The sequence below is a fragment of the Pollachius pollachius genome, assembly GCF_949987615.1.
Source record: "Pollachius pollachius genome assembly, chromosome: 18".
Lineage (NCBI taxonomy): Eukaryota > Metazoa > Chordata > Actinopteri > Gadiformes > Gadidae > Pollachius > Pollachius pollachius.
In genome coordinates, this window is record NC_136951.1 from 6,524,204 (window position 1) to 6,596,292 (window position 72,089).

General features: G+C 43.7%; 1 protein-coding gene across 1 annotated transcript; it reads right to left on the reverse strand.

Moving 5' to 3' along the window:
* Positions 1 to 4,584: 4,584 nt before the first annotated feature.
* On the reverse strand, positions 4,585 to 59,242 carry LOC307089552 (leucine-rich repeat transmembrane neuronal protein 4-like; the record flags this gene model as incomplete). The annotated part of the gene is made up of 4 exons (XM_079755899.1): positions 4,585 to 4,653; positions 36,691 to 38,390; positions 57,907 to 58,048; positions 59,195 to 59,242. The coding sequence occupies 4 exons, from the start codon at positions 59,240 to 59,242 to the stop codon at positions 4,585 to 4,587; spliced, it is 1,959 nt and encodes a 652-aa protein (XP_079612025.1).
* Positions 59,243 to 72,089: the final 12,847 nt, after the last annotated feature.

Consider the following 72,089-nt stretch of genomic DNA (forward strand, 5'->3'; position numbering starts at 1 on the left):
ATTTCACCGTGGCCTTGCTTGTCGTACGCTCCCGCGAGTTGGCAGAATTAATTGAGCACCGTTGCCTGGCAACTGATAAGGGAGGGATTCCAAATTGTGAACGCTAAGCTCATATGCCCACTGCCAAGAGGGAGGGAGCACCTGGGGGGGTAAGACAGCTGTCGTCAATTAGATATCCCTCATTGCAATAACGGCAGCCATTACAACGAGACAAGACGCCGGGTGACAGCTAGCAGGGGCTGCTAATACTGCTCTCTTATTCATACATGGTGATCAAGACAAGCGAACATGGGCTACGGGAAGTTCTGTTAAAAACACAGCAGAGTGTGTCTGGGATCTATTGAGCTCAGATCCTTACAGTGGCCGTACACGTAATTGATTATTGATTGTTCAACATTGTTGAACAGAGGGTGGGTTTCTTATCAACTTGTGCCTGCCTTGCTTTTATGACCTCTGAAACTGACTGACTCTTTTGTGTGTGTTTACTTCTATCTATGAGGCAGATAAGATGATGGTTGTTAACAAACTAACACCTTTGTTTCAACCTGTGTTATTACGGCTGACATACGCGCCTCTTCACAGAGATGATGATGAACAAATCATTTTTCACCTCAGTTCCTCCACTCCTCACCTCCTTCTGTGGCCTCCTGCCTCCTTCCAAGACAACACTTCACTTCATATTCATGTGTTTAAAGACTACACTGTCATCTGTGAATGAATAGGAGTATACGGTGGCCTGCAGCCTTTTGTGCGGCCAACCGTACTTCTGGAACCGTGCATGTCTGTTTTTAAATTAAACTGGTTGTAGGATGAAATGTATTATCTTTGGTATTGCTGACATCCCCGATGTACCGATTATAAACGTGTGTCTATGTTCCCAGCCCACTGCTATCCCCTATGGGGGGGGGGCACCTTTTAATGGAAGCCATCGTGGTGTCTTGCCTGAGATCGGTGAAAGGCTCCGTCCATCGGAAGCTCACTAACGAGGAGAAATGCGGTGACGCTGTCAAGAGCTGTCAGAAACCGTCTGCTAAATCCGGACTAGCTATTATCAGTGAGGGAGAAGAAAAATGCTTAAAGGCTTTTGAAGATAAAAGAGCTGCATTTGAGAGCAGGAAACGCCAGTGTTGACGAAGATGAAAGTCTTCAACGTTAAAAAAACTCATGTTTTGGGGGCAGGATCATAGACGTGTAATATACCAGATCACAGCATCTAGCACAGTTAGGGAACGCGGTTGACTCTGTACTTGCCATGCTGTTCACAAAACGATTAGGAAACTGTTGCTGTTGTCCTTGTTAAAGAAGGGCCTGTTAGTACCTATGATTGTCAGTAAAACCTTTTAGTATGCCTGTAATCAGTAATACAAACATATCATTTACTGTGAATAGCATTCAACTTTCGGGATCCTTTTCAGTCAATTTCACTTTTCACTGTAGTTTTAGGTTGGTAGGCTGCAATGTCTGGGTTCAGGGATATACCATCCTACTCCATTCTCCAGCGGTCCGAGCAGACAGCCCGGAAGAGGGTGTGTGCTTGTGAGTGACCATTCAACCTCCATTCAAAATAATGATCAGATATAGAAAAAATATTTGTATTCTCCAAATGATTTCCCTACGTGCTCTTTTCAGCTGACCACCACAAAACCAGTGGGACTCCAATGTAATATATTATAATATCATAAAATGAGTGGGCCATAACCACAATGGCGGTGCGTGAAGGGGAGCCCCAGGGAGCTCGGTGAAAGTGCAGGTGACGGAGATAAGAAACGGAACCGGGATTCACAGATATGGAACCGGACAGCGATGGCTGAAAAGAGGGAGCGAGAGACACGTAGCGTCGCAAACCGCAGGGATCTGAAATGAAACCGGTGTTATGCAACAGGGCATAGTGGTTGCTATGTGGTGAAAGCACTGGCGGGTTGGGGTAACGCCCAGATATGTTCACAGGGCTGCCACGCAGGGACAGGGGAGGTAATGGAGCGAATGATGTCGACATCAACCGACCAGGACCCTGTGTTGGCAGGAGGGGGCGGAGGGATGTCAGGGATGCGTTCAAAGGCGAGAGGAACGCGGGAGAGAGGAGACGGACGGATGCATGGAGGGAGCGGGGAGGAGGAGGTGATGTGAGCAGTGCACCGCGGGGGGTGTCCCGGGCCATCTGGACCTGTGCCTCAGCCGACAGCTCGATGCGTCGGGAGCGAGTGGCGTGTGGGCCCCAGGCCGGCCCCCTGACTGCTTGGATGTGTGAGGGCTTTCACCCGCAGGAAGAACGCTTCAGGGGGGGCCTCGCGGCGAAGGAGGTGGAGGTGGACGGGGAACGAAGTGGAAGAGATCGATGCTCTGGGCTCTGAGCTAATGAGGCTAATGTTGATGTGACAGCTTGGTCACGGGCGATCTGTGGGGAATAACACGGACTTTGACGGCGCCAGCGCAGTGGCGAGGAGTGTTCACGCTTATTAAATTAGCGGCGATGGCAGCGGGCTGTCACCCCGAGCCCCACCCCCCTAGTGTGAGGATTGACACCAGAGCGCCGGGACGCTGATGCTTCAGGTCCTGTCAGTGGGCGAGCAGCAGCAGCAACAGCAGAGAGAGAGAGAGAGAGAGAGAGAGAGAGAGAGAGAGAGAGAGACAGGCAGGAGAAGTGATCAATGGAATACTATTTAATTTGATTGATTTCTTTCATATTGCTCACCAATAAAGTCATTATTTGCGTTATAAAACAGACCATTTAAAGTGACCAAATGATACAGATGATTATTAAACATCAATTTGTTTTAAGGGGAGAAAAGGCAAGAGATTTACAATAGAAAATTACCCTTGTTCAGTGTAGAAATCCAATAGCAGTGATGGACGATGAGAGAAATAATTCAACATTTGATAATAAGAAATTGGATGACAAAGCACACCAGTCCATGGAGCGAATCAGTTTCCCTGTTTATCGGATCCCTGTTTTACCACCAGGTGTGAACTAACAAGCCATAAAATCAACCCAATTTTGAAATCACAACTTGGGAGTGTCCACCCAGATGTATGATGGAGATACCCCTCGATTACCCTACCAGTTGATACAGTCCACTGGGTAGGTTGGAAGGTTTATCTATCCGTCCATCATACGTCTTGCTGCAGACAATCCCCTCACTTCCGATGTCACAAACGGGTCAATTTTTAAATGGCTTGTAACGGCCAACATCACACCTGTTGCTACAGCAGGGACCCACACACGCAGATGGAATGACGTCAGAGTCTAAAACATGTATAAAACATAAGTTAAGAAGATCTGAGCGGCCCCTTGCCACATTCTCACTGATAAAAATCTGTTCCCGGTTATCGTCCGCTTGTCATCGCCCAGACCCTGTTTACACACAATATACACAAACACATGAAGTCTCACTTAACAACATCCCCGTGTCTGACCCACAGGAGACGCTTGGGGGGATCCAAACGCATTCTTTTTCTTTTTTTGTTACGAAAGTGTCTCAATGTGTTGAGAATGGTGACGCCTCGAATCATTCTCCACGGATCGGTTGCATCAGAGAGCAGCTGCGGCAGCCAGGACCTGCACAGGCTTTCTTTGTATTCACTTTTGGCAATGGTAAAACATGGTCATAAAATACTAAGATATTAACAACTTTATAATTTCCCCAAAGAATTACAATTCATGAAGAAACCCGAACCGCCCTCCCCCTCCCCCGCCCTCTCCCAATAATTTTAAATCATGTCCGTTTCCCCCGTTCCAACTCAAGATAGGTAGTAGATGTTTGACAGTAACAACAGAAGATGCGTCCTCCTTCCGGTGCAATGTCTTGGTGAACTTCAGAAGATTGTTTCTCAGACCTCGCTGATCCTCCAGCTTATGAACTTGATCCATTCGGGAAAAAACTCAGCTCCTCGGAAGTTACTCAGGGTGACGTTAACCGCCTCTGTGCCCTTCGATGTGTCCTCCTCCGTTTACAAAATAGATGAGGTGGGAGAGGGAGGGAAAGGATAACTCCTCCCGGGGAATTAAAATGTGTCAACTCTGTTTCTTTCTTAATTGCGCTCGACTTTATTGGAGCCACGTACTCATCCGTGATTCATTGGCGCCAATTACGGCCTCGTTAACGTTTGCGGTTAAACAAAGCCACCCGAGCTACCGGTTTTATGACAAACAAAACACAGATGTCACTTTCGTCCTTAGCCCGCAGTGTGTGCGACAGAGTGTTTGTCGATTGCACCCAGAACCCCCTGGTCTTGCGCTCTTCTAGTCTACCTTATTTTCTATTGGTTTCTGCCATTACTTCGTCACTGAGGCGGTGTGTTTTGCGATAACGACCGACACTTAGGGAAACAACATCAGAGATCCACAGAGCTAGGGCGAAAATGTGAGACGAGAAACCCTTTTTTATTTATTTTTTAACGGCCCTTATGGTCGCTGGCTTATCCTTAGAGGTGCGCAGTTATTCACACAAGTGTGTCCTTCTGGTTTTGTGTTCCTGTGAAAAAGGGGCAGATGGTGGATCCAGGGAATCCTGGTTCCCTGCGCTGCCCGTGTGTCGCCCGGTCCTCCCCGCCCTGTCCCATCAGGACCGTCTGTTCCTCGTCTGGCTAGTGGATCAGGGAAGGCACATCTCCCATCCATGAGCCAGGCAGCGGGCGTGGGCAGGTGTACTCGTTCTGCAAGAGCGGAGAGGGGGGAGAGGGTAAGGTGACAGCATGAGCAGGGTTCAGATGTTCCAGTATGGCTGGTTGGAGTTACATTGGGAAAACGCTAAACGGCCCAGATTCTACCCAGATGTGTCATGTTTAGTAGCCGTTACAAGCCATTTCAAAGTCTATCCATTTGTGACGACACATCGCGGGACTGTCCAATTTGAGAGGTATATTCAAATTATTAGGCTGAATGATGTGTCTATCCTATATATCTGATCCCAGTTGTGATTTCCGTAACGGGTCGATTTTGAAAGGGCTCTCAGAATGTCTTGTGAATCTCACACACCCGGTGGTAAAAAAGGGGGTGCGCTGGGATGCGATCACAGACCAGTATGGGACGTGACAACATGCACAAAGCAAATGAAGCAGAACAATTCAACATGCAGAGCAGCCTTATTCCATTAGAAGGCTTCATGAGTTTAGGATCAGTGGTGTTGGCGACAAGGGAAATGAAAAACCAACCACGAAGGCTACCTATCGATCAACAGGTTAGGATGCTTTATTCAAAATGCCATTCAAACAACATGGGATTGAAATAGTTTGCAAGAATTCTTCATTTACAAGAATGCCATAATTTGCCGGCGGTGGTAATTATGTTGAGCGATGACAGCAGTCAGCAGTGATGTTATCTTAACCGTCACATTCATGGTAGAAAGCCGGAGAAATAATATAAAGCTCCTGTCAAGAAGCCTCATTAAACGTTCATTAAAAGACGAGGACAGGTTAATCTCTGAACGCGTTGAGAGCATACAAATAAAAATAATACATAGTAATGATAGAAATTATGAGTTTTATTAATAATAATAAAAAATATATTATTATTATTCATAATGTAGATGTTTCTGAATATATCTAAACCTGAAACTTGAAACCTTGATTCCCAGAAATAGTAATATCATGCACCATAAAGTACGTCTTAAGATGATTCAAATATGAAAATATGTTCTACATTCAGACCCAATTAATGTGGCCACAGCTCAGCCTTCCTTTTTGTGGATGTGACAACTTGTCTGCACAGGGCTAGCATTTCAACGGCTGACATCCCAGCATGTTTTTCCCTCTGGCTCAGATCAAGGCTGCCATGAGCGACCTCACAGCTAGCCTGTTTTGTCACTTTTCCACAGTCCAATCAAAACCCATTCCACCTAAAGGTTTCCGGTGCCAATTACCCGCTATTATTAGTAAATGTGTTGGACCGTGTTACAAGAAACCATGTCACATTGTCTTCTTTCAAGATAGAAGGACCAGGGTTTTAGCAATAATATACAACCAAGCTCCAGTATAAAGAACATCAACAGATCTAACCCCATTTGTTAACCTAACCCCAAATAATTGTCAGTCCATGAATTTCTCATCATTTGACTCATCATACAAGTTGACTAACAGCCTTCACCGGGAGGCCAATCGACAAGCTCTGAAAAGACGTGGGTTTGAATGAGGAATGCAACGTAATCTTGATTCATCTGTTCCTACTGCCGCATCCCCCATCTCCCCCCCATTCCCTGAAGCCTAAAACATAGCTGTTCCCTCCCCCTGCTACTCCCGGGTATTGTTTGGGTAACAAACGGCAGATGGGGCTTCACTTCCGCTGCCAGAAGACTTCCATTGTTGTCTAAAAACATGAAAAGCAGCTGCAGAGCAGTCCTGTCGGATTGGTCAGCGCAATCCTTCCTTTCACCATTTATTCAACTGTCATATTTGTTCATGAAACAATTGGAAGTTGAATGCAAAAGTGGCTCCCGGTCGCCTCGAAGGATCTGCACCTGCGCATTGGGGCCTTGTCTCATTCCTCTGCCAAGTTGACAGGCGTCGGATATGTTTCAGGAAGAGAAATACGCCACCCGAATTTAATCGCAAAGAATGGGTTTTGGTGAGCAAGGAGACTGCGTGACTTATTGTAATGCGGTTAAATAGAGGATCCGTGGGTAGCCAGACAAAGAAAGAAAATCAGACATTGCTACTTTGGGTTGGTAAACCGGGGATTTGGGTAATGAAATGAAGCGTGGGATGATGTTGGTTTACTGTCTAGTACATACAGATTAGTAGCATCTTAAAGTACTAATGCAATACTTATTTACATTGTTGGTTAGGGAGTGGAGTGGTGGTTGGGGTGCTCGACACCCAGCCGGAAGGTTTTGGGTTTGATCCCCAACGCGTGTTGCGGGCATACTAGAGCTCCATGCACCTACCAGCACCATGGAGAGTATCTGAATTCATTGCAAGCCTCTCTGGATTACAGCATCTACTAAATGACGAGCTAGTCACTAGTAATTCAAAGCATTTTTCAAATAAGAAAAGTTTCCAGCTGCTGTTTTATTTCACTCCCTAGGCTAACTATTTAAAACTTTTTCTGTAAGACAAAAAATCCCAGATGGGGTTAAAATAAAAACGTTTTTTCTTCTCCATGTTGTTCTAGAGGCAGCAGAATCCACAGCTCAAACTCTCTCAGCAGAGCAGCCTCCCTTTAATATTGATCCAGAGCTCCTCAGATCCCTCCAGGTTCTCCCGTTCGCTGCAGTCTGTCCTGGGACTGCAGCAGTGTTTTAATGGATGAGCCAGAGCAGAAGGATGGGCAGAAGAGGCGGACAGGTCTATTACTTAGTGTTGTGCTAGTCCCAGCCGAAAGGTTCTGGGTTCAGACCCCAATGTCTTGCGGTCTTACTCATAGGCCTTCTTGAGCGAGATTCCCCTCAGCCATTTATCAAACAAATGGCCCGGGTGCCAATTCAGGCGTTCGGCCAAATTTGAGTTTTCAATTAATAAATTGGCCAGCAGCTCTAGCTCCCACAACACCTAGAACTACAAGTCCCTGCAAGCACTGCAAAGTTGTTCCTGTGTTTGGGGGTTTCGTTCTGGATTGATGCACCTTCCTCCCCTAATGGCCTCACAGAAGCCTACGCAGTCTAAGCTCTTCCTGATCCAAGGATGCATACTGAGAATATCAGGAGAACTATCTGTTTCAGCAGCAGTAGCACATACTTTGTATTAGGCACGGCCAACTTCTATTTTGGCACATTGAGTTGGACTTCTGGTTTTCCATCAGAACATGTTGGAAACTCAAGCAGCAACTAGAGAGGCAGCCACACGATTCCTCGAAAATTGCCATGCAAACAACTATTTGAAAAAATGACGGGGAAATATACCTCAGTCTGTAATATGGCAAATGGAGTGGTGGTATATTGAAATATTGCTATGTAGTTTATAAAAAGGCTGTTTAACTTTGCCCTTTTAAAGGTGGTAATTTATTTATTGTTAAATAGCCATTGATTTTTATTGATTGGATCTACTTTGCTGTACAACATCAATAATGACATGTAGCCAATCTAAATGAAGCCGATGTGGCTTATATAAAGCATCAGTTTATTCAGAACCTGAACGACTGTTGCAAAACCCATTTTGTATTGTCGCATGAATCACTTAGTTTAAGTACAAATAAACGTCAGATATTGGCTTCGAGCAACATGAGTTCAGACCTTTCTGTCACACATTTCTGAAAAGCAGGAAATAGTGTTTCAAATCAATTGCAGTCGATGTTGCAGCATCTTCAGAGATGGTCCTTCATTTTCAGTTAAGAAAAATAAATAAAAAACCTAAAGACATATTTAACGTCTGGAAACGTCCTCCAGTCCAGATGGGCTTTGATGGAAATTCCTGACAGGAAGGTTGAGGAGTGCTGGCAAGCCAAACAGCTTATGAACGCACGTTTCTTTATCCTTCAACCCCACACACCACAACCACAACTTCCCCTTCAGGCCCTCTGATTTAACCTTTCAAAAAGGACTCTGGGCTATGCTTGGGGTAAATCCACATTTAACTTTTTAAAAGGTTCTACTTACAAAATCAGGCCTGGCCACTGACGGCGTGCTAGTGTCAGCAGTTTTCCTAGTCTTTTGAATTCACAGCCTTTAAAAAAAAAAGAAGCTATCTTTTTATTCTTTTAAGATGGCTCCTGGTTGATTGGCAGCAGCGCGTTCTTTAATATCGGACTCCTCCAACGTGGCCCCTGAGAGACGAATCAAATGCACCGCTACACTTCTCGTTCCGACGGGGGTCTGTCCTTCAGACGCAGTGAGGAGGGGTGCGACTGCAAAACCTTTTCGACAGTCTCAACAAGAAACATCAGACACCATAAAAGATCGCCGGGGAAAAAGTGGGAGTGAAAATGTCACTGTGCGACGGCGGGCTGAACAAACAAGGGCGCGATATTACTAAGCCCCCGCTTGCTCTCGGAGATAAAAACCATGTCGGGGCTGTCGGTGGCAACGGTCCGAAGGCCCGGCCTTTCACAGGGCTGAATCATTAACACCTTCGACCCGTGTTGCTTCATTATATTAGATCGTTATCCATGTACAAATAACTAAATAGCCCCCGTGCGGTTTCCCTCTCCGAGGTCACGCGGCAATCATCAACATCTCGTGGCCGAGGGTCCGGCGTTATGTGATGAGCATATGAGGGGGTAGGGCCTACAACGTTGCTGTGGTACAGAAGGCTTGATGCTCTGTAGCTGATTGAAAGAAAAGGCAGCAGAGCCCAGAAAAGGCAGACGAAATTACGTTTATATATGCGTAGGGCAAAAACAAATGTATACTGTGTATATATATGAAGGTGACCAGCATCTAGAGGAGAAACCAAAGACATTGGGCATGAAGAGAGCCTTTATATGAGACAACAGGCTGCACACACACGCCCCTCCTGCCTCCATCTCTTCACCAATCTCAGTGGGGATTTTAATTAAGATACTAATTAGCATCGGGCAAACACAGTGTAATTAGTTTGCTCTTTGTCAGGCGGGGGACGGGGAGGGGGCCTCTTCCCTTCACAGATCGGTTCCACTTGGCACTGCACTCCCACGCACACGCACCACACACACACCCACGCACACAGGTTTCACGGCTGATTTCAGCGCTGATCAACGTGTGTGCAGAGTGGAGGAGGAGGGGAAATGGAACGCTGGGCTCATCTGTTTGGGTTCAGACCGTTTTGTTACACTTGCACACATGTGAGGCTTGCTGCGTGTGTGTTTGTGTGTGTTGTTATATGTTTGTGTGTATTACACACACCCACATTGGTTTTGCTTCTTGTTTTTTGCGAGTGTTTGTAACAGGGTGATGTTAATTCTGTTTGTTAGTGTGTGCGACCTTATGTACATAAGCACATGAATGCGTGTGTTAGAAAGCCATGTTGACAGACGTTTCAATCAACAAAATAAGGTAAATATTTGTACCAGTACAAAATAATGGCCTGAGCTATTTATAGAAGGAGATGGAGGTATAACTGATTGTTATTATCATTAATTTGATACGTGTGTGTGTGTGTGTCTGTGTGTGTGTGTGTCTGTGTGTGTGTGTGTGTGTGTGTGTGTGTGTGTGTGTGTGTGTGTGTGTGTGTGTGTGTTGGTGCAGTCTAGTAGCTCTGCTTAGCAACACAGATGATGCTGCACTGCAATACGCACACACACACACACACAAATGCTCTTTGCAAATACAAACGCACAAACTCTGCCCATACACTCACATGATCTGCAAACACACTCTCTGCACACACACACATACTCTGCACACAAACACTTACGCTAGCACATGCGAGAGCACCTCCCAGTCAATCATTTTTGTTTCATCAGCACTCAATCTCTACGGAGAGGTTTGTGTTTTGGTTTGATATAAAAATCGCGGTTGGGGTCTGGAATTTGGAGGCAAAACATGTTCTTTGAAATAAAGAGGGTTGTGACTAATTGTCTGTCCAGAGACCATGACGTTAAAGTCTTGTTATTAAACAGCACAACACTAGTTGGGCAGGCTTTTCATCAGAGTTCAACGCATGATGCAACAAATCGTTCTTTTACTTGTCTTGTTTCTGCTTTCATGTAATTTCCACGGAGGTCATATCTATCTTTGAGCAAAACATAAGTCGCTCCTGAAATGTTATGCCATTAGTTAATGACACAGAAGAAAGGACAGTTTCAGTTATTTCGCAGTATTCTTTCTACAACGATAATATTCATGCAAACTTTTTTTTAAAGGATCTTAAAGCAATAGGAGGAATAGGAGGAAACCTCTCAAATAATAAACTTGAGTGTTTTATTCTGACCTGAGAAACTGTTGCTTTTTCTTTATATTTGATTACTTTATATATCTCCCTGAACATATACTGCTGCTGCCCGACCTTGACAACAGAAAAGTGTGACTAGGGTAAGAGAAACACCTTGAAGTTCTCATGGAGTTTTCTACTAGACAACTATCAGCCCTCATACCTGCTTGTTCTACCCTTCTCTGAACTCTGACTGTTTTGTACGTTTCCTTGGTTTTCTTTAAAACAAAGAACCACACATTTATTCATCAAATTCACCAAATGAAGGACCTGCTTTGTGTACCTAGACATGGGTGCCTTTGTGTACGTAGCAATGGGTACCTGCCAGAATATGCAAAACTGAACAAGTGGATGATTATAGTTGAAGAACAAATGAGACCCTGGCCTCAAGTCTATTTAGATTGGAGACAGATTTGAGACACGGCCGAGGGAACTGGCTGTCATTTACTCATGGCCACACGTGTTCAATCTTGGTTCTTGGTTCTTAAACGGTGAATGTGTAATCCAGCCCCCAGCTAACACAAGAATTAAGTATGTAAAATGTTACAACCCAGGGAGTTGTACTCGGGTTATTCTTGAAGCACATGTGATACTGTATTGTTTGAGGTGTTCGTTTATTGACTTGGGGATGCATACACTCACAGAAAATAGTGTTCAGTAGAAGACAATGATACCACGGCAAAGCAACGGCGGAGGAATACCATTGGCTGATAGGGAAACGTGGTTGTTTTGTGAAGTCTTTGACATAAATATATATGTAACAGATTAAGAATAATTCTTTGAGTAATGCTTTGACAATAGCAATGCGCTGGTGTTAATCTAGTGTAAATGCATGGCCTGAATAATACCAAACCTGTCATCTACGCGTATGCCTGCTTATATTTGTGCGACATTTGGGCCTCTGGCATCAATTCACATCACCAAAACGGGGGAGGTAAAAACCGTAAACACTATGGTAATTCACATAATGCAATCTATCGTGCGGGCCTACCTACAGTTTGCCTTTATATAACAGCGAGTTAAGGACCCATGCATAGCCAGCACAGCTGACACATGTAGCATAGCGCAGCTAACAGACCCATTCAGAGTCTCTTTGTGCAGTTGATGTAAATAGCTGCAGGTGGTGTGTGTGTGTGTGTGCTGAGGGTGGGGGGGGGGGGGGGGGGGGGGGTGTTCGCAAGCAGAAAATAACCTGAATCCCTGATGTCAAGGTGGAACTGGGGGGGCATCCCTTGGGAAATCTTGTAGTGTGTGTGTGTGTGTGTGTGTGTGTGTACATGTGTGTGTGTGTGTGTGTGTGTGTGTGTGTACATGCGTGTGTGTGTGTGTGTGTGTACGTGTGTGTGTGTGAGAATGTGTGTTTGAGTGTGAATGCATGGGTGTGTGTGTGTGTGTGTGTATGCATGTTATGATTTATGAAGATCTTTATTTAAGCCGGTGATCGACGACCACATTAGGGAAGCCCCTGTGTTCAGTCCTTTTCTGTACTTTCTTCCTCCGCTTCATTGCATGGTCTACCTTTCTCCGTCCTTCTGTAAGTGGTTCACTTTGATGGTTCTGTCCTTCTCTCATTGGTTATTTCTGTACCTTCATTGGCTCTTTCTTTCTTCCTTAACTAATGTTAGTCCTAATGCCTGAAACATATTGTTTTATTTGACATTCTCACATATTCACATGGTCTATTACGGTGTGTGTGTGTGTGTGTGTGTGTGTGTGTGTGCGTGCTTTAATGTCCTATTCCAAACTCTTTGTAAAGGGTAACTCTGTCAGCTGCTCACCACGGCCTAATGTAGATGAAGCACTACCTTCAGCTCACCTTCGATGGAGGACATTTCATGTACAGAAAAGTTATTGAAGGATAGGTTACAAAGCGGCAAAACCAGTTTCGTCTTTTGACGATGTGATGCTTTTGACGTTTTGAGATAGAAGAAAAATTGGAGCAACGGAAAGACTTTGTTTTGTTTTTGAAAGCGCCCAAATCTAAACCTTGTGGAGCGGTAGAGAGGAGGGTCAGCCATGGCAGGGAGCCTACCTCAGGCAGACTTTCTCTTCTTCCGCCCTATGATCGGGGGGGTTTTTGTTAAGTGGCCCCTCCTTGTCACTCTCTGCTTGCAATAAACAGTGTGCCTGCCGGGCACCATTAAAATGCACCAACTCCTATGAAAGCCTCCCTTTGGATAATTCAAGCGCAGACAAAATACGGCCCAGAGTCTTCTCAGACATTTTAAAGGAATTTCACAGGAAGGAAAATATTGCAGGTTCAGGGAGCATGGCCAGACAATGTTTCTCGGGGGTTTTTCTCTTGAGATGAGAACGGATCAGATCCATGAAATGTAATAATTGACTGCACTCCTGAGCAGTACAGAAAGACGTTTTCTAATAGATGTGTAACTCGAGCCCAAGGCAGCATGTACAAAACACTTAACTGGTAACTTGAGGATTGTAGTATTGCTTTTTTAGCTGATTTCATCCCAAACACCTGAATTCTAGATTGTATGATATCTATCTGGTTGGATAGGCGTTCAAACTCAGGACCCTCCTGCTGGGACACCCTAACACCACTAGATCCTGCCACCCCCGGATTTAAGTACTGATCGAATATCAATCACAGTCAGAGACGCTTTTCAGATCCAAAAGGTTGTTAAAAAAAAATACGTTTTTGTTAGTGCTTCCTCGTGTCAACAAACAACAAATCTAAATCATGGTGGAAAACATTCCCTCAGAATACCTCAGAAATGATTCCCGCTCTCGAATATAACTAGATAAACCCCCCGCTGCTAGCATAGCCAGCGTCACTAACACTTTGAACTAAAAGCTCACACAACAGTGACGAGTTCTGGAACATTTCAAACTCTTAAATCTTCAATCATTGTGAGTCAAATTATATTTATTTTTTACTTGTTTTCTCCGTGCGCAAATTGGAAGCATACATTTTGGAAGTGCTGTTGATTTCCTTCTCACTGTGGGTCTAATTGCACATTTCACATCGATCATCAGCAAGGTCCTGTAGTCGCGGCTTCTCACCCCTAATTCTGTGCCTTTTCTCTGTTGGATGTTTCCCACCACATATTATTTCCGATCTCGTTTGGCCCATTCCCTGCTGTGATAAAACGGGCTGCCGACCAACAGCTAAAAGAAGACGTATTGAGCGAGGAGGAAAAAAAGCCTCAAGGTTTAATAAAACATATTGCTTTCTACACAGCCATGCCAGGCTCCATGTGCTTTTTCGCCGATATTAAAGAATCGCGTCTGCTTTACGACCTCACAAATTCTCACTCCCTCACTTCTTGTCGGTACAGAAAACAAATTGATGGAAAGGTGTAGGTCGGATTTTTACATCAGAATGACAAATGTGCTGTTATTTTTACTATTTATCCCTTGAACAGATGCTTTTATCAAAAGTGACTTGCAGGGAATTCATCTGCATTAAAGGGTACCTAATTTATAGTTTGACGTTGATTAGCCCTTACAAGAATGTCAAAATCCACCCTCTGGGGACATCACAAGTGGGACGACGGACCAAGAAGACAATGATGTGTAGCCCAGCCTACCAGTTAGAACAGTCCAGTGGGCAGGCTGGTAGTCTGATCTATTTATCATACATCTGTTTGGACACCCCCACTTGTGACCTCTATAGATCATAAGATCATTAGACCGCAGACATCAGGGATTGAACCCCAGGGTCTCCACATACCCTTACACAGCTAGACTTTCCTGCTGCAATCTAGTTGAACCAACTGTTACCTACAGCTTGGGCCTAAATGGCAACGGACAGGCTGGAGTTTTGCGTCAGAGCTACAGTTTAAAAGGAGGCAGAATAAAAGCATATAAGAGGGTGAATTATGGATGTGTTTTTGTGGATTTTGATGGACGGCAGGGGGGCTCCAGAAGCTACAGTATCTGTACGGGGAGGATTGCATGGTCGAACCATTACTGAGTTCACTGAAGCAGGAGAGGTTATATTTTATTACCTATTTTATACGTGTCGTGTGCAAGGAGGGTCCACAAGGAGATAAGCCGGGGACAGCACACACACGCAGAGTCAAACAAGCACGTCATCTGTGATCAGGACATGTTTATGTACTTACTTGCATGCATTAAACACACACACGCACGCATGCACACACACACACACACATACACACACACACACACACAAACATTAGGGAAGGGTTGTTTGATTTTGTCCTGGACTATCTTTTCTCCTCTAAGAGTGGGGATCATGAAGTCATTTTAAAACAACTTGGACTTGACGGAAGGGAAGGAGAATTGAAGTGACAACACATGGGTTTAGGAACAGTAGAGGAAGAAAGCGCTGTTGAAAGTCTGATGCAACACCACAGCGTCTTCATGATAACCATGGTACAGCATTTGTCCATTATGCAGCACAAAAACATAAGCTGAGGGGGGTCCGACACACACACAGACACACACACACATGCAATGTTTACCAAATCTGCTCTCGAATTTTTCTTCTTGGCCTACTGCTGTGATCTCCAGCTAAACCCCAAAAAATATACCTCTTGAATGCTCATTGACTGTGTGTGTGTGTGTGTGTGTGTGTGTGTGTGTGTGTGTGTGATTGTCTGTGTGGGCTTGTATACGTGTACTTGTGTGTGTGTATAATCTTGCGTGTGTGTGGTGGAGATCTAATTTGAGGATAACCTCACGATCATAACCGCTCCAGCATGACATCATCAGAATAACTCCAGCATAACATCACAGCCAGGAGTCCATTATGAGGCTGCAATTTCAGCCGCTAACTGGAGGTAAAACACAACTTGTGAATGAATGAGCTTTGGTGCGCTAAATCTCTCCCTTTGCATGGGCATTGGTAGTGGGAGTCGTAGTTGGGGTGCTGGTTCTGCTGCTGATGGGGCTGGTGATTGGGGGTGTTTGACTCCCAGCCTAAAGGTTCTGCCTCTTTAAATCTCCTTTGTCCCCGTTCCCCACTACCTGATCCCCAATCACAACTTAAATTCATTGCTGGCTTTGGATTAAAAAAGTAATACGTTTTGTTTCATGTTGCGGATTGCCATTATTGTTACCTTCTTGACATTTGAATACTTGAACAAAAAGCCATGAAATGGAAAATTTGAATGTGGTTGAATGAAAGAAGACATGACCGTTTATCACTGAGGGGCTATGAAGCAACAGGGAGTCACGCTCCCCAGAAACATTTCATCACTTCAGCCATGTCATGATATACAGCCGGGAAGTGCTGCTCCCTCTGCGCATCATTCCCCAGAATTAATTGGCTTTTTCTGAAAAACTATTAACAGTTGCCCAATCACTGAACAATATGTAATGGTAGTGAGATAGACTGCCAGTGCGTGCGTGCATTTATGTTTTTCTGTGAATGAGAGATTGCAAGCCTGAATATCAATGTGTGTTCAGACATTAAATGTGCATGCATGTGTATGCACGTCTGTGTATGTGTGTGTGTGCGCCTGTGTGTGCATGCTGCGCTTGCATTTTGTGTGTGTATGTGCCTAGCAAATGTGTGTGTGTGTCTACATACGTGTGCAGGCACAGCGGCTCATATTGGACTGTGATGAGGTGCAGGGAGGGGAGATCAAGCGGCGAAAGGGTTTTCTCTAAACGGTTTTGAGGAGCATCAAGTGGAACAGACTAGTGTTGGGTGTGTGTGGGGGGGGGGGGGGGGGGAATTATCCAGGGGGAACACCTGAGGGTTTAGGAGACCAGAGACACACACACACACACAACCCCTCTGCACCACATATCACTCACACACAGACACACACAACCCCTCTGCACCACACACACACACACACACACACACAAACACACACACACAGAAACACAACCCCCTCCGCAGCACATATCACCTTCACACAAACACATACCTCCTCCACACCACATGTGCCAAACACACACAAGCATATATACACATATCACAATGAACTGTTTTCCTTGTCGATCAAGCAGCCGGTAGTGACGTAATGATGGAAGTGTTTGGTTGGACCTCATCATGTCCTCTTCTGTTCTGTCTCCCTCGCGTACACAGAGGCCACTGCCAGGATGAGTTTTTTTCGTTAAACCCAAAGTATATACTCGCTAATCCTAATGTCTGTGGTCCAAAATAAACAAACACTCAATATTGTTTTCACGAGGCAACGGAGAAAGATTGTGAATGTACCATTGCTCGGTTTTCAAATGGGACTCCACTCTGGTCTATTTTGGATGCGGGCGTTCACGAAAATCCTAGAGGGCAAAACAAATTAACTAAAGTGGTATGCTGTGTAACCTGGGAGACACACAATCTATTCTAACTCACTCCATCTAGAGAGTTACACTGCCTCTTCCTCATCTAATCACAAGCCTTTCAAAACACCTGCCATCATTCCCGCCCGCGTCGCAGGTAATTAAATGTACTTCATGTCTTGGCAAGAATGGAGACAGGTCTGCTAATGGGGCTGGGGTGCCCTGTTTTGACAGAGAATCAAGCTTCTCTGTTGAAAAACAGTTTTACTTTAACTGCAGGAAGTGAGGATCGGTCGTGAACAAATGAAGCTGATGGATATAAAAAGTGTTGATTATAATATCAGTTACTTTGCAAAGCTGTTCACACATCTGAATAACATTCATCATAATTAAATGTATCATTCATCAAACTCTAATCCATTCCAAACCAAAAGCCCTAATATGTTTTAATAATTATTTAACAAACCGAAGGATTTTACTTGCGCCCGATAAATGTCACTTTTAATCTCGACTGAATGCAAAAATTCACTCAGCTCAATTTCTGCAGAGTCCTCTAATGGATTCACTCGTGTTCAACCGGCAGGCTCAAATTGAAATGAAAAACAAGTGCAGTAGGAGTGTGGCGCAATAAGTCTGTTGACGCTCATTAAATGAGTATCTCTTTAATTCAATCTGTGTATACGTTTTCCAACTGTTCATATGTGTTTACGGATAGAGAGTCATTATTTTGAGTTCAAATACAGTGTACAGTATTCATATTTGTTAGTGTAATTGTGAAGGTGTACTACCCATAAATCGCCAGTAGGTGGCAAATGCGCTACAGTAGCAGCAGAGTTTCTGGAAAGTAACAGGGTGAAAATCTCGCGTGATTACGTCAGACAATGAGATTCCCTGCGGATGAGTACAACTGAAGTACTGTGTAGTCATTGTCACTGACAAGTTCATTTTCTTGCATCTTGCAGGTAAGCTGGTGATATAAGGCTAGAACGGGGAGTGGAGAGAATGGTTGCACTGTATGATGATAACACTATGTTATGTTATAAGGTGTTTATGAGTGGCTTACCGCATCACCGTCTTGATTAGCCAGTTAGCAGCTAATGTGGTGTTGCGGCCGCCATGTTAGGATGGTGGTACGGGCACGTGGCGGATGCCTTGACAATGAGCCCTTACGAGGGAGCCCGCTGCTCATGTTATGATTCTGGGAACTGTTATGGCCGTTTATGAAGGTTCATTAAGAAACAGGTGTTTTACTGTTATAATATCTGTCTGTAAATACGAAGGGGTCTAAACTGCATTTCACCGTTGTGTCCTATTGTATTGATTTTGTGGGCAATAGTATAATGTTATGGATTTATTTTTATGCATTGCTATTTTTATTATTTTGATTACGTCAGACAATGAGATTCCCTGCAGATGAGTACAACTGAAGTACTGTGTAGTCATTGTCACTGACAAGTTAATTTTCTTGCATTTTGCAGAAACCCAAATAATAAATGTTTAGCACCAGACTGAGCCTTTGGGTTTGCATTCTGTGCCACGCTACAGGAGCGTAAACCTTGTCATTTTGAAGTACTCCATCTCCTCTCATGAGACTCCATCGCCTCTTAAACACAGTGCGCTAAGCAGCATAATGGAGCCCGGGCGTTTCCAGTGCTTCTCCTCCTCCGGGCCGGAGAAGTGCTTTTCACGTTAGTGCAGCAGACGCCTCGTGAAGAGGTGTAAAACACTCTCACGGTCAGAATGGAAAATCACTAGCCAGTGACAACCCCTCCCTGACTCAAAACACATTGACACCAACTGTAATATCACACCACCGCACAGAGACTGATAAAGCTCAGTCAGTCAAACATCGAAGGTAAATTGATTGAAAGCTAAATTTCGGCCCGTGTTGGATTTGGTCCCATCATTATGAAAGGCCACCTTCCTGTCCAAATACACAGGGCTTTTTAATTTCAAGCTTGTCAGTCACCCTATTCTAATAACCAGCCGGATGTGTGAACAGAGAGGAGACACCAGAGCCTCTCCTGGCTGCTATCAACCCTGCAACCCACCATTACCTTATTTGATCGCTAAAGTCCCCCTTCCCCCCAACCCCCTTCCTGTAGAAGAGGTGTGAGCCCGCCCCTCCCTCGGAAGCTAGAATCAAATCCCCAGCCGGCCGCGCCAAACAGCAACACTCTGCTTTCATCGCACTTACAACAAGGAGAGAGAGAGAGCTGGCCTTTTAATTATTACTTAACATGGCCTGCCTTGGCGCCCATGAAAGGGAAAGGGGGATAAAAATGCAAAAAAAAGAAGTTGAATAAAAAGGCAGGGTGTGAAGAGGTTTCCAAATTGGACATGATTGTGTGATTTGCATAATGGTCGTCTGGGAGCAAAGTACGTTGGGAGGGGAGGGGAGCTGTTGTTACTTTACTAAATCACAGGCCTTCACTGGTGTGTGTGGCTCCCATCGCCCTCTTAGCACTCTCTGGATAAGGCTGGCTAATGGCTTAATGAGGTGATTATGTCCAAGCGCTTAATACAAGGCTACAGCATCCCCCCTGGTCCTGGGACTTGTGTGTGTGTGTGTGTGTGTGTGTGTGTGTGTGTGTGTGTGTGTGTGTGTTCTCTCAATACTTTTTGTGCCCTACCCAGTCTAGCAGTAGTCTGTGTTGATCTATCCATGAGACACGCATATAAGGTACATTTCAGTCCCATCTCGGATGTAATCTATCCCCCCTGGTCCTGGGGAATTTGTGTGAGTCCAAATTATTGTTCTGGTGAACTTTCTTTTATGTTTTTGACAGACCAATTTCCCCTTCTCTGTGAATTGGCTAGTTAGTTCACTATGTGCCTTGTTAGGATAATGTGGCTTTATATGCATTTCTTGGTTGGTGCATTAATCAGTGCATTCAATGAGACCTTTACAAAGTAAACCTAAACTCTGTTCGTGACAGCAGGGAACTTCCTAATTATTCCTAACTGCAAGCAACGGATGGCGCTACCATTCTGCATATGTATGGGTGTTCCTGGGGGAATGTACCACTTTGATGGGAAGGATTATTGGTGAATATATTAAACATGCAGAATTACATTGGGAGCTCTGAATGTGTTTATTATGAAAATACAAGTTTCATAGGATTACATTTAACGTTCTTTAGCTAAGTATTGAGGGATTTCGGTAATTATGTTTTCCTTACTTGCCAAATTCACCCAGCAAATGTTGGATGTTATTTTTAGACTGTTGGATTTGATTTATTTAATTAACCAGAATGCGTGTCTCAACGAGCTCCCTACCGATGTCAGGACCGCAGAGTCACCCACCGGCTTCCGCAAAAAACTCAAAACTCACCTGTTCAGAGTTCATCTCGACTCTGCATAGAAACCAATGCACAGCCACCATTGAATGTTGTACGTCCTGGCACTTGTACAAGGTACTTAATTGTGTAGCATCTACAGTAGCTGCTATCGCTGCTTTACACGGGGAATGGGTTAGCCTAGCGATAGTAATACTTGCACTTGGTTCTATGAACGTCTTTACTGTACCGACAGCGATATATTGTTTCACTTCTTATGACAAATGTACTTATTGTAACAAATGCACTTATTGTAAGTCGCTTTGGATAAAAGCGTCTGGTAAATGTAAATGTAAACCAGAACGTTTGTTTACATCTCAAGTGTGATTTCAAAATGGCACGCTTACGATTTTGGTATCAATTTAAGTAAAAAATCAACATATATAGTTGGCGCCCCTTACAATGTTTGCTGGAGCTCCTAACATGTTTAAGCTGGGAGCACCAGTGTTCCCAGTTCATTTCATGCCCTGCATCGGGTGATACTCCCCCGTGCGATGTCGCAATAGGGCTGACTTTGAAACGGCTTGTTGGTTAAATCTTGCACAATAAAGATATCTTTATCTAACATGGAATGAAACGCTAACGTTTTAAGGAAAATCCACGGCAACACTGGAAGCTGGTTTGTTTTTGGATCAAGCAATTGTGTGTAGCCTCGCTGGTCCAGCCAGCTAACACAAAGTCAGGCTCAATATGGGTACATAGTGTACACCCACTCTATATATATATCATCAATAGAATGTATATTTAAACTATCACACATTCAGGCTCAATAGGGTTAACTATCCACAGAGTAGCACAGTTAAACCCACTCTAAATATGTAACTTATAGACCGTGTATAGACTGTAGTGTACATATCAACTGTATTCTGTACTTTATAAAGTAAGCATATATATATATATATATATATATATATATATATATATATAGACTAGTATCTATAGTATAGATACTAGTCTGTATATATATACATATGCTTACTATATAAAGTAGGTTCGGGGAGTCCAGATGGTGGCCATCCAACCCATATGTATATCCAGTGCTTGTATAGTATAGATTCTATAGCACTGGATATACATATGGGTTGGATGGCCACCATCTGGACCACTCGACCTGTTTGCCAGCCAGCCAGATTTATATTTAGCTGGGGCCTGAAACAAATTGCACACAAATATTCTCTAAGTGACTCATTGACTGCACAAACAATGAGAGAGAGAGAGTGAGAGAGAGAGAGGTCCGATGGAATAGAATACATAAACAGGATACATGACAGTTCACTTCACTCGTCCATTTGCTTCTACTGTCCACAGCCTAAACCATACAGAGGATATTCCTCCTCTCCCTTCTCCGGTTCTCTGTCCTGCCTTCTCTCTGTATCCACCCCTCCTCTTTATAACATGTCCTCCTCCCCCACAAACCAGTGTCGGGAACGTCAGCCTGAGAGTTAGTTCCCGCTGAAACACAACAACACGCTGAAGGTCAGTCCAACATGCTTTCCTAAGCTTTATGACAACCCGCTGCACATTTTGATGTTTGTACGCAGCCAGGTATGTGAGTGTGTGTGTGAGTGTGTGTGCGTGTGTGTGTGTGTGTGTGTGTGTGTGTGTGTGAGAGAGAGAGAGAGAGACTTACTTTAATTTCAAAGTTGTTCAGCTAACAAAGGCCCAGGATGATGACAAGAGGTTAAAAGTGAGCAAAGAGGAGATAACTAAAACACATTTTAACAAGGGCAGGTGTAGTTAAGAAGGTGGAAAAATATAATGAACCAATAACAAAAAATGATGTTGACTATTAACCGAGAGAGCAATTTTGGCAAAAACAGAAGAAACAGAATTTCCACCATAATATGAAGGCTGTGCGTGTGTGTGGCCATGAAGCCCTGGATCCAGCGGGCAACAGATTCATTTATTTAAGCTCAAGCGGTTTCACTCTGATAAGCCCCCCGCTCCTCGTTGCTCATTCCCAATCAGGGGCGCCACGCTGCCAGCTTCCTGGGACGGATGTCTGATGCACAACAAGAACATCTCTCTCTCTCGCTCTCGCTCTCTCTCTTTCTCTCTCTCTGTCTTGCATTTATCTCTTTCTCCTCTTTACCTCTCTCTGGCGATGAGAAAGAGTTGGCTAAGCCCATCAGCCCTGCTAGTCGGGGGTCTCTTATTTAGACCACCGCTCGCTGTAATCGCCGCGAGGGGGTAGGGAGTGAACAGGAGTCCCCCTCCGCGCCGCACTAATTACGGCCGCACCTGCACACGCAGACCCCGAGCGGGCAGAGATCGGTGCCAGACCTGGCCAAGATCTGTCTGTGGATATATGTTTGTTCAGACTGAAAGGTGTGAAAGTTAAAAGAACAGTTTCTACAGCGCTTATTTAAACCAGCGGCCACTCAAAGCGCTTTACAATATTCCCTAACATTCATGCAAACATTCACACGTTCACAAACCGACGGCGGTGCAAGGCGACAGCCGGCTCGTCGGGAGCATTCAGGGTGAGGCACTCTTGCTCAGGGACGCCTGAGCAAGACCCTCAAACCAGCGACCTTCCAGTTACCAACCAACCCGCTCTACCTCCTGAGCCACATGCCTGCCCTGTATGAAGTATTATTTGAGCGTTCATCCATATTTGAGTGTTCAACAGAGTCCTCTGCGCTCTGTCCAGCTGTATCGTTTACCGCCGGTGCCAAAAGGAGGCGGCAGGGGGGGTTTGCCGGCTGGCTGGGTGACGGCGTAGGGGACGTGTGGGGGTGTCTGACCGTGTTTAGCCCGGGTCAGGGCCCCTCCAGTGTTATTACACTGCAGAGCGATGCCGCTGCTGGGATCAGCAGAGAGGAGTCTCCATCGCAATTCAACGGTGCTCCACACACACATACGCACTCACACACACACACAACATTGAAACACTCTGAGGCATGCACGTGCGCGCACACACACACACACACACACACAACCCGACAAACACCCATGCAGGCACACGCACGCACGCACATGCACTCACACACACAAACACAGATACACAACCACATGTATGTGCAGACACAGATGCGCACTGCCAAGAACCAAGGCATACACACCACGCCAAACACACAGGTACATAAACTCATGCATGTGCCCACTCCTTCACACAACCCTCAACACACACACACACACACACGCACGCGCACACACACACACACACACACAAACTAGACTGATGGCAACTAGTCTTTGCTATGCAAACCATATTTATAGGTGTGATCCATAAATGTGTATGGAATGCCTTGGTCTCCTGTTCCTATTGGAGTTTTAGTGGTGTTTTATAGCTTAATTCACTTAGTTTGCATCTTGTCAAGGCCTTTTGCATGCAGTCGTAGCTCAGCGTTTGTAATCATGAACCTTTGCTGGTAAATTGTGTTGCGTTGGTTTAATTCGTCTGCAGGCTAAGTGTAACTTCTATTATTCAGTTATTAAATCTATTGTTTAGTCAGCAGCAGGTCTTGGATATATGAGCCCCATCAGAGGCTAGGATATATGATGACCACGCACAAAGTTTAAAACATGAACTCAATTTTATGTTTCCTGATCTTTTACAACCCAGCCAAGAAACACGGCTCGCGGGAAGAGGAAATGGGGTTTTCTTCTTGGCACGGAATCAAGCACTTCCATGATGCCTTCAACTTATACCGCAAATCATAATTAGTTTATGGATTCTTTTCTCCTTTTTTCCTTCTTGATGATGGCCATTAAGGAATGAATCAAGTTTAGAGGCGTTAGTTGTGCCTGGTGCTGTGAAGCAGCTCAGTGGAGAGATAGAGACACCTGCCTCAGGGAACAGCTTTGTCACCCAAAGCAGCCATGGTGCTCCTACCGGTCCAAATCAGCACAAAGACAGATAGCCCCCCCCCCGAAGTCGGCAGAACCCCCAGCCTCCACCATGCTCCCTCTATCTCCCCTCCAGAGTACACGTAGAACATCCACACCCTCAGCGGCCGTGTGGATTCGAACCAGCTTTTGTTATGTAAAAAGATCCATAATATTACGATGACGGACAGAAATTATTCCATACGTCGACTGTAATACCCGTGGATCTGAGCGCTGAGTCATGGATTGTAAAACACATTCCGTGCACATTTAAAGTTTGACTGCTCGTCAAAGTGCCGACTCGTTCCATGTGGTGCGTCAGCGGGGGTCACATGGTGACAGGATTTAAAATGGGAACGCTGCGGCTGATGACATCCAAATGATCCACTCTGCATGTGGCCCAGAGTGTGAGGTGGCTGTAGATTATTACATATTACACCGCGTCATGCCAGAGACATTTCATCTCAGCATCGCTCCAACTCAGCCCAAATGTTCCCACTCTGCCTGTCTCCTCTGCACACGTACTGGGCTGTGATTATGCATTATGTGGTTCGTTCAACCATCTCTCTCAATATCTTGTGTGCACCCATCCCTGTGAGAGCTAAAATGGGCAAGAGTTTGATAAACACACACGCACACGCCTGCGTGTGAGAGACTAACTACCCAGGCCTACTAGTTTGGTAGATATTAGGCCCCAGAAAGAAATGGCTGTGTAGTTGTTCGTTTGAGCTGCTACACAAGTAAAGTAGAAGAAAGGGGATCCGTAGAAGAAAGGGGATGGATATAATAATAATAATAATAATTTGAACAATGACATTTACCTTCTTAGTTGTATAATTGTAATGAAGGACGGATAATTATAGATCAGGCAGCTGAGAACCCTAGTCTATGTGAATGGCAATGTGTGTCCAACACAACAGCCTATCGAAGAATAGTATTGATTTGTTCTTTCTGAGACCACGTTTAATATACGTGGAGAAAAGAACTGAGACACACTGATATCCCAATCGTGACAGCAGTTTGTCGTTCAATATTTTCTCTTTTTTGCAGCCTAATCTCAAAAGTGCAGTGAGACGATTTATTTCATCTTAGGCTTGTTCACACGTTGAACACTGTTCCACACCTAGTTTCTGTGGATTGTCTAAATATGAGGAGAAAAACACATTGAATATCAATTTCAGCAATTTTATAATGTGAAATATTGTCCAGTGGTCGATATTTAGTATTGGACTAAGTATTGAAATTAATGTGTCCCTTTCCAAAAAGCTTTTAATTTATTGCAAGCCAATATCGTCAACCTAAATTCCTTCATTAACCTCTTTAATTACGTCGCTACAGGAACAACGAATAGTAACGCTTCAGGCTGTTGAGGACTTTAGCCATACGGCGAGCATGGGGATGCTTCTTAGACACAAGAACACACAGTTATTGTATTTAGTATAAGGCCTATGTATGCTACAATTTGAGAGACATCAGTTTGAGAGGCGTTTCATATATTTGGTATAGGCCTACTTAATATATTATATATAATACATACAGACAGAACACCCATTTATGTGTAACATTGGTGCCATTATTACGAAGTGTTGTTGAAATGATCCGGTGAAGCGTTTTGATCTGGTGAATGTGTTATTCAAGTAGTCGTTAGTCTTAAAGATGGGACTTGGTTTTAAACCATGTTGAGGGTTAGATCTGGTTAAGATCGGGTGAAGCGTTTATATCTGGTTTATCTGAGGAGGCAGGGGCGTAGGAATGTGTTTATCATTGGGGGGACACATATCGGAAACCTGACAGATCCGTTAATGGTTTGAACAGAAATATGTCATAAATTAACTACACTGAAAAAATTCACAAATATATTTTATTCTACTAAAAAGATACATTTGTAAATGTAAAGGAAAACACATTTTGAATGGCAGTAATGAACTGATAAATATCAAATCAATTCTTTAATTGCTCAATCATCCAGTTTTTTTTGAATAAGAAGCGGTGACAAGACGCTGTGTTGCGCTTTCAAAATAAAATAAAATATTTTTCTCCCCCCGGTATAATTTTTAGGTGGGACAAATGCGCCTGTCTCCAATATTGGAGGGGACACGTCACCTCCGTCCCCACCGGTTCCTACGCCCTTGTGAGGAGGTATTAGATCTGGTGAAGTGTTTATATCGTTCCTGGTTCGGACGGCGGTTTGGACACAGTTGGGCTTTTCTCTCCCATGTGTGTGTTTCATCTTGCTTCATCTTTTTATCTTGGGTCGATGTGCACTCGCATCCCGTGTCCTACGACTGGTTTGTGGCGTGGGGGGGGGAAGAGCCAACTATCCAGCGTGCTTCTCTCTATATAACACTATCTATCTAGCTCTCCCAATCTAATTCACTGAAAATGCAGTTTAAATATTAAACAAAGGAAAAATAACAATGTCAGCCTGGTAAAATATAAAACGTTAAATATAACATTGTAAAAAGTAAGTTATAAAGTTAGAAGCTATAAAAAAGTTTATTAAAGTGAAATTTTGAGCCCCAGGGATGTATAAAAAAATGATTAATATATATATATATATATATAGTCTCTCTGTCTCCCTCTCTCTCTCGCCCCAAATTCATCAATCATCTAATAAACTTGTGTTTGTATGTTAAGCCTGTTGCTGACATATCATACCCTCACAACCCATAATAGGCTGACCTATTTTACTTCCTACATCCAGGGGCTAATTGTAGCCACGGCGTGCTACCACTCAGTCACAATGCAGCTCATAATGTTGCTTGTCATGTAGCACGCCAGTCCACGTAGCATAGCAACGAAGCCACACATAATGGCTTATTCATGACCTGCCTCAAAGGGGGTTTGTGTTTTTGTTATATTTAGATGTTTGCGCATCACCCCCGCAATCAATGCATGTGTGGAGGCTCAGATCCTCCAGATTGAGGATCGGAAGGTGAGGGTAAATCTCGTTATCAGTGTCAAATCTCTCGCCTGGCAAAGAAAAAGACCATTAACATTCAAGTCGTTAAAACTGATTGCAAATAAAGACTAACCGTCTTTGTCTTCAAAGGACTCCCTTATTACTTGTGATGACGTATGTTGGAATCTCCTGGCGCCTCCTTTAGATGATTACCGGCACTTTGTGTACTCGTCGGAAGCGTTCTATGTTTGAACTAATGTGTTGACTACATAAACATCATCTTGGATGGGAGTTTGAGTTCATAATCTACATAAATTGGACCAAGTCTCATGTCCAGAAAATGTTAATAAACAAACAGCACTTGACTCGAATAAGTTAGAATAAGATTTAAACTAATAAAACGCAGCCAAATCTTTCCCCTCTAAGGATTCAGTGTTATCTACAAAGCTCTGTGAGCATTGCTAATCTTTCATTATAATATTGTTAGAATTATTAAAACAAATCCTACCCTGAATAAACCGTAAATCTTAATTCTTTGTATTAGTATTGTGCTAGTTATTGTACATCAAAATCGAGTCAGGGTAACTTCCTCTAGAGCTGAAAAAGATTTGCAACAAAGGAACCATTTAAAACCAATCATATCATAACGTTGTGTTCCCACGGCCCCATCTAAATCCTGGCAACGAGCTAGACAGCTGGCTGGCATGTTGTGTCAATTAAACAGCCTCCAGTCAGGTCCTGAAAGCTCAAACTGACTTTTTTCTGAAACCAATTCCCCATTATATCACCTCATCAAACGAAACTATGATAAAGCCACTGGAAGCATTATATGTTTTACTGTTCAATAAAATATTTTAATCAACGTCCTACTAACTGCTTTTGTAGGACGATATGTTCTTGAAACAATTGTGATAATCAATGTTATTGTCATTTCAAGACCATGTTTAACTACTGATATAATATTATAATGGCGGAATAAAGGAAGTACACCTTTTCAAAGAGCAATTAAGTTGGATGAATGTCGATAGTTTTTTCTTATTTCTTGCCAGAAATGTAAACTTTTTGGCTGGAATTATGCAGTCCTTTGCAAAAATACCAATCAAAACCCAACCTTTGGTCTTGAGTAATACTTTATCTTCCCCTGTTGCTCTTTGCTCTGCCTACTCTGACACAGAGAGCAGACGAGAGGACAGACGCTGGGCTAAGATGTCGATGACATTTATTCCTACAGTCCTGGCAAATAAACGGCACAGAAATCAAAAAACATTAGACATTGCATCAACTATTGAATTTAACGATGCGAATATGTGACAGTATCCAATAAGAATCGCGCCAATAAAAGACAGAAAGGTATTTTTCAAAGGTCTGGATGACAATTAAGTGGTATACTTAAAGTGAAATATTGGGAACACTGATGTAGAGGAATCAATTATAGAGTTTCCCTTTTTAAGCCAAGGGGGGCTTTTATTAGTGTGTGTGTCTTGTGTGATCTTGGAGCGCTGTTTAATTCATCCATGTGCAGAGTCGTTGGTTATAGAGGGAGTTTTATGGACTGAATTTAGTGGCAATATTACTTACCCGTATTTAAAAAATCCACACATAAAAACCCACACATAAAGTTGTGTGACGTGAAAACATGAACTCTACACTTGAGTTGGGAACAGTAAATCAGCACATCTGTAAATATGTATCCACAAATGTGCATTGCCGTGTCTTACGACTGTGAAACCTTTGCGTTGAGTTGCAGAACTGCTTCTTTCATTGTCAATCTCATCTTGTGGATACAAACTGCTGTGGAGACACAAATCTTTTTGGCACTATAAAGACTCCCCAAATGTATCCACCAATAAGGTTTCTTAAAGCCATTTAGAACATACATCTGCGAATTCCAATCAGCCAGAGCATTTAGAGACTTGCACCGGCCGCAGCATGAGGTCGTTAAGTGGGTTACGTTTGGAAAACCAATTCAAACAAATGGAATTAAAATAATTACTGTGATTACGATTCTTATGCACTCTGCCTTTTTAGTATATACCATACATTATTTATTCCTGCCAAAGACAGACATTTATCTTTGACTTGCATGTGCAGACTGCAATTGAAAAGGTTAAATTTAATCACACCCAAAAAGGACACATTAAACCATCTATATATATTTATTTTTTAAAGGTCTCTTTTACTATGCACATTGTGACTGCAATGAATTCATTAATTACATATCTAATAAACTTGTTAACATGAATAGAACGTCAGTGTCTGTGCCCTCTACTCCATGTTGCCCTGTGTATTCACCTTATTCCGCCACGCCCCTTTTTAAATGTTATTGTCTTCCGCTTTGTGTTGAAACTTCCGGTTGGCTAGCTACGGCTAGATAGCTACATTGAAATACCCGGCGAATTAGAGAGGCTAACGTGGGTAGAGGCAAAAAACATGTCAAAAGTTTGGATGGAGGGATTGTACTTCGCCACCCGAGGTTAATGAACTCCACCGAGTTGGTAGGTGACATGCGGCGGTGGCCTCAGGTGTCATATGGGGATATTTTTAATTATTACCCGCGGCTTCTACATGCAAGTACAAATTGGCTTGTTCTGCACAAAGCTAAAGGCATGCAAGTTACTGATTTAGTCTCATTCAAAACAGGTAATGGTACCCGTCCCATTCGATGAGGCTTTCTGTGCAAAGACTGTGGCTAGACTAAGAGCATTCTATTTCAGAGACATGCTTCCTTTTGTTTCAGACGAGTATAATGAAGGTCGCCTGTTGCTCTGTGAGCGTTATTTGCAGTTATGCAAATGATTACTTTATACTACTTAACTACTTGTACATATTTTAACTACTATGTGTACGTATTATTGGCTATTGTTTTTAATGTAATTAGTTTTTAGTATTATGTCAAAACATTAACTCAATCATTAAAGGATTTAGCAAATGCCTCAAATGTGTCAAGTTAATTTTATTGACCCTCTCTGACAAAGACATCATGTTTGTGTATAAAAATACAGATCAGTTAAAGTTTGTTATAGATTTGTAAAAATGAACAATATAAACAAGAGAAACAACATTTTAACCATGTAACCATTACAACTGATTTAACATAACTGATTGAACATCTTATTCCTCATCTTCTTGTATAATGTCTCCACGAAGATTACATAGACCTGCACAGACTCTCAGAATCTTGTTTCTGTTTCTGTGCCCTGAAAAAAATTTCAGGGCAAGGTTAATGGGAACTGTTTGAGAGACTATTCTGTAGTTCTTTAGGCGTCGTATGACCCTCTCAACGTGCACTCGGACGTTGGCTATGCGCTTCGTGTTGGTGGTGTCTTCTTCGGACAAGGGAAGGCCTCTTCTGGTGAAAGCTGGCAGGACGAGCTTGACTTTACGTTCAAACAGAAGATCTTGGATAACAACTCCTCGGTCAGCCATCACCTCATCACCTGGATGCAGATACTCCAGAAACCCTCAGTTGGCTGTGATGAACTTGTCACTGCATCTCCCACCATATGCTGGAGAGATGAACATAATCAAACCACATGGTGCAATAGCTATGAGGAACTTGATTGTATTATGTCCATAGTAATGACTGTAAGACTCGCCTCTTGAGTCCAGATTGTGAGCCTTCTGAAGAGGGGTCTCAAACAGTCGATTACGCATGTGGTTAATGGATAATGTTCCTTGAAGCTCTGTGGCATCGTTGCCTGGATCGTCTCCCTGGGCAGCCATGGAACATAGCACCTCACCTTCGCCTCCATGAAGTCCAGCCACTGAGAGATTATGCTACTGACCACAAACTGAGACACTCTGAACCTCTCTGCGATGTCGTCCTGCAATAGGTTCAGCCGGAGCTCCATCAGGTTCATCAACAGTTGATCCTTGGGATGTAGCTGAGAGATGCTGCACCCTTCTTTCAGGTCGTCGGATAAAGCCTCTAAGGCATCCACTGACAACCCAGTGTACAGTAGACACAGCCGATCATTCCGGAGAAGTTCGGTGTGTACAAGATGTTGTTCAGGACACTGTGTTGCCTGGTAATGGAGGAGAGGACAATGGAGTGAGTCACTGACAGCAAAAATGTGATCTTCCATGAATGTATACTTCGCCTGTGTAGAAGCATCACGGTGTGTCATCCCATCAGTCAACCCATCAGTCTCCTGGATTGCAGAGCTGGTTGAGGGTTCTGTAGAAATAACAGCATCAGACATCAGTAAGTTATCAACGATAAGGTTAATCATTTTGCTGCCTTTCAACATTACCAGTCCTGGACATCAAATTAGAAAGCCTCAACCTGATCTTATCTTGTAATGCTGTTCATTTATTGAGGTCAAGCCAAGGCATAGTTACGGGTATATGCTGATCATACTCATTAGACGCTAGCTAGCTAACGACTAGCGATATTGATAGCTGTTGGTGCTAAAATGTTATCTTACCTTGGAGCCTCATAAGCATCCGACAAGCCTTTTTCGCCAGAAGAATAACATATCCCAACCATTTCCCGGGCATGGGTGTTGGTCTGATGGTCTGCCGTCCACAAAATGAAAAGAACAGAGTACGTTTTTTTCGGAGGGTTCAATGACACTCTCTTTCCGTTTGTGTACGTTCCTCTCCCTTTCTCTTCTTGTTCCTTTCTGTCTCTGTCTGTCTCTCTCTATTTCTGTCTTTGTCTCTCTCTATTTCTATTTTTCTCCCTCTCTCTCTCTCTGTCCCTCTCTGTTTCTTTTTCTCTCTCTGTCTCTCTCCGTCTCTCTCTCTCTCTCTGTCTCTTGTCTCCGGTCCCTGTCTCCTCTCTCTGTCCCTCTCTGTTTCTTTTTCTCTCTCTTTGTCCATTTTTATATTACTGAACCGTCTGACTAATGCGCCTCTTGTTTGACTTATCGGACAAACGGCCCTTCGGAACCATGGGTTCCGTTTTCGTAACATTGAACCGTCGGCATAGTGGCATGTCGATCTAATGGGAAATATTTCGGATCATTGAGACGTCGGAACAATGAGGCGTCAGAATTACGGCATGGCACCCTTCAATCGCCCTGAGAAAAGGAGTAAGGAATGTTCAGTTTCCCCATGGACAACGTAAGGTAAACAAATGGTTGGCTGAAAAACAGCAGGAGCAATCTGACTATGATCCAAGATTACATTGACAAAAACACATGTGAGGTAATCATATTCAAACAGACATTTTTTCACTGAAAAGACCACACCGTTGAGAGGCTTAGTGTTTGGTTTATTAAAAATTAGTCAGAGGGAAAGGCTTGAGGACTTCAGGGGGTTGGGACTCCTTAGGTGCTGGCTGAGGGGCTGTCTCATTGCGTTCCTCAGGCTCCATTGAATGTCTGTCTCGTGCTAAAAGAGAAGAGAGTGAGAAAAAGATAGAGGCAAAAGGGGAACACCTATATATGCTTGGAGCGTATATTATGGTCATTGCTCCCAAACTTAAGTCAGGGAACAGTAACTGAGGAGATATGAAGTTGCATAAAGTTGTTAGTTGTTACTAATATACCCTAGCAAGATGACCAACATGAAACAGTAATATAATATATGTTTAATATGATTGCTTATCGAATAAAATAGTAAAGTCTTTTGTATGATTCCCATTAAGCATATATGATTGATTTATATATTTTTATTTCATTTGATTCACTGCTATACAACGCTAACCTAATCTATTACCTTAAAATGTTTACTAAATAAAAACTTTGAGTTATTTAGTGGGGATAATCCACTTCCATGCCTTAATGCACATGTTCATTTTATTCAGATGCTCTGATAATATACAATTTTAAGTACTTAAACATCTTACCGTTACCTTTTAAAAGGACATCAGAAACGGTCCATTGTGCTGCAGCTTCATTAAGTTGTTAAATCCATGGCTCTGGCTGATTGGATATCACAAACGTATGTTCTGATTGGCTTTAAGAAACCAGGCTTCTCATTTGTGGATCAATTAGTAGATTTATTTCTCCGTAGTTGCGGAAAATTAGGGCCAGAATGATTTGTGTATCAGTGGCAGTTTGTATCCACAATAAGGTCGACAAATGCACGTAAGCAGATTCACAACTCTCAACAATTTGTAAGACACTAACATTGTCAGTTGGGGATATCTATTCATGGGAATTAGATTTGCTATTCACAAATTTTAACTTACAAGTGTATCATTAATCTTTTCACATCCAAAAACTTTATTTACATGTGTTGATTTTTTATATACTGTAAGTTATTGGCTCTAAATTCATTCCATATAGTTTCCCTGTTCAATAATTAAAAGTAAATTATCACTCTTCGAGAAAGTTAGTATCCAAAACAAAATCATTGCTATACAACCCATGTTATCAAAAGCCACCTGTATTCACGTTCCACACTGCAGGTAGAGATTGGCTTGTAGCACTTACTGCTAATTGTAATTGTAAATCAGTGTATGCAGTTTGTGAATCGTGAATAGGCTATTATGTAGACCTACCCCACCATGTCCTACAACATGTACAGAGTCCCTGGTGCCGACGACAGACACCTGATTGGGATTGTTTGAAATGATTTATGCACGGGCTACAGCCCTCTAAAGTCAAACTTAGGGACTTCAGAATGAATGTTGCTTTATCGCAATAAAGGAAAAACAGCATTTCCGTTTTTGTACAATCCCATATAATCCCATTCAGCGTCATGTTTTTTCTTTATTGACGTGGGAAGAAATCGCTCAATGTTAAATGACCTTTTATGTGAACCAACACACATTAACACAACATGTTAACACAATGGGTAATATCGATCTTTGCAAAAATGATCGAGCTCATATCCATAAATCGCATGATAGGTCGATAATGTAATTACCTGTAAACAGGGCAGTCTTAATGTTTGAGACACAGGTCAATAAACCATTTTTTTTCGCTAACATTAGCTTCATTTCTTCATAGCAGGAGCCCAGTGGAATTCCGACCCAATGCTCAATATTTCCCTCTTTGATATTAACAGTTACTAGCAATAAACCAAAATATTTGGGCTCTAAAACACTTGACCGGTGACCTGTGAATAGAGTGTCCTTCCCAGATGTTTCAGGTTCTTTTTGTTGTCATGCAGCATAAACCATACTTTATATTCCCTGCTGGCTTCTCCTCTGATCTCCTATTCCCTCTAGTGAAGCGTTCCAAAACCGATAACCCAGGCTGATTACATCACACATCACTTACACCAGCTGGGAACACACACACACACGCACACGCACACACCTTCACAGACAGATGCACAAACCACACAAATGTAAACAAATGCACATTCAATGATAAAAATCAGCACACACCTTCACAAAGAGATACACACACACACACACACACATACTCGCGCAGAACCAATCAGAAGCCTTTGTAGGCATGGATGTATACAATGACTGACACATGTGAACGCATCCGCACACAGAAACACACACCCCTCCTATCTTCCTTCTTTAAACTCTCACAAAATACAGCCACAGCCACTCTCACACTCACAAACACACACACTCACAAACAGCCACTTTCTCACACACACACACATACACAAACAGCCATTCTCACATACACGTATACACACGTCATTCACACACACCGGAGCTAGGTTGCACTCATGCAGAAACACACACACACACATACACACACACACACACACACACACACACACACACACACACACACACACCCCGCTACTGCAAACAAAATCAACGTTTGAAGAGGTCCCTCGGATGAGAACCCATCTCTACCCGACATAAAGAAGCACGCTAACCACCGAATCAAGGACATGCTTTGGGGCCATTTGATTTGAACTGGTCTGGCATGACAAGACTTTTACTCCCTGAAGGACTCCACGTTAAATCCCCCACATCTTGTATCTGTGTAATGTTATCATATGTTATGTATAGTTTAAAAGCCAATAATGTACACTTGACGCTTTAGCACTTATAAGGGTCATTAATAGTGCAGTATAGCTTCAATATTATAGCATATACTGTAAACAATGTCTACGTCCAAGAAAAAAGTATCTGCATTTTTACTACTCCCAGTGAGACATATTTCCTCTTTCGTCTTCTTTATTCAACCTGTCTTGTGCTTTTTGGAACGAGAATTCCCCATGTGGGATTAATCAAGCTCTATCTTATCTCATGTTCTGTGAAGACAAAAAAACAAAAAAACATTCCAGTATCTTGTGTGCGCAGTGTGAGTGTGAAGGGCTAAGAGAAGGGCCTTGTGCCGTCTGACAAAGTGTGGACACGCTACAGACACAAGTATTGAGTGCTAACTAATATCAATACCTGACGCTTTTCCTTCTACCGGGCGCCTTAAAAGCCTCGAAACAATGAAAACAAGCTCTTTGCTCAACGGTGTCCAGCTGCCGTGGATCAATACCTGCCTCATCCGTCTGCGGTGGGAACCGTTGCTGGAACGGGTGAGCCGTGAGTGTGTAAGAGAATCCAACCGTGGGGAAGTAATGGGTCAGGATGTCGTGTTCAAAGGCCAACGCAAGCTTCAGCGTGTCATTTACCAGGGGAGGCAGGTAGGGCTGTGTTCATCAGGATACGCACATTAGGTGAGATAATGTGAGTGACATGAGTGAGTGAACCCACACAGACTCACACACACACACAAAAGGATTGTTTACAGTCATTCAAAGAGCTTTACACACACACACACATAAAAAGGAGAGGTATACACCGAGGTATACACACAAAAGGTATACGCACACACACAAAATAAAACCATCACTCGACGAAAGGGTCCTCAAGAACGCTGGAGGGTTGAATAATAAAAACAATCGAAGCATGAGTTCAAATACATCCTGTGCCCCTCCTGTACTTCCAACAACTCGTGACAAAATGAGCGCAGGGCGTCCTTAGTGACTAGATGAAACAGAGGTCAGACAGGGCATTGGCATACGCGCAGCGGGCCGTGGCATGCGCGACGTGGAGGGTTGACATGTCGTGCGGTGCATCAACAAACATGTCTGTGTATAATCGGCCTCCCCCGGGGAAACTCTTCCCTCACACAGGCGCCGGTGAAAGTGCAGCTTAAAGTGATATGAGTAGTTATGAATTTTTTGTAAAACAAAACAAGAGTAATGGATAAACAATATATCATCGGCGAATGCTTGAATGTTTGTTGTTGTCTTAATTATTCTCTGGGAGAGGGTCCGTAAACAAAGCCATTGTCATTAGCGGCAGACAGCAAATCCACGTCGTGTGTTGTCAGTGTAATAATGAAGTTCTTTGAACATAAGTTACGGACCACTGCCCCTCCGGTCCATGCGCTAATTGTCTAAAACAGGGGAATTATTTGGAATGAAAACGCAAACAATACAACAGCAAATGGGGAGATGTCTTACAATTGGCACCCAAGCGTGTCATGAACCCGAAGACAATGGTGCTTAACTCTAACCCAAAATCGTTTTTCTCTCTCTCTCTCTCTCTCCCTCTCTCTCTCTCTCTCTCTCTCTCTCTCTCTCTCTCTCGGCACATGCATCGTTGTAAAGGATTTACCTCAGTGTTTTGAGCCTCTGTGTTGTAATGTAGTTTGTTTAGGTTTTGTTTTTGCGTGTCGTGTTCTAAGACAATGGCAACGGTGGTGTTAGAGGTGGCGGTGGTGGTGTTACCCCGGGGGATCATACCTCGCACTCCCTGGAACCAGAGATTGTGCAAGTGCAGGATCCGGAGCCGTTGCCCATCACCTCCAGCGCCTCGGGCGCGGCGGCCGGGTTGTAGCTCATGTAGTACTCCTGCAGCTGGGAGCTGAGGTTCTGCTCCGGCTCGGGGCTCTTCTTGCGGTGCTTGCGCGTCACCATGGAGCGCTGCTGGTGCAGCAGCTGGCGCGGCGCCTCCGGGTAGCGGCGCCACAGCACGTAGATGATGGTCATCACCAGCGACAGGGTGAAGAACATGGCCACGCTGCCCACCACCACCTTGTGCAGAGTCATGTGCGTCTCTGGGGGGTGCGGCGGCGGCGGCGGCGGCGGCGGAGGCGTGGCGAGCCGGATGGGGGGAGTGGGGCGTCCGCGGGGCAGGAGGCGTTCTCGAGGACCCTTGCTCACGTGACCGGGAAAGATGGGGTAGGGGATGGGGTAGGGGATGGGCTCCGGTCTTGATGGGGGTTGGGTTACGGGCGCGGCGACCGTGGTGGTGTGCAGTGGCGTGGAGGCGCTGGTCAGGGCGAACATGGCGTCGGAGACGGTCTCCGACAGGAGCTCCAGCGTGGGGGACGGTGTCTCCGTTTGGTAGTAGTCGCTCTCCTCGCAGATGCCGTGGCTGCGGGTGGCCTCCATGATCTTCTCTCCCTGCAGGGTCTTCGGACTGCTGCATATCATCGTGGTGTCCTTGTTCCCCCTGAAGTTCCTCAGCCAGGCCACCAGGGGGCAGATGCCAGCCCCGCAGTCCCACATGTTGCCCGCCAAGCTGATGGCGGTCAGCGAGATCCACGCCGAGACTGCCTCCTGGGACACATTGGACAGCTTGTTGGATTCAAGGTTGAGGATCTGCAGGTTGGGCAGGCAGTGGAACACGGCCGGGTCCAGGGTCTGGATCTCGTTTCCGGAGAGGTCCAGCTTCTGCAGGGTGTACCAGGTCCACGGGAGGCCCTGGTTCACCACCCGGATGCGGTTCCACTGCAGGTAGAGCGATCGCAGGTTGGCCAGCCGAGGGAAGAGGAAGAAGTTGATCCGGGAGAACTGGTTGTGCTCCAGATGCAGCTCCATCAGCCTCTGCAGTCCCAGGAAGGTGGTCCGCGTCAGCGCCTTGATGCGGTTGTAGCTCAGGTCCAGAAACTCCAGACTCCGGCACTCCAGGAAGGCCCGGATGGGGATGTTGGTGAGGCCGTTGGAGCGCAGGTGGAGGTTCTGCAGCTTCCGCATGCCGTGGAACTGCCCCGGCTGCAGCACCTCCAGCTTGTTGTAGGACAGGTCCAGGCTGCGCAGGTTGGGGATCCCGTGGAAGGTGGCGTTGTGCAGCGAGGTGATCCGGTTGGAGCTCAGGATGAGCTCTTTGAGACGCCGCACCCCCTGGAAGGCACGGCTGTCCAGGGCGGAGATCTGGTTGTGGTCCAGGTAGATCCAGAGGAGCTGGTTGAGGTGGGCGAACTGGTAGGGAAGCAGGGTGTGCAGCTCGTTGTAGCGCAGGGAGAGGCCCTGGCACCCCACCGTGATGTTCTCCGGCACGTCCAGGAAGCCGGCCGAGTCGCAGTGGACTATCTTCCCCTCGCAGCGACAGCTGTTGGGACAGGTGCGCTCCCCGAAGCACAGCAGCAGGGGGGCTTGCAGGAGGAGGAGGAGCAGGGGGAAGGGGAGGTGTGCCAACCGCTCATCAGGCAGCCAGGGACCTGTGGCAGGGGAGGGGGGGGGGGGGGGAGATAAGCAGAGACAGAGGGAGATTAGAAATTAGGTTACGCTGGGAACCCTCGTTCTTCGGTTGCAAGATAAAACGGTCAATATGAAAGGCCCGCGAAATGCCACCACGTCCCCCTGTCCTGCGACAATGTGTTTTCCATTTAATGGTTTTGTTATTTTCTCGAGATTACAGGGATAAACAGAAACCGGGGTCGGGTTGGTATGAGCTCATAGAGGGAAATAAATAATGATTAACCCAGCAACATATTCAGCGGTTTAATTTTCCCCTTCTCTACCCTCTATCTATCTCACTTTCTGTTTCTTTCCTCCCTCTCTGCTCTACGCATATATATCCCTCCAGCTTTCAATGAGTCAAAGTCAATCAATGTCTCTATCTGTCTTGCTCTATCTTTTATAGAGGGGCTTTGCCACTAACTGCGATCATGAATATGCATCCTTATGTTCCAACACCCTGCCCCCCTACAACTAGAGCTGCAAATGTGCTAAACACGAGAGCTGACATCCTTCCCGGCGAGCCACCGAAAAACACATTGCTTCCAGTAATGCCGCAAACAAACACAGCCTCCACTTCAGAGCTTTGGCAAATCCATGCTGCTTTCCTCCAGAGAAGATCCCAATTCCCCTCTCTCGCTAAACCACTCCCATGATTAAACTTTTATGGCTCTTTCCCTAGTTCCCCGTTTCCCCCCCACAGGCCTGACCTCAGTAACAGAATGATGACTGGCCTCAGGTCTCCAGAGAACCCAGATGGTCTCTCTTTACCGCACAGCCTTCCAACAAGTCCCCCTGCTCCTACGTCCCCGCCCCTGATACATATGCAGGATTTGAAAGATTCCATGAATGCATCTTCCAAAAAAGGAAAAAGAGAAGAAAACCCTTCCCCCCCCTCCATTACTTTCAGAGTGCTTGTTTTTTGATCATTTTCACGATACCATACCATATCTCTGATTCCTATAGAGACTCCCGGTTCTGTTATCGTATCTGGCATTGCTCCAGTCTGGATGGTAAGCTTTGCTCGTGCTCAGTTTTAAGTCGCCGAGGCTACGAGTGTCTCCGCTAAATACACTAAACGTAAAATGTCGGCATCAGCTCCCAGGGATCCCCGGGTCAGCCCCTCGCGTGGAGCCAGATGGTCACTGGCGCTGCTATAAGCTCTCAAGCATGTCCCCTTCTGGTAACAGATCAACAAGGACCACACACACGCCCTCAGCTTTCAATCGCTCCCTCACCCCGCTGAACACCAACCCTCAACCTGCTCAAGACACAAGTTAAACATTCCCTTCATTTTATTCGGCCAAATCAGAAAAAACTAGGTTTGTTGAACATTTACCAAGTTGAATGTTTTTCACACATCGTCTCTAACGACATGGGTGACCTGGCCATAAGAACATTAATTTACCCAAATAGAGCCATGACATAATAGAAAATTAATATTTGTACCGCTGCCCACTTCCAAACTGGAATTAATGATTGTGGCGGGCAAACATTTAGAAAATATGAAGATAAGTGATATCAAATCATTATTGTGGTCTGTAATATTTGTATTGTCACTGTGTATTTTATATTTATGAAGACGCAAAAAAATGCTGTCACTCACGCCCCATTATCTTTGCGCTTTAAACCGCTGTGTTGAGTGTTTTGTCAGATACGCCAACATTAAATTTGCAATGAACAGATTGTATGCCAACATGTAGTAGGACAGATTGTAGCGCCAGCTTCAGATAATCTTGTATATTCCCAATAGATAACATAATATTAATTCTGAATCTAATAGCCCAATAAACAGAATGCTGTAATAAGGATGTAAGACATATTAAGCCTTTGTTAACGCTAATCTGCCGATCATTTCTGTTGGTTCATAATTGGCGCCCATATTGACAAACATGTCGCCGGTTGCCAGATCAACCGATCATCTTCATCTTATCCAGCTCCTCTCCTATTTCTATACATGAATACGAGACACAAGCACAGCCCTCTGCTGTGTCTCCTCCCTTTCCTCTCCTCAGTTTTGACTTTGGGGAAAATGACAAGCAACATCGGAGGCATTCAAATAATAAATATCTTAACCGCAATTAGCCGAGAGAATATTCAAAGGTCAGAACATTCAGGACCGGCCAGAGGTTCCCATAGATATATCGAAGAGGCCAAGTAATGCTAATGATACAAAGGATAATAAATCCAACAGGACAAGGAGTCAGTGTGATAGTGAGCAGGTTTAATGAACAGAATGCTAATTAGCACCACATGGTGTTTCTGTCAGAAGGTGCAATTCTCACCTTTCTGGGGTTTTGAATTGCAAATGTGGCACTGCAAGTGTTTCCCAGTGTGAGACAATGTGAAGTATATTGTAAGTATTTGGCTAGGATAAATTGTTGTTAGATGTTCAGGATCCTGTACAGTAATCCTGTACAGGATTTATTTGTTTTGTATGAGCTGTTAGTGGTGAAATTAATCTCTGGTGTAATATCAAGTCGTATGGATTTGTGTTCTGGCATTTAAATTAGATTCAAATTGATGCTGGCGTGTTGGGGTAACCGCTAGTATGCTAACCATTTAGGAAATAAATAAACCTTTTAAGATGCAAAGATTCAATTCTGTCCTGTAATCCTATGCAAGATGTTATTTCCTCTCTCGTTCAACCCACTTCACTGTCCGTCTGCACTGAGCTGTTCTTGAAGGCACAAAAAGCCAATAAAACATTATTTATTCACAAAAGTCATGCTGATGGCCCTGATTTGATGAAACGGATTATGTCCGCGGTGTTAAAACGGCATCCCTATCTAAGCCTATGATCAGCCCTGAAAGACATAGATAACGCTTTGTTCCTCAAATAAAAACTGTAAAAGAGCAGATATCTTGGCTTCTTATCTTGCATTAGGGTATTGTGCAACTCCTATCTTTCCTGTACAATTCAACCCTTGTCTTGATTTTATTAGCAATATGTTTTTGTATCTATATATATCTATTTTGTATTTTGAATTCTCCTTCAATAGCCAGGTTGGTCTCATTTTAAGATGAATGAATATTAAATCTACATTAAATAATACCATCCTTTCTTACCCGGACTTCAACAAGAAATATTGGTATAAATTAGCATACAAAGATGATTGAACATTTCAGTAATCTAATAAGACGATATGATTATATAGTGATATAGTACTACATCCACCTGATTAAAAATACATTATTTCACCCAGCGGTTATTTGCTCCAATTCATTTATTTGCTGGAATTAATTCCACTCACACTTCAAATATCAAATAGTGTGGTTTTCAATCCTTTCTCTACGGTATATGTTGCACAGCTTGCTGCAGCCGTTCACGTTCCAGCTAAGGGAGAGATAGGAGTTCTATGCTGAAGTGGGTTAGTGGTTTCTTTTTCTTAAGCGTCTCGCAAACCTATTTTCACAGCGCTACCAAAGCAACACACATTGTTTTTCGCACGCAGAATGATTGAGGAACAAAATCTCTAAGGAAACTCAGCTTGATTTAAATGCCGCAAATGAGCTGAAACCGCCACATAATAGAAATGTAATTGGTTAATGAAAGAAATGAAAAGTCAACAAACGTATTTTCACGCCCCGTCAGATTCAATTTTGTCAAATTTAGACTTGATTAACAACATGAACTGAGAAAAAAACAACTTTCTAAGTGTATTTTTATGAGTGAGTCCAGATGTTGATATGTTGACTAATTGGGACAAGTACAAATTCATTTTAATAGAGTTATTTAGCAGACTCCTTTCAGTCAAACTGCATTTAATGGCAACAAAATAATTGTCCTAGTACCTTTGTAAACTAGGTACAAAAGTACCTAGTTTAAAAAGACAACTGAACAGAGTGCAGAGTAATGACATCTGAACACAAGGTCATGTTGTAGTGGTGAACCACATACATACAACAAGCTTCTTTACATACTTTTGAACAAAGTTGAGTGTGTCCACACTAGAGGTAGTTTTAATATTTATTTTGTCCCTTCAACAATTTTGTCCTTTCAACATTTTTGTCCCTTCAAAATTCATTTGCATTTAGTTGATAGGAATATTAAGTAGTAGTCATGAGGCATGTGGTTATTCTAGGTAAACATTATTTTCATAGAATTCACAGAAAACTAACTATATCGGGATATCGATAACATCGTTATCGAGATATGAAAAGACCCATATCATGATCGATTTATTTGCACAGCCCTACTTCATTCAGCCATTTATTCCAAAGCAATTCAGTTGTCATTAATGGGTAGGTAGGGGCATCTTGCCCAGGTATGTCACAGGCTACTGTGAGGTGCTACGATCCAAACCACATCTAAAGTCAGGTGGGGGATGATCCGTTCATTAAGCTCAAAGCTAAATGTCACTGTTCACGAAGGCTGAGAGTCGGAGCATGAGGTAGTTATATTTTCGTGTTCAACGCGTAACCTTTTCAAATGTAAATGGTAAAGTGTATTTGATCACTAGTCTCATTGTCACTTTGTACATAGCCACAGGCTACCCAAGTGGTTGGCAAAGACGGCAATTTGCTAGAGATTAGCTCCACTCATGGCTTACACATCAGATCTACAAACAACACTTCCACACACACACACACACGCACACAAACACACCCACCCACACACACACACACACAGGCACACACACTCTTGGAGGATTAGTTTGATGTGGGGAATAGGAACAACAGCACAGCGGTTGAGAGTAGGAGGAACAGTGGTTGGATCGATGCGCCCCGACACCCCGCTGTGAGTGTACCCGCTAACCATGAGTCATAACAGCGAGTGCACACCCAACTAAGCACCTGTTCACTAGCACTGCAACGGAATGAATGGCCACGCTATGACTGAGTCACTGCCCCACAAACGCAGTGCTTTGAAAAACACATTGAGAACACTCCAGCCCTGAAATACCAACCAAATGTCAACGCCATTTTTGTCAATAGACCAACCAAGTAGTATTTTTTTCTTCCCCGAACCATTCTTGTTGTTGATTTAAAGAGACATTGAGTCCAGATGAATGCTTGAGTGATCGTTAAAGGGAAAAAACGCGATGCAATCGACCTTTTGTACACTGGAACAGATCGGTTCACCTGCCCATCTACCACGATGACTCCACTACTTTCGGGCTTTGTTCTTCTAGTGAGGGCTGCCATATGCCCAATTTCTCCCTGGTACTGGAGTGTGTTCCACAGTGTCTTATAATAGAGGAAATCCCCCGGATAAAGAGTTAATTGAACCTCTATGCCCCCAGCTGTGTTATGTGCCAGGTGAAGATTCTTGACAGCATCAACTGTCAGCTAGAATATAAAACAGACCTCATAAAAAGGTATCTGGATATCATTGGGACGCATGCTTTCCTCGTGACATTCTAGCAGTGTATTTTATTTTAGCATTATATAAATAAATGAAAGGAGTATAAGTTCAACAGAACAAGTTTGTTTTTGTTGATTTGTTCCCTCACTTTGTGTGTGATTCAACAATGACTATGATGGCGTCTTTCCACTATACGATACCGGCGGGACTCGGTGGGCCTTAACTGATGACACGCTTGTCTTGAGTTGATGACACAACGCCACACACCCTTATTGTAGCCTTTTAGTTTAGTATAGCTTACCGTCACATTTTATTGATTTGTTTAAGAGACATTAAATGTATTTTTGGTTGTTTAAGACAGAACACACACAATGATATCCGTGATGATGAAGTCATCACCCTTTTTTGCTTCTTAATCTCAATAACTCATTGAGAGCTGATTCATTTCATATCGGTTTATACATTGGACAATGTTTCACAAGTATTTTCCCGAGTGCCCCACAATGTGCTTGATATAAGGAAGAAAACAGTGATCTAATAGTGGACCAATGTCCAGTCTTCAGACCAAAACGAATAATAATAAATCAGTACTATTTCAACAAGCTATTTTGTTTTACAACCGAATATAGTCAAACTAATACTTTTTAATTCAGCTTATGTAGTTATAGGAACAAACAAATAATAAATAATTATGCTGTCGTGAACTCTGGCCATTCTGCGTGCATGGTGATGCGTCTCATACAAAAGAACATACAGTGCATTTTATTTTTTATTTTTATCCGCCTATACTTTGAGGGACAACTTCTCGTTGGAAAGTGTAATCAGGGCTGACGTCTCCGCCGCCCACTTAGAGGCGTGGCGGGCTCACCTCGGCCCAGCCCTATGGTGCTCTCGGGCGCGACCCGGTGGGTTTAAACCGGTGGTGGCCAAACTCAACATGGCCACAAGGGCTAGTAGAAAAAAAGCCAAATCATTAGTACTACTTAATGTAAAGCAGTGATGTCTTGTCCTAGGTTTAGATAAGATAGTACTTTATCATCAATCACAGAAAGGAAATCGTGACTCCTTTAAAAGGCTCTGTTTTTGTAGTTTTCTTAAAACAATAACCTGTGTTTGAAAACGTAGCCTTCCGAGCTACAAATGATTCCTTGCTTGCGAAGGAGCTCCAGTTAACCTTGGCATGACCAGACGTCCCCACTTTCATGGTCAAATTCTGGGGAAAAGTCTTTGTTTCATTATGGCACTAAACTGGAACAGAGGGAAACCAATTTGAGCCATGATGTCCCCATTTTCTCTTTCCTCGTCTTGCTCTAGCGCTCTCTCTCTCACCATTCCCTACCTTACAAAATTACTTATTAAAAGGATAGAGTTGAATGGATGAATCATACGAATAACAGAGATTACCAAAAATACACCTCTTGATCATTTATGATAATGTTATTCAGTTCATATTTTATATTTCATATAAATATATTTCATTCCTCTCAATACATCGCTGTTGGTACAGTAAGGATGTTCATAGAAACAAGTGCCAAGCACTAATAATTGCTGGGTTAAGACATTCCCTGTGTACAACAAAGGCAGCTAGGATAAAATGCTACACAGTTCTAATTACTGTTATAAGTGCCCCAACATACAACATAAATAAGTCTGTACATTAAGTGCTAGGACGTACAACATACATAAGTGCGTACATTAGGTGCTAGGCGTCCAACATACAATAATTGCGTACATTAAGGGTGCGGACGGACAACATACTATAGACTCAAGAAAGTCTTGAGTCTCTTGGCTGAAGCTATCAACAAACCATATCAAGTCTTATCCTCCGCACGTTAACATGATGTACCCTGTAACAACCATTGTTGCCACACACATATAACCTACATCTACAAAGTCTTTGTAATGGAATGGTTGGAAGGAAACAGCACATTCTGAGCTACTGCTGCAAAGTCAAAGCATTTACGGTAGCTAACTGCTATAGACGACCTCGGCTTAAGTGTGAACTTGACACATATGGCAGAGAAATGTTGGTGTGTCAGAGGGCAATGATGATGAGCAATAGTGGATTGCTCATCCATAACTCTGCGCACAAAGGCTAGAGAACAGCAGAACATTTCTGGTGCTGGCAGTCACATTTGTATGTGAACCATGAAACGTTCCACATTCAAGTGGGGAATAAAGCATTCAGGGACAAAACTATTTTGGGGGATAAATAAAAGAAGCTTTAAGTGTTTTTGTGAAAAGAGTGTAATACAATCGTCTATAAGAGCCATGAATTGGATAAACGTCGAGAAAATTGTGAAGTGGAAGGGAAAAGTGAGTATTGGAGGGAGAAGGTGCATCAGAAAGGTTATAAATAAGGCTGTTAGCTCCTAAGAACCAGACGTGGGAACCCTGCCTACTCCCTCGCCTCCATTAGTGCTCCACCATCTTCCTCCCTTGCCAAACATCAACCGCAATTTACACAGTCATCAGTCCCCCCCCCCCCCCCCCATGAATGATAATCCCTTTGGAGCGATTAGATTGACTCTGGTAGGGCAGTGCGAGGGCCAATCAACCAGCCATAACAGCATAACATAACAGCCACACAGCATCTGCCGGCCTGCTTCACACACGCCTGCTCCATTTTAAAGTCCTCCGCAGCTAAATATTTCAAGTAGAAGGTGGGGGTTGTTGGCCGGGGGGAGGGGGGAGCGGGGGGGTAATGGGGGGTCTGAGATGGAGAAATACTTTGGCGCATTAAAAACTGAAAGAAATCCCTCCGCCCGTTGTAAGGGCCTATTGCTGTTTCCCCACTGCTGGAGCTCATCGACGCCTTCGCAGGACAACCACTTTAATTAGCGCGCCGCGGCGCCGCATGGATTTCCGCGCGGAGATTGATAGAAACCCAATGGACAGGACTGTATCAGGGGGCCACCCATGGGGGTCCTTTAACAGCACAGAGAGAGGGAGGAGGGGGAGACTGAGAGAGGGAGGGCGGTCTCTCGGATCCATCACAGGGTCATTACCGGTCACTGAGCGCGGCACGGCAGAGAGACACAGCTAATGCACCGCGGCATGTCGGATCTTCACCAGGCCGCTTAGTCTGGCACTGTAGCCTTGCAGTCGGTGAACATGACTTATTTGCTTATCGACTGATTTATTTAGCCGTTTGGCATCTTCTTTTTTGGAGTAGTGGATTCAGATACGTGTGATTAAGGTGCAGCTAGGGGGTTAGCACGGCTTGCTTACAGGGTCGGCTGTGGACCTTGGAGATCGATCCAGGCATCCATAAGGCTAGGAGTCTAACACCCTTGCCTGTATACCGTCCTGCCCCCAGCTTTAGCCCGCCGTTTGTCCGCAGTGTATTAGGTAAAGTCGATAAAGACACCTAGGTAGTCTCTGAGAGAATGATGTTCAGGCCAATGAGGTTCAAAGACAGGCCAATGCCAGGCGCATGTTTGAATTGAATTGCTCGGGTGTAGATTTATTCTATAAATATCCACACAAATTGCTATTCTCACATGAGTTACACTCATAACATTCATATGCACGTGCACGCGCACTAGGCCTGGCTACGATAGATCATTTCAAGATTTGGATTAACGTTAAGGCTCAGAATGAATATTTGAATATTCATAGAAAAAGAATGTCCCTTCACTCTCCATATCTTTCTCAGGCCTGAATCAGAGCCGGTGGGCACCACTGCTGCAGAGTCGTTTTTATCAATTTATCACTTTTCCTTTCTACAGTGTTATTTTAATTGCGCAAAAAGGGAAAAACAAGGAATTATTTGCAGCTTGAAAAGCGATATTTCCAGTCAAAGAAATCCCTTTCTGTGATTAATAAAGTACTATCTTATCTTTAAAGCTAAGCTAGAACACCACTGCCATGCGTTGAGTAGTATGTAGAGCCTAGCCTGAGGTACTTTTTGTGTTGGATTTAGATGCCTTATGGCTTACTTTTTCATGCCGTGCTGATTGGTTCCCCGACATGGAGCATTCCGTCACTGAAGGACGTCTCTTGCATATAGGTATAATTGTATTTTATCCCTGGGATATCACTGGATAGTGTAATGTAAGCTAACCTTCTACGTGCCGCTCGCAAATATATCCTCCATTGATTACTATTATTTTATAAAAAAGAAGGAAGAAATTGCATTTCAATCTTAGATTGAGCTTTGAATACCTGCAAAAGAATACCCGAATATTAGGGCTCAGCACTAACAAACACACACAGATACATACAGACACAGATCCTTCCAATGTATTCTCCAAAATGAATCACGTTGTTACCCTATTTTATATTCTATTTTGGGTTTTATTTTTGGCCAATGAAAAAAGCTGTATATATTCTCAATGATCCGTATGACAAGAACCTCATTAAGAAATCTGCTCTAACTGTTTTCCCTTTCCAAATGTCCCACGGTTCTTTGGCCTTGTTTTGGAGTCCTTCAGAAATGTGAATCAGGAGTGGGACAGTGGCAGTTCATTCACTCCATCTCTCTCCCCCCCAACTCTCTCTCTCTACCCACCAACGCTCTCTCCCGCCCTCCACTCTCTCTCTCTCGCCCCAACTCTCTCTCCAACCCTCCCCTCCCTCTCTCTCCCACCCTCCCCTTTCTCTCTTTCCCCCCTTTCTTTCTTCCTTCCCTTCTCCATGTCCCTCTCTTTTTCTCTCTCTCCTTTCCCCTCACTTTGTCCCTCTTTCTCTCTCCCCCTCTCGCTCTCTCTCTCTCTCTCTCTCCCCCTCTCTCTGTCTCTCTCTCCATCCCCCCTTCTCCCCCTATCCCCCCTTCCTCTTGACACAGTGGACTCGGCTGTCGCCCGTGCTTGGCCGTGCGACAAGTTGATATTTCATTTGAATTCACGGCGCACTGACGCAAAGACTATTACCCAGAGTGCCGAGCTGTGGTGGCCAAGCAGAGCTAGCACCCCCGAAGCAGTGAAGCACTTCAAAGAAATCAAATGGCTCCCCAAAGTCAACACAAATATAGCCCGGTGTTTTCAGCAGAACCGTGCAGACTTTGTACCACAGGTGAAGTTATGCAATGGCAGAAGCGTGCGTTGCTTCCAGAGGCTTCTCTCTTTCTCTCTCTGCGGTTGGAGATTGTCACGGAAAAAAACACAGATAAGCTAAGGGAATGGGCTACGTGTCCATATTAGGCTGTTCCAATATAGTTTATTGAAGCTGGTGGAGGTTTATGAATATAGATATGGAGCCTTCTCTTCATATCAGGGGTGCGGGGAGATGTCATGGGAATGAGCACTGTATCCGTGCCATATATGTGACGGGAATACGCATCGTTCTGTATGTATTATTATACCGCTTATTGTTTTCCTGCTGCTTAAAGCGGCTGTTGGTAAGATGAGAGTCTTTGAGTGAGAGAGCGGAGGGGAGATTGGGTTTGAGACAAAACAGCCAAAATATTTACATTATTTTGTATAGTAACCTTGGTAACCTTAATATCAAGAGAAGCTTTATTTAGCAAGAGGAAGACTCACAGGCAGGAAAAAAAAAGCAACATATCAAATTGCTGATACATAATATATAAGATATAGGATTCTTTTTTTATATCCTTTATTTAACCAGGAAGGTCCCATTGAGATACAATATCTCCTCTTCCAGGGAGTCCTGGTCAAGATGACCGGTATGATATTTCAGTACAGAGAAAACATGAAAGCTATCACACAACAATTAACTAAAACACAGAACAAATAAGATATCAGAGAGTTAAAAGAATTGTGCATGTTAAATACAGTGACATTTTTCTGTTTAAGATGTTTTTAGATCATTTTTTTAAATATCAAGATATAGAAACCTATTCTCAGAACACTGATATGAAGAAAAGCATAGCGCACACATACACCTCCCAGCCCTCCATACATAAAACGTACAATGACCAAACATGTACAGGCTATGGGCAAACAAACATACACGCTTGTAGATATGTTTCAAGACAAGCGTTTCAGTTTGTCTTACTACTGAAAAGGGAAAAAAAGAAAAATGCAAGCCAAAACGTTTCAGTTTTTCGACAGGCAAAGGTTTGGCTCAGCAACGATCCAACCCTTTTTGATACCGGGGATGGTTGATATGGGGAACACTCACACGTGCACCGGTACAGGCACTCTAATCCAAACTGTATACAGCCTGGAGCGTGACTTGCAGGGAAAAAAAGGGGATACCACACAATAGAAACGAGGGCGGGGAAATAACAAATTTATCTTGGGAAAACCACAGCGTGACAATCATTACACTGCATTAAACAGGGAACGCCTCCTGCATGCTCGACACGAAACATCAGCCCGGGAGCCGAGTGGGGCGTGGAGGAGTGATGGATCATGGGACGGGCGTGTGTTGGTCTGGAGGGAGGGGGTTCCACATGTATGAACAGTGGCAGCACTCTCTTTGTTTCGCCTTACGCCTCCCCCAAATGTAGCTCTTAACCTTTGGCTACTACCGACTCCCACCTCCCATCACTCTACCCCCACCACCACCACCACCACCACCACCTCCCAATACTCCACCACCACCACCACCACCTCCCAATACTCCACCACCACCACCACCACCACCACCTCCCACCACTCCAACCACCACCACCACCACCACCTCCCACCACTCCAACCACCACCACCACCACCACCTCCCACCACTCCAACCACCACCACCACCACCACCTCCCACCACTCCAACCACCACCACCACCACCACCTCCCAATACTCCACCACCACCACCACCACCACCACCTCCCACCACTCCAACCACCACCACCACCACCACCTCCCACCACTCCAACCACCACCACCACCACCACCACCTCCCACTGCTCAACCCTTCCTCAACCTCCCACCCCTTCAACACCACCACTCCACCACCACCACCACCACCACCATCACCACCTCCACCACCACCTCCCACCGCTCCACCACCACCACCACCACCACCACCACCTCCACCACCACCTCCCACCGCTCCACCACCACCACCACCACCACCACCACCTCCACCACCACCTCCCACCGCTCCACCACCACCACCACCACCACCACCACCACCACCACCACCACCACCTCCCACCACCACCACCACCACCGCTCCACCACCACCACCACCACCTCCCACCACCACCACCACCTCCCACCGCTCCACCTCCCACACCTTCAACACCACCTCCACCACCACCTTCTACCCATCCTCCACCACCACAACTGCCACCACCTCCACCACCCCCTCCCTCCTCTAAACCACCAGCCACTGCTCCTCCACCACCACCACCTCTCCCCGCTCCACCATCCCCACCCCTCGCCCACCCAAAGACAGTCGCTCACGGTAACAGCAGCCTGGCGTTTTACAGCATGTGGAGTTAGAGCTGATGCAAGCAAAAAAACATAAAACCTCCCGGCTGCTACTTTGTGTGTGTGTGTGTGAGTGTGCGTGTGTGTGTGTGTGTGTGTGTGTGTGTGTTCAGTTCAGTGTGTGTGTGTGGGGGGGGGGGGGTCTGTGTGTGCATGCATGATGTATTACATCATTGAGTGTGTGTTCGCACAGATTTAAGGCGCATGAGATTAAAAAATATTCTCAGGACAGATATGACATACTATCGAGTTGAGGTTTCCCATCATGCAACACTGAGTTATTGCACACGCTGGCGTTGCGATATTGAAATGAGGTACTTTTATTTCCTTTTTTATGCACTTATAACCTGATGATTTAACTCTCATTAATTAAACAGTCGAATAGGGCAGTCATTTTCGACTCATGGCCAACGCATGGAGCAGCGGAAGAAAAGCATCCTAGTGAGTTACGATAAAAGCTTATTTTACAACATCTGTTGCACTTGAAGTACAGCTGGGGTGAATACGGCTGAGCTGGGGCCTGTGTGTGGGGAGGGGCGGTACATCTAAACACTTTAAGACCCGGCACCTGTAATTGTCAGTGAGCTACTGCCAGGATTAGACAGCATGTAGTAAATGCCAAAATTAAATCATTACACATTTTGTGACCTCAATTAATCAGTTTTCTGATTGTGAACAATGAAGGAATGAAGGTCTGTTCAAGGTAGAGGAGAGGTAGAGGACTGGATGAGGAAAGCCCCTCTATGTATGGAGGCTAGGCTGGAGAACTGCACTTGGAGGGGCATTAAGGTACCACTTAAAGGTGTGTTTGTGTTTATATTCCGATATACATACACAGCAAAGGGTGAATCAACGGAATGAATGGAAAAAGGAATGAATGGATGGCTGGCAAGCTGTAGAAATTCACTTGGAGATATACAAACTGGATTAACCTTTAGATGTTAGTAACCACCTATTACTGCGCAAAAGTTCTGGTATTTTACCTCGAGGGAACCCGCAAATTAGGCGAATTTGCTTCATCCGAGCCATTGGCTTGGGCGGCGACTTTGTACGCATTCTATAATCAGAGGAGAGGGAGAGATTGATGACTAGTTGAGTATTCCTCTCCACTCACATTAAGAGTTCCATTAAGACCTGATACCATGCTAATGCTGCTAATCTAATACTAGCATTCATGATCTCAGTGATTACAAAGTCCTGTACGAACCGTTTCCTCTGTAAAACAGCGACGTATATTCAATGTTATCGTAGAGAGCAAGTGAGGGTGTTGGGCCTTACATAGGCATTGTGCTGTACTGATGGCACATATTTTGTTTCACTTTACTTACTTTGTATACATTTTCTTACTTTGTTCTACTTTACTTACTTAGTTAAAGTTTACTTATTTTCTTAAGTATTTATGTTATTTAGAACTTTATAAGGGTTCCTATGTGAGTATTGTGTTTAATATAAATAATGTGTTTAGCATAAGTATGTAACTAATGTGTTTAGCATAAGTGTGTAACTAATGCGTTCAGTATTAGCATGTAACTAATGTGTTTAGTATTAGCATGTAACTAGTGTGTTTAGTATTAGAATGTAACAATTTGTTTAGTATGAGCATGTAACTAATGTGTTTAGTATTAGAATGTAACTAATGTGTTTAGCATTAGTATGTACCGAATGTGTTTAGCATTAGTATGAATGTAACTTATGTGTTTAGCATTAGTATGTTACTAATGTGTTAAGTATTAGTACGTAACAAATGTGCTTAGTAGTGTGTAAGTAATGTGTTTAGTGTAAGCATGTAACTAATGTGTTTAGCATTAGTATGTAAGTAATGTGTTAGGGGTTGGACATAATATCAATACGGCGGTATATCATCGCCCTTCTTCGTGCAATATGAAAATTGATACACTGGTGCATCTATAATAATAATGAAAAAAATCTATATTATTCATAGTCATACATATATCGTAATGTATTGTTATAGGATTGTCCCACATTATATCAATTATCGCAGAATCGCTGTATCGTGAGATTAGGTATCACGCACTGTATCGTGAGGTAGCCTACCCTGTGATTCCTACCCCTGGTTAGTAGGTAATTTATGTGTTTAATATTAGCATATAACTAATGTGTTTGATATTAATGTGAAAAGTAATAATATGTACCTAGTGTGTTAAGCATTAACCTTTAACTAATGTGTTTATTATAAGTGTATAACTAATATGTTTAGGCATATAACTAATGTGTTTCGTATAATTATAAAACTTATGTTTTCAGTATAAGTATGTAACTAATGTTGAGTGTTGAGTATTAATATGTAAATAACCTCTCTGTGGCAAAACAACAAAGTAAACAGTCAGGAAGGAATCTAAAATATGCTAAGCACACATGGTTGAAGTGAATATTCGTTGATCGTATCGCAATGTAGAAGCCTGCACAAAATAGAGTGTGCTGCACACACCAGAGACGCAAACACCCTTCACACACACACACACACACACACACACACACACACACACACACACACACACACACACACACACACACACACCTCCTTATCATCGGAATAGCAATAACTCACTCTGCACGGTGACCATGACAGTAATAGAGTTATGTCCGTGAATGATAGTATGAATGTATTATTATTTATTACCTGCTTTATCCGATTATGATTTCCCTGTAAAAATATAAAGAAAATGTATATGTGGATACATTTTGTGCATAAATTTTCTTCAAAAACTTTTTAAAAAAAAAAGAAAAGCGGCATAAATTGGTAAAAAACACTTTAGAGGATTTAAAAGAACTGGTACACAAATTTCACATAACCAAGTGCAAGACATCCTGCACATGAGACCAAGTATACATATACATATACCATCATATTAGTTTTTTATCGTTAATATAAAATAAAAGTCATTCTAAAATGTGTATTAGTTGTGTATAAAGTTCTAGGATACATTCTAAAAATGAGTTTATTACTTTAGATTTTTTTTCTATGCATCCTAAATTCCCTATTCCCTGCAGGTTTAACTTTGAAGAGAAGCCATAGAGAAAATCAACTAATTTATTATTTCCCCTTTTCTACTATTTCCCCGTCTGCTATTCAAGCCAACGTGTTTTAAAATACTAACTTTGAGATATTTTTTCTCATTTTCTATGTCTATCACTCTCTGCCACATTGACAATAAACTCTTTGTCTCCCTCTGTCTTTCTTTCTCGCTCGCTACCTCTGTCTCTCTATCCCATTCTCTCTCTCTCTCTCTCTCTCTCTCTCTCTCACACACACTCTCTTCCTCTCTCCCACTCTCTTATCAATTCAAAAAAGCTTTATTAGCATGGAAAATAAAGTTGTCCTTGCTTATTCCGAATCTACTGGTGAATATTCATTAAAAGTAAAACGGTTGCAATATTACATACTGTCTCCATGACGCAGTAAAAACCAAAAACAAACAAATCACCAATCTGCCTGACAGCACCGACTGCCTCATCTAATCTCTATATAACGTGTGCATTCCAAACGCTGTCTCCATTAAACCGCTACTTGGCCCTACTTTAATCGAACCCTGTCGGATTTCAGCTAACAGGTGTTGGAATGCGCACACACACACCCGCCCCCAAATTAGTCATCATCAGCCCGTTACGATGGGTGTAAGGAGGTCATGTTCCCCACGCGGTGTTCAACATGGCTCTCTGTCAATCAAAGGGCAGCCCTCGGTAGCGGTTACGTACACTGCAGAGTAGGCGCGCGATGCTGGTGGTTGAAGAGAACCAAGCACACACGGAAAGCGTTCCATTAACGGCGTGAATTACCACTCACCGTATTGTATATGTTTGCCTGAGCTGAGGTTTTATTCATGCAGGGGGAATGTGTAGAGTACTAGCACCCACTAGTGCTGTGAGATCCCATCATCTCCATGGTGGAGTGGGACGTCTGTACTGATTCTTTATTGCCCTTCTGGTTTGACTGTTGGGCTGTAGACTGCAGCATCTCAGTAGTACTTCACGAATGGTAGCAGCACATAGTGTTAGTCGTACTAGATCAGTATTGGATGGGAAGGAGTAGTTTTAGGAGATGTAGTGGTACCACAAAAACAGTAAGAGTACTCTCTGCATTGCTAAAGGCAGTTTCCTAGTGCTGTAGTATTAGACGAGAGTGGTAGTACTTGTGAGGAAGTACTAGAGCAGTAATAGTTCAGTTCAAGAACCCAGGTATCAGAATTATTTCAGTAGAACTAGAACTGCAGAACTAGAGCGTTAATAGAACAGCACTATTAATATTTAATACTACTTAATAATAATACCGTACTTGGAAATGAAGTAACACCCCTGCTGGTATACTTCTAGGTCAGCAGTGCTAGCACTAGTAAAATCTGCGAAAATGAATGCTAATATAGAAACACCAAAATGTACGGAGGAGTGGCACGACGAACAGTGGTTGCATGAAGCCAACAGTGTAAAGTCTATTTTATTTTATTTTTTTAAGACAAAGCTTTCTCACTTCAGGTCAGGCCAGGATCAGCAACACAAGAAGTATGGCTGAATGCATTTTTTACCTCTAGAAAATGTTTTGTGCCACTGATAGGGGTACTTTGTTGAAAGAAATATCTCCAAGGTAGGACATTAGTGAAGAAAAGTCTGAGTACATGTACTAGTACGAATATGCTATTAGTCACTGAGCGCAGTGGTTCTCAGACTTTTCTTCACCAATGTCCTACCATGGAGATATTTCTTTCAGCAAAGTACCCCTTTCAGTGGTAAAAAACATTTTCCAAAGGTAAAAAATGCATTCAGCCATACTTCTTGTATTGTTGAACCTGGCCTGACCTGAAGTGAGAAAGCTTTGTCCTAGAAAAAAATCGACTTAACACTTCAGGCTTCATGCAACCACCGTTTCATTTTTCATTATTTTCATTCTTTCTCTGTGTTTCTCAACATCCCCCACCCTCCCGCAATCCTTCAATGTACCCCTAATTGACAAACACCGATATAGCAGATTTTTGTATCCACAGCCCCGTATGGTGTTTACACAATGCCCCAATAAACACCAACAATGGCAGCAGACTGCCAATCCCCTTGGCGGTTGATGGTAGTTTCTTGTTTCTGATGTTGAATCAGTGTACTTATGGTCGGTGTTGGTAGTGGCCGTGTTCAAGCCCCTTAAGAGTGGGTAGAAGGGAGCATCTTGCTCCAGGATGCCCACAGGTGGGGTAGGGGCCAGGGCAACATTTGGGGATCAAACCCCAAACTAATTGGGATTCAAAACACCCTCGCCCCTAGACTATCCCGCCGCTAACCCTTTACCTTTTGTGGTGTTTTGAGGTAAAACTTCTGACTGCGACAAATTGAAGGATTGTGTTCTCCCACCCCCCCCCCCCCCCCCGACCTTCTTGAGGTGGAGGCTGCTGCCTATTCCTGTGCCCTCACGCTCTCCTCCTTTTCGCTCGGAATCTTTTGTTGGTCGTGTTTCAGACTGAACGTTGGAGCAACGTTCAAGATCGCTCCGGGTGAAGGCTGACCCAGCGCTGCGCTCGGGGGATATTGTATTCAACACCAGGCTTGTGTTTATCCCCCTTTGGCCGTCCACCATCCCTTTTGCAGCTAAACAATCAAGCCATTTATTTTAGATTGACAACTTTCTACATTCTCCCGTGTCCATTATGCACTAGGATTGTTTTAGATGAAAGGGTGGGTGCATAAATCACGGCATGAATCAGATAGTTTCAGGGTGAGTTTGAGATAATTGGTGGGGTCCTTAATAAGCCGGTGAAGGCTATGGGTGAGCGATGGATGGCTTTATTAAACGAAGGCGATGGCAGGTGGTGCGACGGCCCTTTTGTTCTGCGACTAAGTGCTTCATCTCATTCCTCAACCTGATGTGCTGTCAGCTTGATCTTATGTTCCGTAACAGCAAATTATACCCACTCAATTAATGATGACAAATTTGTCTTTTCCCCTCTGCAGTGGGTAATGTATACAATATAAACCCTTTCAAAGAGCTAAACATAGGCTACTTCTAATAAGTGGGTAATGGATTTTGGGATTGAGGCCCCTTCAGACATTGTTGTTGCATTCTGTGTCACAGGTTGGTACATCAAATGTGTGTGCATGTGTGTTGTTGCTTGTTGGTGAAATGGAGTGGGTGAGAGGGATGCAGGCTATGCTGTGTGCATGTTGGGCTTAATGGACACCGAAGTGTAGGCGTCGCAGAGATAGAGGCTCAACTTTGATGCTTTTTTTATGATTTTGGATGGAGAGGGATTTTTTTTTTTTTTTTTGCGCCATGATGCCCAGTTTTTTTTACGATGAATCCATACATTTGATTATGTAAAGAAAAGAAGGAAGATGCAATTTTGTATCGCAGGAAATGGCTGTTATGTGATAGCCCACAGTGCGCTAAAGAGGTAGAAGAAATCTGCGATAGTTTGTCTGTCCTGCGATGCGCATAATGTTGCATTTTAAATGAACATTTGCTTCAACCCAGAAACTAAAAAATCCCCATCAAGTATATAAACGTCAATCATTACGACACAATAGTTGGCCCGACAATAATAATGAATCCAATAAACGTGCACGTCTATGATCCAGTTATCCAAAATCTGCTGCATGTGTGATCATGTGGGAGCGAGAAAAATAATCTCCATGCAGCCAACGGACCATCATCTTTACGTCGCCCACTGTGGCTCACCGACCCATCGTTGCTCCCACTTTGTCGAAACATAACAATCATGCATGTTTTTTTTCACCAGACTTTGCATGTCCACTCACCCATGTCGATGCATCTGGTTCACAACCACCTGACGTCCGGTGCACAGCTCAAGACTTGGTCCCCCGGTTGTGTCCTCCCAAGAAGTCTCGCCGCTCACCGTTGACGGTGGCGACGCAACGCAGCAGGCGTCTTTTGCAGACGGACGCGCACACTGGAGCGGGTTCACCTGCTCTTCTTCCTTTGGGGGATCGGTGTGGACGCGACGCGGAGCCACGCCGCGCGGGTCCGCGGACCTGGTGCTGCACAACACCGCACTTATCACGCATAGAGCTGCACAACTTTTTGGAAAAGGACGCGTGTTCGCGAACCGTTGTCGAGAGAGAAACGCAGCGTCTAACTTGAGACGCAGATGGGGAGTTATCCAGAAATTAAGCGCTCTCCCTGGAAACCCAAGAAATCGGATATATGCCCAAAGAATTGTCAAATAAAGCGGCAAACAGACATAAAGAAAAGTAGCGCGTGGACAGCCCTTTTTTTCATTTCTTCTTTACGGGATGAAGGCTGTGGAAAAAGGTGTGCAAACATCCAGTAGGAACAGAAGGCTGGGATCTGTGCAGAGAGGAGGGAGGTTTGCAGCCAGTGAACGCTGGTGATGTGAAGACACTGTGTGTGTGTGTGTGTGTGTGTGTGTGTGTGTGTGTGTTCGCGCGCGTGTGTGCGTTTTCAATGTGTGTGTGTGTGCGAGGGGTCTGTAAGCGGGAGACGTGCACCCTGCTACGCTATGGGGGCGCGCGTGTGTGTGGGAGAGAGACAGTCAGAGGGGATGTTGGCGGAGATGGGGAACGACAGGCAGTGGTGTATATTGGCAGGATCATGAATGTATGCGATATGTGTTTTTATGCCGTAGCTTTTTGCTGCTGTTTTGCTTGCTGCTATAGGTTTCTATACATATATATTTATGCAGTAGTATGTGCTGATAATCTATTTATATAGCCCACCTGTAGATAATGTATACATGTTTATAATTGTAGGTTTTTATATGGACCTACAAACATAAAATAGCATAAAATTACATAACACGTGTATTTTAATGAGTGTATATATATATATATATATATATATATATATATATATATATATACAGTATATTTGCATTATTGGCTGATATTCTATTTATATAGCCTTCCTATACATAAGATATACATTTAAGTTTATATATATATACTACCCATCATCACATATGTATAGCTATACGTATGTATAGTCTGTCTGTAGAACACAGGTATGCAAATGCATTTCTATGTGTGTGTGTGTGTGTGTGTGTGTGTGTGTGTGTGTGTGTGTGTGTGTATATATATATATATATATATATATATATATATATATATATATATATATTAACATCCACCTTTCAGTGTGACCATCACATCTTGGCCAAAACTCACACCGATCTCTGCCCACGCCGATTCTGCGTGTGCAGGTGCGGCCGTCATTATCGCGGCGCAGAGGGGGACGCCAGTTCGCTCCCCAACACCTCGTGGCGATTACAGCGAGCGGCGGTCTAAATGAAAGACCCCCGGACAGCGGAGGAAGGGAGTCGTGCCGGCAGATTGGCTGATGGGCTTAGCCAACTCTTTCTCATCGCCAGAGAGAGAGAGTGAGATTCTCATTTCCTCACTGCTCCCTCCCTCCAGGCAGGGCCAGATGTTTCAAACGGAAGAGATGGGGGGGGGGAGGAGGAGAGAGATGTTAATATTCTCACTGTTCACTCCAAGCACGGCCAGATGTTTCAAACTAAATATAGCGTATGGACGGACGATAGACTAAATTATCTTACAGAGAGGGAGATAATTAGGTTTTCAACAGCAAATAAAATGCTACAATTTCATATTCCATGAGGATATAGGGCAAAAAAGTATAATCTACAATAGTGATATATGGAGAGAAGGGCCAAAGCAACTAACAAAAACAAAAAACGGCCTATAATAGGCCTACATTTACAAACAGGACATATGCTGTGTTCCTAAATAAGTGCATGGAACAGCCTGGGTGTGTAAAGTGTTGTCGGAACAGTTGGCTCATCCTCTGTTTTCCCTTATTGAGATGGATGCCGTCGAATCAGGCTAGAGGAACTATTCACCACACTATCACACACCAAACTGCAGTCCCACAAGCAGATGAACAGATAAGGATTTTCTAGTGGGTTGTAGGCATACTTGTTTTCAAGGAGGGTGTAAGTGTCCAAAGTTGTTCCTTTGAAGGGGTTTTAATCCTTAGTCCTGGCTGTTGCCATGGCAGAGATATACTGTTTCCCCTCCTGATAATATTGCTACTGTTCACAATCATTTACTACTGCACTACTTTTACAACTAGTACTACTACTAATACTACTGGTACTACAAGAAGTGCTACTTGTATTCCTATATTGAAACTGATGCTACAAATACTACCTCTGGTAATAGGATAAGTAAAGCTATACTGTGGAGCACCACCACTGTTACAAGGCGTAGTGGTTATATTCCTATTCCCACTGCTGCTTCATCCATATGAAACGTCTAAATGTGTTCCAGGGAGCTGTGTGTTTGCTTCTCAATGATCTCTGCTCTTATCAGTGGGACAGGTGTACTGTCGATGGATAGGTCGCACACCCGCACCGCACACAGAACGATGGAGAGCAAACTGTTCACCGGCAGCCTTTTGTTATAATGGAGTGGGCCTTTTTTCATTCGATTTCTAGTTTGAATTTCTGTCACGTCCAGTTTTGTTTGGCTAACCGCTTTGTCACAGTTAGGGCCCCAGAGGCGGCAATGCCCGCCAAGGTAGGATGATGCCCGAAACCCTAAACCCTCGAAAGGGGAAAGGAACACCTCACCTAATCCCAAGGGGAAGGAAACCTTGAGAGCAGAAATACACAGCCTCCTTCCAGGTGGCTGGGAGTGCAGCTCTGACCAAATAGCCGTATAATAGGGATAAGGTGTAGAAATCAAAGAGTAAGTCACAGTAAAAATTACGTTAATAGTAAGGATATTGGCTAAATCACAAAATATCATGATTTTTCTTTGGAAATAAATAAATACCAAGCATTTTGCTAATAGACTTTCAGTCAAAGCTTAGGAACCATTTTTCTTTGAAAATAATGGATAATTATGACTTAAAATTAAATGATGATGACTCAATTCGATTAGAACAATTAATTAGATTCAGTGAATTAGTTCAAGTTTGTGGTTGTATTATCTATTTAGTAGGCATTCATCGTGATGGGTAATGTATTGATATATTCTTTGTTAAAGGGCCACTATTTCACCACCGGGTTTGACGTTGATTAGCCATTACAAGCCTGGTGGCTGCCTAAACCCAGACCTGGTGGTAAAATAGCCATTTGGAGAGCAGTCTAAATAGGAAGCTCGCTGATAAATGTAAAAGAGTCAGTATATGCACTGCAATGTAGTATCTGAAACTGCAGTGCCTCATCCCTAATAGTGAAGTTTGGGGAAACGGCCACAAAAGGCCTCTCAAACAAGAGTGCTGGAGCTGTCAAACAAACACAGAGCTGTCGTCGTAAGGATGAGTTGTTACTGGTCTTTTACGATGTCTGAGCAACAAAAACACTTTTGAAAGACTTCAGGCAAGTTCACGGCCACTTCACAGTGCAAGCACGAAACGGACCCTTCTTGCATTTGCAAATAAAGTCACAACAACAGATGCAAACAACAAGTGCATGTTTTTCCAACAACCTTGACGCTGAAGATCATGACATTTTAATAAAGCAGTCTACAATATTGGACAAGAAAACAGTAATCGCTGCTTTTATCTCATTACTGCAGCTCCCTCCCCAAACCTACCTCCTATCTCTCCGTCTATTCTGTGCTCTAGGACTAAATGCTGCAGATCAGATGCCGGCTGGAACCAATCGCAGGGAGCTCGTTAATGGCGAGCTGGCCTTGCGTGTTGCCAGTAGAAAAATATAAAACCATTGTAAAGTTTAACATCCATTTCAGAGCTACTCTCTCGGCTCAGCTCCCAGCTCCTTCTTGATCTTTTAATCTCTTGTGAGCATTAAGAGTAGAAGAGCAGTGATACATCCTACATATAAAATTGTTTATTTTGTGCTGTCGTTTACAAGATAGGAACTGAGGGTCCTTTGTCAAACTACTGCCCGAAGAAAATCAAATGCATGCTATTGAACTAGCTAGCTTATTAGATCTAGGTGTTATCCATATTGGAGTATTATTGCTATTTAATTATAACTAGTTTATATTTCATTCCATTTATATTGTTTTCTATCGCATATTTCTCTTTTACTTTAGAGTTAAGCTTATACACTTTTTCCCCCTGGAAGATTCTCTAAAGTAGATTGTTCAGATTGCCAAAGCAACAACTTGCCAAAGCAACAACAAAGATTTGTAAAGGACACTTTATTTTTGTGATATGTTTGGATTCACTTGGAACTCAAATCTTGCTTAAGGGTAATTCGAAAATTGAACCCAGGGCCAGCTTGCCCGGAGCAACGCTAACAGCCCAAATGGCTTACATTGCATTGGCTAAGGGCATAGCGAACACTTCCAAATCTGCATTTATTTAACCTCTAATATTGCTCAAATTAGCACCAAACCTCTGCAGTAAAATGACAAGGGTTCCCTCCTACACATCAAACGAAGCATAAAGAACTTAGTGAGCGTACCGGGAGTTTATTAAAAAAGACTGTATTACAAGTCTGTGCCTTACCGGTAGTTCTTCTTTTACAAAAAGTCCAGACAAGTCAATTACCGGATGCACTAGAGTTCAGTTCAAGGAGGAACGTTTTGGAATTCATGTTTCTATGGAAATGCATGTTAAACTCCAATAATTGTTCTTACAAACTTGTTTATTCCATTTATTCTAAGCTCTCGTCAGCAAAACAATCCAGCATCGCCACAACAGCTGGAAACAGCATATCACTGTGCACTCCCATGTAAATGGCTCAGATAAATAATGTAATAGAGGCGCCAACAATCTCCCATCTTGATACTTGGCTGTTGTGACAATATTTAGCGAGTGTTGACACGGAAATGAAAGCAATTGCATATGTAAGTTACAGACAAAATATTTTTAAGTTACATTTGTTGGCCCCTAAATTACATTATTTGGGTTGGGTGCTATTTTGAGCAATATTAGTGGTTAAAAAAAGGCCAATTTGGAAGCGTTCGCTATGCCCCTAGCGAACGCTTGTAAGCCAATGTAAGCCATTAGGGCTCTAAGCGTTAGTCCGGGCAAGCTCTTTACTGGAAGATCAACAAAAAAAAGTGTCTGGAGGGCTGATTTTATATGTTTCCATGCCGTAAAAGAAATTTTCACCGGAATTACACTTTAAGTAACAGTTACCTAGTGAAGAAGTAGCAAAATGACAACTATATTATTTTACGACATTTTGTTCAGATCACATCAATTAAACCCATCTTTAGCTTGAAAGCACTCCGACAGAAGCCCCTCATGTCAAGCTATTCTTCTGAGCTCTATAGAAATACCCAACCTGCTCCACTCCTTCTTCCCCATGAAACAAGACCTTGCGTGAATTTCAAAGGAAGGCTTTTAAATCCGGCGAGAATACTGATTCACTTTAAACACAACAAGTTCTCTTTGGGAAGAGCTCCTCTGGAGGCCCCCTGGAGAACAAGAACACACATCTTACAACCTTAGGGTGTGTGTGTGTGTGAGGGGGTAGAGATTTAGCTAATTTGCCTTACTAAATACCCAAACTGTTCATGTCTTTGCTTCCTTTAGCTCAAAGTCTTTAGTATTTGTTGTCCGTTGTTCACTTGAGGCATTCAGCAGTGAGCTCAGTCTTCCAGCTCTGGTGGCGTCTCCAAAGTTCAGCTGGTGCTGCCATAAATTATATACATGTAAATGTATTCTTGAGCATCGGTCATTCAAGCACAAAAGGTCACATTAGCATAATCACTTCCTGCCCGTGTCACGTGCGTTTAAACTCAACTGAATCTCTCAAACCGTTACGCAACCACGGGTCTCAGATTGGCTTGACACTGAAATACGCTACTACTTATGTTATTTGTTATCATTGGTGATTGAGGCTGAAGTGTGTTTCCTGTATTGTAAGTGTGTGTGTACAAACCAATATCACTACAGGTCGTCTGTTGTCAAGGCTCCTTGTACAGGGGTATGGTGCCATTAATACAATTAATACCTGGACCCACAGGTGTTCTATAAATGTAATCTATAATGGTATTATATAACTGTTCTATAACTGTAATCTATAATCAATCAATCAATCGATTATAATCTTAATAGAGTTTCAAGACGGTTTTTGTGTTTGTGCATGAATGTTGAGAGAGAGAGAGAAAGACAGGGTGACTGTCGAGAAATAATAAAGATTTTGGTGTAAAGAATAAAGATCAGGTGTCTGAGGATCAGAGATTATTAATGCATGCACATGCAGAGAACTACGCTCAGCCTAGCAATCTGTAGTTCGTTGAGTCCACAAGTGTTCTTTTATTGTGGGGATCTTTGTCTGCAAGGTGACTGCAGATGTAGTTAGTTCAGCTCCAGCGTTACAGATAAATGTTTTTTTGTGTTTCTATGAATAAAAGCTTAGCAAAGACTTTCATAGTGTTTTTCAGACTATATTGTACTTTTTAGTTCGCTCAATCTTCAATGGTGTGTCCCTGTTAAGATTTTAAAGATTTCCCTCGCAGATTTCAATTTACCACAGTTAAGTGGCCCCAGCACAATCACAAAGCACATCTTAACTTTGCGTTGAAAAAATAATGCAAAGGAGACAAAGCAAATGGAAATCATCAAGTTTTTAATTCCAAAGTTACCATTGACCGTAGTCAATGGCAACTTTGGGATTTCATGCTTGCTTCGAATTTTCAAGCATGAAAGCAACTTTCAGATGTTTTAGATAATGATAGTATTCTTAGAGAATACAATCAGGATAATATTCAAGCAACCAGCCAACCTATTCATGACCAGTATACATTTTGAGAAAATAATAAAAAGTGTTAGTTTCAAGACGGTAACTATATTATTCTAAAGTATTCAACACATAGGGTATGTGTTTTTGGGGGGCAGGATGTACACTGTAACACGAAAGTAACACGATATAACACATCTCCCTTTTCTGTCATTTAAACTAAGAATATTTTGGAACACAACGCTGAATATATTTCATGCCAGGTTTTTTTTTGAGTAGACTACTCAGTGCAGAAATAACGGTGACGGTAAAGACTTTAGAAATGCATTATGGAATTCCTTTGACAGTTTCAAAAGAAATGTTCTTATCAAGATATTCTTGTTTTGTACTTGCTGGTTGATCTTAAATGAACTGTTTTTAATCATAGAAATCGAAATGAATAATAATAAGAATTGTATTCATAGGAGTGAAAACACAGCTATATATGACATCTAATTTTGTCTTGATTTCAATCATATGGATTATTCTAATATACTTATCAGAGTACTAATCAGACGCTATTATACGTTGAATATTATTACCATCATCGCATAACCAAACAGTTTCAGGATGAGCGTTAATGTAACCACGAAGCATGAATGAATGCGAAGTTCTCCATTGATCATTCCGGTACTGTGATTCCCACGTCCAGCCCCAGCCCTAACGGGACATCTAGCCAGCCTTCTTTTGCCCCGAGCTATAATCAAGTGTCACCAGGCTAAGAAAAGCTGGCCCTTTCAAGAGCAATTATTTAGAGTGGCCGTCATGACAAGCTGTGAACTTAACTAATACTAAATAACTAATGCTAAAATGCTGCCCAAGCCCTGTGTAAGTCAGCCCCATGTGACCATCCTGATGTCAGGTTGACGTTCGCTTCAGTCTGGCCTCCATCTGGTTGAAAGCCTCTCTGGACTATTTTGCAAAACAATGGCGGCGCCTGGGGAAGGACTAGCATTCAAAAGAGAAATCCAAACTGTGTTCTACGACAAAGATTGAAAAATCATTCATTATTTTAGCACTGAAAGCTTTTCCCAGAGAGGAAGGTGTTCTTGCTTTACTTCCGACTGGATTAGACCAAAGACAGCGAACTGAGGTATTCATTAAGTTGATTGGCTGCATGGGGTCATTTGAACAAAGTAAGGCCGGACACATCTGTGGAGCTAATTTGCAGCCCAGCAGGGCCAGCAAGGCCTGACCGATATTCATTTGGAAACATGCGCTTTGATCATTTGGTTTAAGTATTTGTCCATCGGCTGTTCATTAATTAAATTCCTGATACCACGATGAATAAGGATAACTAATCAACATTCCCGCTGAAACTGGAACCATAACAATGTGAGGTTTTGTAGGATATCTGGATCAATTTGAAAATGAGCAATTAAAATGATTAAATTGGAATTTATTGATACCGTTCAGTAAGATATCTGGCTGTAGAGTATTAAAGAACAGCCTCACCGTTTAGCTTCAGTTAAATCATAATTTGAGCAGTTAATCCCCAATTTACTCAGAGGTAGGCGAGAACCTTGATAAATCCCTTCAAGTCTTCCATTTAATAATAATATATGGATTTCTGTTAATTCCATAATTCATTAACTCTAACCGCTCAAGGTTACCATAGTCGATAGTACGTAAAAGAGGATGACTAAGACGCCATTGAAACTTAAATTCATTGAAGAGGAAAGAACCGTAGCTCTAGCCACTAGCCTGAAGTGACGTCATCTTTTTGAACAGGAAGGGAACTTGTTGAAGTCGTTTAAACCCCCCCCAGGAGAAGTCAGCCCAACTGTCTCTTTACCCAGAGAGGGAACCTGTGGCAGATAGAATCTACCACCTCTGGGCACAGACTGGGAATAAAAAGTGTCTCGGTATCTTTATTGCCATGACAAGGTACATCTTATTCTGCAGTTACCTGAAAGAACTCTCGGACTGCTTTCGGCCAATTTGGCCCCGAACTACGGCCGTTCTGGAACCTTCCTGACCGTCAGATTGGCCGGTACGTCCACCTCACCTTTTTTTCACCTTCCGCTCAACTGCTAGAATAACACAGACAAATGTATATTATATAACGATATCAAGAGCCCATTTACTGCTGATTCATGTGTTCTCATAAGTGTTCTGCTGACACATTAAGGACCACTAAAGGCCTGGCTGAACAGGACGCCCAGTGCCCTCTCCCATGCTAAATATGTCGCTTGGTTTAGGAATATAAACACGACTACTTTTCATCGTTTTTCACATTGGGTTGTTTGCTTCTTCCCCCAGACCTACAATTTTGTCACGGGAATAATAAAGCAGTTTTCTCATTTTCCCAAGCTTTGAGTTTTGCCTGAACCAAATTGCATCAAAAAATAATTCATTAAAGGGGTTAATTAAATATATTCATTAAAAGCAGTTTGTATTCATGGGCCATAAGCGCACACCCACAAACACACATACACACACATAGACACACGCACACACACAGTACACTACACACAAACAAAAACACACATCCCAAGTCGATTTTTTAAGGAAACCGTCAATTAGGGAACAACCATGATGAAACGCTTCTCTGTAATTGTTGAGACACGCTTGATGACATCTTGTGCGTTGGTGTGTCAAGACAAGAATGGGACACGCTGTTGAGTGAAAATGTTTGTGGGCCCATTCAGAGTAACACAATCAAAACACAAAACAAGGAGGACTCACCCGAACAAAGCAGTCATTTGATTTCACTGACATCGGGCGTCTCTGCATATCAATCTCACAGCTAACCACATTCATGTCTCCACATTTAAATGTAGTTTAATTGGATATCCGATATCAGACTGAATCCTTCCACTTTATTCCGGAACAATCCGCGCAAAACCGATCAAATGTATCACGGTTGAGAGAGAGAGAGGAGTGCTAGCCTGTAGATGAACCTTAACGGCCGATACAGCGATAACACGGCAACCTCAGGCGGGTGAACGCTGTTGGGAATACCCAATACACTTGTGAGCTCCTTGGAACGTCGGAGCGTCTGGGGGAGCAGCAGGAACGCCGGGGCCTGTTGTGATTGTAGCGCTCACGAGAAGCCTTGATAGCATCTGCAACGCCGCGGCTCTCCTGGTATACCCTTGGGATAAAGAGGGTTTTAACTCTGTGTGTGTATGTGTGTGGGTGGGTGTGTGTGTGTGTGTGTGTGTGTGTGTGTGTGTGCGTGTGTGTGTGTGTACGTGTGTTTGTTTATATACAGCATCGGCTTTCCCTTGAATACGAAGTGTGTACATTAGGGTCTATTACCAACCTGTGCAATTTTCACCATTGGTTGCATGTTCAAGTGGCGGGCTAAAGAGGAATCTATACTTTTTATGAAGTGCTGTTGTTGTTGTGCGCGGCAGGGAAGTCCACGTGGTCGGCATGGACGAGCAGTTGGTACCATTTCATAGTTACGCGACATGCAGACAAATGGCTGTATGAACGTGGGGGCGATGGCCATGGTGATGCTATTTTTGGTTCACACCGGCGCAAGCAAATTCAGGCACTGTAATTTAGGTTTCATCCTTAACTGCAGTTATGAGGCTGTGTTCATCTGCCTGCTCCTTAAGCCTCATCGCTGCTGAATGACTTTGTATTAAATGTGTCTGCTCCTTCAGAAGCAGTCCCTCCCTGGAAGCAGGAATCCGTCTCTCTCTCCCTCTCCTGAGCTGGTGCTCAGGGCTTCTTCCCTCTGGCATTCCGGCAGTTTTTCCCTGCAAGCTCTGAGCCCTTCGGAAGTATTCAGGGGAGGTGCTGTCGACTTTGATGCCCTTTGAGACGGTAACTGTCAAGACAAAGTCGACGTGTTTTACGATCAAACGTGCAGTGTAGCACATGGTCAGTCTGTGGAGTGAAACTCTTACGAGGGTCATCAGCGTAGTAAAACAAACAGACTAGTGTTAAAAGGTGATTTAATAAATTGTCATTGACTCAAAATAAATTGAATTAACTTAAGTAACTCTTGCTTACTTGAACAAGAGTTTAAAGAGCACCTATTATGCTTTTTCAACTTTTATGACCTATAAACGTTGTTATAATGATTTATAGTCATGTTTAACCATACTAAAGTGTCAAATAATGACAAACATGCATTTAGACGTATTCCCTTCTGACCGTCTGGGGCGACTGTGCAGGGTGCTAAACACTAGGGACACCGGTCGCCATTCACTTTTTTCCAGGATTTTTCTACGTAGAACAATCCGGATTTTCCATGTATGGTAATGCTGCAACATGCTCTTCCGGAAGGTAACCAATCACAACGGAGTGGGGTTGGCAGGAGGGGGCCGAGTGTTGACAGAGAATGCTGAAAGCGCCCAGATGTGAGGAAGAGTTTCCCGAAAATCAACATCGTTTTTTGTGCTGTGATTTGTGTCAGGTTGCTCTATAGGAGTCATTAATAAGAAATTAAGACCAGAAAAGTGGTATAATAGGAGATCTTTTAGTAAAGATTTCCTTAGATGGCTGTTCAATAATCAACCAGTAGCTGGTCAGGTGTGGGTGACAAGATATGGCCAGACAGTTAGATATAACCGACAAGTCACCTAGACCCGACCAATCGATCCCAGATCCAGACCCGAGCAATCCATCCCAGAAGATGCCCGACCTGGAGCAATCCATTTCCACCCCGCCCTCCGTGTGACTGATTCATGCTGGGCCTAGCAGCACTTCCTCCCTTTTCTTATTAAACCTTTTTCCTTTTTCCTCCATCACTGCCGTTGTACGACACCCAGCGATGACACCAGCCGAGCCCGGGGGCCCTGCGCACCCCTCGCAGGGGAGAGGTGTTCGGCTGAGCAGGGGGGTAAGTGAGGGCAGGGAGGGCAGAGGGACAGGGAGGTGTGTGTGGAGTTAAAACATTTTTTGAAGTGAATCCCTCCAGCGGCAGGCTCCCGGTGCGGCGTGGCACCGGCGTCACCCCATGTGTCATTGTGGCGGCGGCCGTTCTGATGTAATTGGGTTAGGTTCAGGAGTCCGGGCAGCCGCTGCTTCTGCTGCTGCTGCTGATAGTGGAGGTGGTGGAGGTGGTGGTGGTGGTGGTGGTGGAGTCCGGATGTCCATTTTATCATCTCTTTCTCCGATCCTTTATGTTTGGTTAATGGCATGAGTCACTTTAAATGATCGGTGGTGGTGTTGGTTGTGGTGGTGAAGGTGGTGATGGAGCAGGTGGTGGTTGAGGTGGTGGAGGTGGTGGTGGAGGAGGTGTAGATGGTGTTGGTGGTGTTGGGGGTGGTGGAGGTGGTGGGTCTGGAGGAGGTGTAGGTGGTGGAGGTGGTGGTGGTGGTGGTGATAGTGGTGGAGGTGGTGGTGGTGGTGGTGGAGGTGGTGGTGGTTGTGGTGGTGGTGGTGATAGTGGTGGAGGTGGTGGTGGTGGTGGAGGTGGTGGTGGTGGTGGTGGTGGTGATGGTGGTGGTGGTGGTGGTGGTGGTGGTGGTGGTGAAGGTGGTGGTGGTGGTGGTGGTGGTGGTGGTGGTGGTGATGGTGGTGGTGATAGTGGTGGTGGTGGTGGTGGTGGTGGTGAAGGTGGTGGTGGTGGTGGTAGTGCTGGTGGTGTTGGTGGAGGTGACGGTGGCGGTGGATGTGGTCATTTTGATGGTGTTGGATCTGGTGGTGGAGGTGGTGGTGGTGGAGGTGGAGATGGGGGTGGTGGTGATGGTGGTGGTGGTGTTGGAGATGGTAGTGGTGGTGGTGGTGGTGGTGGTGGTGGTGGTGGTGGTGGAGATGGTAGTGGTGGTGGAGATGGTAGTGGTGGTGGCGGTGGAGATGGTAGTGGTGGTGGAGATGGTAGTGGTGGTGGAGATGGTAGTGGTGGTGGAGATGGTAGTGGTGGTGGCGGTGGAGATGGTAGTGGTGGTGGCGGTGGTGGGGAGGTAGTGGTGGTGGAGCCAGGCTGGAAGGCTTCCAACAGACGGGCGGAGTCGCTGAAAGGCTAATAGGACATGGACTGGAATGAACCCCCCATCCCCGCACGCATCTCAGCGACAAACGTCCTGTTTGTTAGGGATCGTCGGCCGCTGTGTGTGTGTGTGTGTGTGTGTGTGTGTGTGTGTGTGTGTGTGTGTGTGTGTGTGTGTGTGTGTGTGTGTGTGTGTGTGTGTGTGTGTGTGTGTGTTGTGTGTGCGTGGCAGCAGTGTGCAGAGCTCCTCACCGCAGGTGTAAGTGAGCTGGTGTTAATGCTGCACACTAGTACATGAGTAATATTTAGCATAATAGTGTAGGTTAGTATACCAGTAAAGCTAATTAGCTTAGACGAGTCAATGTGGTGTAGCATACCTTAGTATATCTAGTATAGTGTAGGTATGAAGTTTTGTTGAATGTACTAGTAATGCTAGTAACAGCATAGTTTACTTTAGCGTAGTATAGTAGCATGGTTAGGTATTGATACAGATTAGTATAGGTAGAAATGTATGGTTACGTTTAGAAGTATGTTTCAGCGCTATTCATTTATGCAATGCCAACGAAGCCTGTGAGTAGAGCCACTGCAACATTTCATCACAGATAACAGATGTGATTACAAATCCCTTAATACTCTCCTATAGCCAACTGCATAGCTACCTGCTGGCTGATGAATAGTTTACCCTCCAAATGTGTGTTGTTATCGCAGGTGGAGAGACGGTCTGTGGTATCATCTTCAAACCGTATCTCTGCTACACAAGTCAATTATTCTTCAAACTCCCTCTGAGAGATATTCAACCCGTAACACAAGCACGCCTTTCTTCCTCTGCGGGAATTTAAAACCCCAGCATTCATTTCATGAAATACTTTTAATTTATTAACTGGCTGGCTTCGTTATGAACTGTTTGGGGTTGGGGGCGGTTATCGCCGATGATGAAAATGATGAAAACGATGATGAGCAATTTATAATTGGATAAAGGAAGATTAGTAAGCATCAATCCAACTGCAACAACCAATTACTTAAAACAAGACATTACAGATATTAAAAGGCTAACATGGCATCAGCTCACGGCTCGTATATTACCAACGTTTGGCATGGATGCAATGTCATCCCAACAGCATTTACTTTATATTATATTTATATTTATGTACATATATATTTCTATGTAATTAACGGCATTTACTTTGTCTTATATTTGTATTTATATACGTATCTTTGTATGTGATTAAATAAGATGTTAAGGTCCCGGGTCAGTCACTTAAATTACTGCATGTAAGACTTGGCAGTGACTATCGCCAAGTTTAATCGAATAGTGTCTTGGACCATGTACTGCGCTGTCATGTTGAAACCGTCTCCACACAGTGAAGCCGATGTTGTTTTAAAGGGCAATGTTTGACCTACCAGGCGTGACGTTTATTAGCCATTACGTGCCAACTCAAAATCTACCCTGAATCAGTCAAATGATCTGAAGTTCCATAACATAAGTTCAAGCCTTGTG